Genomic DNA, 72,089 nt, shown 5'->3' with positions numbered 1-72,089 from the left:
GTGGCCCCTTTCTTTGAGATAACTCTGCACTATTGCGAGCTGTAAATGCCACTTCCAGCTTAGCTGTGCAGAAGAAGAACAACAAGAAGAAGAAATATCTCGAAATATGTCCGGCAGGCCCCTTCCCTTGAGATATATCTGCAAATATCTCGGAAACGAAGCGAGCTATGGCAAAATGTTAAGAGACCTTTTTTGTAGAGAATTAAGTTTCCTACTTTTTATGTTCTATGATATTTTTTGATCAGATGCGTAGTTCTCGAGATATATCAAGATATTTAAAAGTTCCGAAGCCGCACCAACATAATAGAGATACAGAAACACCGTGGCCCCTTTCTTTGAGATAACTCTGCACTATTGCGAGCTGTAAATGCCACTTCCAGCTTAGCTGTGCAGAAGAAGAACAACAAGAAGAAGAAATATCTCGAAATATGTCCGTCAGGCCCCTTCCCTTGAGATAAATCTGCAAATATCTCGTAAACGAAGCGAGCTATGGCAAAATGTTAAGAGACGTTTTTTGTAGAGAATTATGTTTCCTACAATTTATGTTCTATGATATTTTTTGATCAGAAGCGTAGTTTTCGAGATATATCGAGATATTTAAAAGTTCCGAAGCCGCACCAACATAATAGGGATACAGAAACACCGTGGCCCCTTTCTTTGAGATAACTCTGCACTATTGCGAGCTGTAAATGCCACTTCCAGCTTAGCTGTGCAGAAGAAGAACAACAAGAAGAAGAAATATCTCGAAATATGTCCGTCAGGCCCCTTCCCTTGAGATATATCTGCAAATATCTCGGAAACGAAGCGAGCTATGGCAAAATGTTAAGAGACCTTTTTTGTAGAGAATTATGTTTCCTACAATTTAGGTTCTATGATATTTTTTGGTCAGAAGCGTAGTTTTCGAGATATATCGAGATATTTAAAAGTTCCGAAGCCGCACCAACATAATAGAGATACAGAAACACCGTGGCCCCTTTCTTTGAGATAACTCTGCACTATTGCGAGCTGCAAATGCCACTTCCAGCTTAGCTGTGCAGAGGAAGAACAACAAGAAGAAGAAGTATCTCGAAATATGTCCGTCAGGCCCGTTCCTTTGAGCTGAATCTGCAAATATCTCGGAAACGAAGCGAGCTATGGCAAAATGTTAAGAGACGTTTTTTGTAGAGAATAATGTTTCCTACAATTTACGTTCTATGACATTTTTTGATCAGAAGCGTAGTTTTCGAGATATATCGAGATATTTAAAAGTTCCGAAGCCGCACCAACATAATAGAGATACAGAAACACCGTGGCCCCTTTCTTTGAGATAACTCTGCACTATTGCGACCTGCAAATGCCACTTCCAGCTCAGCTGTGCAGAAGAAGAACAACAAGAAGAAGAAATATCTCGAAATATGTCCGTCAGGCCCCTTCCCTTGAGATAAATCTGCAAATATCTCGGAAACGAAGCGAGCTATGGCAAATTGTTAAGAGACCTTTTTTGTAGAGAATTAAGTTTCCTACTTTTTATGTTCTATGATATTTTTTGATCAGATGCGTAGTTCTCGAGATATATCAAGATATTTAGAAGTTCCGAAGCCGCACCAACATAATAGAGATACAGAAACACCGTGGCCCCTTTCTTTGAGATAACTCTGCACTACTGCGAGCTGCAAATGCCACTTCCAGCTTAGCTGTGCAGAAGAAGAACAACAAGAAGAAGAAATATCTCGAAATATGTCCGTCAGGCCCCTTCCCTTGAGATAAATCTGCAAATATCTCGGAAACGAAGCGAGCTATGGCAAAATGTTAAGAGACCTTTTTTGTAGAGAATTAAGTTTCCTACTTTTTATGTTCTATGATATTTTTCGATCAGAGGCGTAGTTCTCGAGATATATCAAGATATTTAAAAGTTCCGAAGCCGCACCAACATAATAGAGATACAGAAACACCGTGGCCCCTTTCTTTGAGATAACTCTGCACGATTGCGAGCTGGAAATGCCACTTCCAGTTTAGCTGTGCAGAAGAAGAACAACAAGAAGAAGAAATATCTCGAAATATGTCCATCAGGACCCTTCCCTTGAGATAAATCTGCAAATATCTCGGAAACGAAGCGAGCTATGGCAAAATGTTAAGAGACCTTTTTTGTAGAGAATAATGTTTCCTACAATTTACGTTCTATGATATTTTTTGATCAGAAGCGTAGTTTTCGAGATATATCGAAATATTTAAAAGTTCCGAAGCCGCACCAACATAATAGAGATACAGAAACACCGTGGCCCCTTTCTTTGAGATAACTCTGCACTATTGCGAGCTGCAAATGCCACTTCCAGCTTAGCTGTGCAGAAGAAGAACAACAAGAAGAAGAAATATCTCGAAATATGTCCGTCAGGCCCCTTCCCTTGAGATATATCTGCAAATATCTCGGAAACGAAGCCAGCTATGGCAAAATGTTAAGAGACCTTTTTTGTAGAGAATTATGTTTCCTACAATTTAGGTTCTATGATATTTTTTGGTCAGAAGCGTAGTTTTCGAGATATATCGAGATATTTAAAAGTTCCGAAGCCGCACCAACATAATAGAGATACAGAAACACCGTGGCCCCTTTCTTTGAGATAACTCTGCACTAGTGCGAGCCGCAAATGCCACTTCCAGCTTAGCTGTGCAGAAGAAGAACAACAAGAAGAAGAAGTATCTCGAAATATGTCCGTCAGGCCCGTTCCTTTGAGCTGAATCTGCAAATATCTCGGAAACGAAGCGAGCTATGGCAAAATGTTAAGAGACGTTTTTTGTAGTGAATTATGTTTCCTACAATTTATGTTCTATGATATTTTTTGATCAGAAGCGTAGTTTTCGAGATATATCGAGATGTTTAAAAGTTCCGAAGCCGCACCAACATAATAGAGATACAGAAACACCGTGGCTCCTTTCTTTGAGATAACTCTGCACTAGTGCGAGCCGCAAATGCCACTTCCAGCTTAGCTGTGCAGAAGAAGAACAACAAGAAGAAGAAATATCTCGAAATATGTCCGTCAGGCCCCTTCCCTTGAGATAAATCTGCAAATATCTCGGAAACGAAGCGAGCTATGGCAAAATGTTAAGAGACCTTTTTTGTAGAGAATTAAGTTTCCTACTTTTTATGTTCTATGATATTTTTCGATCAGAGGCGTAGTTCTCGAGATATATCAAGATATTTAAAAGTTCCGAAGCCGCACCAACATAATAGAGATACAGAAACACCGTGGCCCGTTTCTTTGAGATAACTCTGCACTATTGCGAGCTGCAAATGCCACTTCCAGCTTAGCTGTGCAGAAGAAGAACAACAAGAAGAAGAAATATCTCGAAATATGTCCGTCAGGCCCCTTCCCTTGAGATAAATCTGCAAATATCTCGGAAACGAAGAGAGCTATGGCAAAATGTTAAGAGACCTTTTATGTAGAGAATTAAGTTTCCTACTTTTCTTGTTCTATAATATTTTTTGATCAGATGCGTAGTTCTCGAGATATATCAAGATATTTAAAAGTTCCGAAGCAGCACCAACATAATAGAGATACAGAAACACCGTGGCCCCTTTCTTTGAGATAACTCTGCACTATTGCGAGCTGTAAATGCCACTTCCAGCTTAGCTGTGCAGAAGAAGAACAACAAGAAGAAGAAATATCTCGAAATATGTCCGGCAGGCCCCTTCCCTTGAGATATATCTGCAAATATCTCGGAAACGAAGCGAGCTATGGCAAAATGTTAAGAGACCTTTTTTGTAGAGAATTAAGTTTCCTACTTTTCATGTTCTATAATATTTTTTGATCAGATGCGTAGTTCTCGAGATATATCAAGATATTTAAAAGTTCCGAAGCAGCACCAACATAATAGAGATACAGAAACACCGTGGCCCCTTTCTTTGAGATAACTCTGCACTATTGCGAGCTGTAAATGCCACTTCCAGCTTAGCTGTGCAGAAGAAGAACAACAAGAAGAAGAAATATCTCGAAATATGTCCGGCAGGCCCCTTCCCTTGAGATATATCTGCAAATATCTCGGAAACGAAGCGAGCTATGGCAAAATGTTAAGAGACCTTTTTTGTAGAGAATTAAGTTTCCTACTTTTTATGTTCTATGATATTTTTTGATCAGATGCGTAGTTCTCGAGATATATCAAGATATTTAAAAGTTCCGAAGCCGCACCAACATAATAGAGATACAGAAACACCGTGGCCCCTTTCTTTGAGATAACTCTGCACTATTGCGAGCTGTAAATGCCACTTCCAGCTTAGCTGTGCAGAAGAAGAACAACAAGAAGAAGAAATATCTCGAAATATGTCCGTCAGGCCCCTTCCCTTGAGATAAATCTGCAAATATCTCGTAAACGAAGCGAGCTATGGCAAAATGTTAAGAGACGTTTTTTGTAGAGAATTATGTTTCCTACAATTTATGTTCTATGATATTTTTTGATCAGAAGCGTAGTTTTCGAGATATATCGAGATATTTAAAAGTTCCGAAGCCGCACCAACATAATAGGGATACAGAAACACCGTGGCCCCTTTCTTTGAGATAACTCTGCACTATTGCGAGCTGTAAATGCCACTTCCAGCTTAGCTGTGCAGAAGAAGAACAACAAGAAGAAGAAATATCTCGAAATATGTCCGTCAGGCCCCTTCCCTTGAGATATATCTGCAAATATCTCGGAAACGAAGCGAGCTATGGCAAAATGTTAAGAGACCTTTTTTGTAGAGAATTATGTTTCCTACAATTTAGGTTCTATGATATTTTTTGGTCAGAAGCGTAGTTTTCGAGATATATCGAGATATTTAAAAGTTCCGAAGCCGCACCAACATAATAGAGATACAGAAACACCGTGGCCCCTTTCTTTGAGATAACTCTGCACTAGTGCGAGCCGCAAATGCCACTTCCAGCTTAGCTGTGCAGAAGAAGAACAACAAGAAGAAGAAATATCTCGAAATATGTCCGTCAGGCCCCTTCCCTTGAGATAAATCTGCAAATATCTCGGGAACGAAGCGAGCTATGGCAAAATGTTAAGAGACCTTTTTTGTAGAGAATTATGTTTCCTACAATTTATGTTCTATGATATTTTTTGATCAGAAGCGTAGTTTTCGAGATATATCGAGATATTTAAAAGTTCCGAAGCCGCACCAACATAATAGAGATACAGAAACACCGTGGCTCCTTTCTTTGAGATAACTCTGCACTAGTGCGAGCCGCAAATGCCACTTCCAGCTTAGCTGTGCAGAAGAAGAACAACAAGAAGAAGAAATATCTCGAAATATGTCCGTCAGGCCCCTTCCCTTGAAATAAATCTGCAAATATCTCGGAAACGAAGCGAGCTATGGCAAAATGTTAAGAGACCTTTTTTGTAGAGAATTAAGTTTCCTACTTTTTATGTTCTATGATATTTTTCGATCAGAGGCGTAGTTCTCGAGATATATCAAGATATTTAAAAGTTCCGAAGCCGCACCAACATAATAGAGATACAGAAACACCGTGGCCCCTTTCTTTGAGATAACTCTGCACGATTGCGAGCTGGAAATGCCACTTCCAGTTTAGCTGTGCAGAAGAAGAACAACAAGAAGAAGAAATATCTCGAAATATGTCCATCAGGACCCTTCCCTTGAGATAAATCTGCAAATATCTCGGAAACGAAGCGAGCTATGGCAAAATGTTAAGAGACCTTTTTTGTAGAGAATTAAGTTTCCTACTTTTTATGTTCTATGATATTTTTTGATCAGATGCGTAGTTCTCGAGATATATCAAGATATTTAAAAGTTCCGAAGCCGCACCAACATAATAGAGATACAGAAACACCGTGGCCCCTTTCTTTGAGATAACTCTGCACTATTGCGAGCTGCAAATGCCACTTCCAGCTTAGCTGTGCAGAAGAAGAACAACAAGAAGAAGAAATATCTCGAAATATGTCCGTCAGGCCCCTTCCCTTGAGATAAATCTGCAAATATCTCGGAAACGAAGAGAGCTATGGCAAAATGTTAAGAGACCTTTTTTGTAGAGAATTAAGTTTCCTACTTTTCATGTTCTATAATATTTTTTGATCAGATGCGTAGTTCTCGAGATATATCAAGATATTTAAAAGTTCCGAAGCAGCACCAACATAATAGAGATACAGAAACACCGTGGCCCCTTTCTTTGAGATAACTCTGCACTATTGCGAGCTGTAAATGCCACTTCCAGCTTAGCTGTGCAGAAGAAGAACAACAAGAAGAAGAAATATCTCGAAATATGTCCGTCAGGCCCCTTCCCTTGAGATAAATCTGCAAATATCTCGTAAACGAAGCGAGCTATGGCAAAATGTTAAGAGACGTTTTTTGTAGAGAATTATGTTTCCTACAATTTATGTTCTATGATATTTTTTGATCAGAAGCGTAGTTTTCGAGATATATCGAGATATTTAAAAGTTCCGAAGCCGCACCAACATAATAGGGATACAGAAACACCGTGGCCCCTTTCTTTGAGATAACTCTGCACTAGTGCGAGCCGCAAATGCCACTTCCAGCTTAGCTGTGCAGAAGAAGAACAACAAGAAGAAGAAATATCTCGAAATATGTCCGTCAGGCCACTTCCCTTGAGATAAATCTGCAAATATCTCGGAAACGAAGCGAGCTATGGCAAAATGTTAAGAGACGTTTTTGTAGAGAATTATGTTTCCTACTTTTTATGTTCTATGATATTTTTTGATCAGACGCGTAGTTCTCGAGATATATCAAGATATTTAAAAGTTCCGAAGCCGCACCAACATAATAGAGATACAGAAACACCGTGGCCCCTTTCTTTGAGATAACTCTGCACTATTGCGAGCTGCAAATGCCACTTCCAGCTTAGCTGTGCAGAAGAAGAACAACAAGAAGTAGAAATATCTCGAAATATGTCCGTCAGGCCCCTTCCCTTGAGATAAATCTGCAAATATCTCGGAAACGAAGAGAGCTATTGCAAAATGTTAAGAGACCTTTTTTGTAGAGAATTAAGTTTCCTACTTTTCATGTTCTATGATATTTTTTGATCAGAAGCGTAGTTTTCGAGATATATCTAGATATTTAAAAGTTCCGAAGCGGCACCAACATAATAGAGATACAGAAACACCGTGGCCCCTTTCTTTGAGATAACTCTGCACTATTGCGAGCTGCAAATGCCACTTCCAGCTTAGCTGTGCAGAAGAAGAACAACAAGAAGAAGAAATATCTCGAAATATGTCCGTCAGGCCCCTTCCCTTGAGATAAATCTGCAAATATCTCGGAAACGAAGAGAGCTATGGCAAAATGTTAAGAGACCTTTTTTGTAGAGAATTAAGTTTCTTACTTTTCATGTTCTATAATATTTTTTGATCAGATGCGTAGTTCTCGAGATATATCAAGATATTTAAAAGTTCCGAAGCAGCACCAACATAATAGAGATACAGAAACACCGTGGCCCCTTTCTTTGAGATAACTCTGCACTATTGCGAGCTGTAAATGCCACTTCCAGCTTAGCTGTGCAGAAGAAGAACAACAAGAAGAAGAAATATCTCGAAATATGTCCGGCAGGCCCCTTCCCTTGAGATATATCTGCAAATATCTCGGAAACGAAGCGAGCTATGGCAAAATGTTAAGAGACCTTTTTTGTAGAGAATTAAGTTTCCTACTTTTCATGTTCTATAATATTTTTTGATCAGATGCGTAGTTCTCGAGATATATCAAGATATTTAAAAGTTCCGAAGCAGCACCAACATAATAGAGATACAGAAACACCGTGGCCCCTTTCTTTGAGATAACTCTGCACTATTGCGAGCTGTAAATGCCACTTCCAGCTTAGCTGTGCAGAAGAAGAACAACAAGAAGAAGAAATATCTCGAAATATGTCCGGCAGGCCCCTTCCCTTGAGATATATCTGCAAATATCTCGGAAACGAAGCGAGCTATGGCAAAATGTTAAGAGACCTTTTTTGTAGAGAATTAAGTTTCCTACTTTTTATGTTCTATGATATTTTTTGATCAGATGCGTAGTTCTCGAGATATATCAAGATATTTAAAAGTTCCGAAGCCGCACCAACATAATAGAGATACAGAAACACCGTGGCCCCTTTCTTTGAGATAACTCTGCACTATTGCGAGCTGTAAATGCCACTTCCAGCTTAGCTGTGCAGAAGAAGAACAACAAGAAGAAGAAATATCTCGAAATATGTCCGTCAGGCCCCTTCCCTTGAGATAAATCTGCAAATATCTCGTAAACGAAGCGAGCTATGGCAAAATGTTAAGAGACGTTTTTTGTAGAGAATTATGTTTCCTACAATTTATGTTCTATGATATTTTTTGATCAGAAGCGTAGTTTTCGAGATATATCGAGATATTTAAAAGTTCCGAAGCCGCACCAACATAATAGGGATACAGAAACACCGTGGCCCCTTTCTTTGAGATAACTCTGCACTAGTGCGAGCCGCAAATGCCACTTCCAGCTTAGCTGTGCAGAAGAAGAACAACAAGAAGAAGAAATATCTCGAAATATGTCCGTCAGGCCACTTCCCTTGAGATAAATCTGCAAATATCTCGGAAACGAAGCGAGCTATGGCAAAATGTTAACAGACGTTTTTGTAGAGAATTATGTTTCCTACTTTTTATGTTCTATGATATTTTTTGATCAGACGCGTAGTTCTCGAGATATATCAAGATATTTAAAAGTTCCGAAGCCGCACCAACATAATAGAGATACAGAAACACCGTGGCCCCTTTCTTTGAGATAACTCTGCACTATTGCGAGCTGCGAATGCCACTTCCAGCTTAGCTGTGCAGAAGAAGAACAACAAGAAGTAGAAATATCTCGAAATATGTCCGTCAGGCCCCTTCCCTTGAGATAAATCTGCAAATATCTCGGAAACGAAGAGAGCTATTGCAAAATGTTAAGAGACCTTTTTTGTAGAGAATTAAGTTTCCTACTTTTCATGTTCTATGATATTTTTTGATCAGAAGCGTAGTTTTCGAGATATATCTAGATATTTAAAAGTTCCGAAGCGGCACCAACATAATAGAGATACAGAAACACCGTGGCCCCTTTCTTTGAGATAACTCTGCACTATTGCGAGCTGCAAATGCCACTTCCAGCTTAGCTGTGCAGAAGAAGAACAACAAGAAGTAGAAATATCTCGAAATATGTCCGTCAGGCCCCTTCCCTTGAGATAAATCTGCAAATATCTCGGAAACGAAGAGAGCTATTGCAAAATGTTAAGAGACCTTTTTTGTAGAGAATTAAGTTTCCTACTTTTCATGTTCTATGATATTTTTTGATCAGAAGCGTAGTTTTCGAGATATATCTAGATATTTAAAAGTTCCGAAGCGGCACCAACATAATAGAGATACAGAAACACCGTGGCCCCTTTCTTTGAGATAACTCTGCACTATTGCGAGCTGCAAATGCCACTTCCAGCTTAGCTGTGCAGAAGAAGAACAACAAGAAGAAGAAATATCTCGAAATATGTCCGTCAGGCCCCTTCCCTTGAGATAAATCTGCAAATATCTCGGAAACGAAGAGAGCTATGGCAAAATGTTAAGAGACCTTTTTTGTAGAGAATTAAGTTTCCTGCTTTTCATGTTCTATAATATTTTTTGATCAGATGCGTAGTTCTCGAGATATATCAAGATATTTAAAAGTTCCGAAGCCGCACCAACATAATAGAGATACAGAAACACCGTGGCCCCTTTCTTTGAGATAACTCTGCACTATTGCGAGCTGTAAATGCCACTTCCAGCTTAGCTGTGCAGAAGAAGAACAACAAGAAGAAGAAATATCTAGAAATATGTCCGTCAGGCCCCTTCCCTTGAGATAAATCTGCAAATATCTCGTAAACGAAGCGAGCTATGGCAAAATGTTAAGAGACGTTTTTTGTAGAGAATTATGTTTCCTACAATTTATGTTCTATGATATTTTTTGATCAGAAGCGTAGTTTTCGAGATATATCGAGATATTTAAAAGTTCCGAAGCCGCACCAACATAATAGGGATACAGAAACACCGTGGCCCCTTTCTTTGAGATAACTCTGCACTAGTGCGAGCCGCAAATGCCACTTCCAGCTTAGCTGTGCAGAAGAAGAACAACAAGAAGAAGAAATATCTCGAAATATGTCCGTCAGGCCACTTCCCTTGAGATAAATCTGCAAATATCTCGGAAACGAAGCGAGCTATGGCAAAATGTTAAGAGACGTTTTTGTAGAGAATTATGTTTCCTACTTTTTATGTTCTATGATATTTTTTGATCAGAAGCGTAGTTTTCGAGATATATCGAGATATTTAAAAGTTCCGAAGCCGCACCAACATAATAGAGATACAGAAACACCGTGGCCCCTTTCTTTGAAATAACTCTGCACTAGTGCGAGCCGCAAATGCCACTTCCAGCTTAGCTGTGCAGAAGAAGAACAACAAGTAGAAGAAATATCTCGAAATATGTCCGTCAGGCCCCTTCCCTTGAGATAAATCTGCAAATATCTCGGAAACGAAGCGAGCTATGGCAAAATGTTAAGAGACCTTTTTTGTAGAGAATTAAGTTTCCTACTTTTTATGTTCTATGATATTTTTTGATCAGATGCGTAGTTCTCGAGATATATCAAGATATTTAAAAGTTCCGAAGCCGCACCAACATAATAGAGATACAGAAACACCGTGGCCCCTTTCTTTGAGATAACTCTGCACTATTGCGAGCTGCAAATGCCACTTCCAGCTTAGCTGTGCAGAAGAAGAACAACAAGAAGAAGAAATATCTAGAAATATGTCCGTCAGGCCCCTTCCCTTGAGATAAATCTGCAAATATCTCGTAAACGAAGCGAGCTATGGCAAAATGTTAAGAGACGTTTTTTGTAGAGAATTATGTTTCCTACAATTTATGTTCTATGATATTTTTTGATCAGAAGCGTAGTTTTCGAGATATATCGAGATATTTAAAAGTTCCGAAGCCGCACCAACATAATAGGGATACAGAAACACCGTGGCCCCTTTCTTTGAGATAACTCTGCACTAGTGCGAGCCGCAAATGCCACTTCCAGCTTAGCTGTGCAGAAGAAGAACAACAAGAAGAAGAAATATCTCGAAATATGTCCGTCAGGCCACTTCCCTTGAGATAAATCTGCAAATATCTCGGAAACGAAGCGAGCTATGGCAAAATGTTAACAGACGTTTTTGTAGAGAATTATGTTTCCTACTTTTTATGTTCTATGATATTTTTTGATCAGAAGCGTAGTTTTCGAGATATATCGAGATATTTAAAAGTTCCGAAGCCGCACCAACATAATAGAGATACAGAAACACCGTGGCCCATTTCTTTGAAATAACTCTGCACTAGTGCGAGCCGCAAATGCCACTTCCAGCTTAGCTGTGCAGAAGAAGAACAACAAGTAGAAGAAATATCTCGAAATATGTCCGTCAGGCCCCTTCCCTTGAGATAAATCTGCAAATATCTCGGAAACGAAGCGAGCTATGGCAAAATGTTAAGAGACCTTTTTTGTAGAGAATTAAGTTTCCTACTTTTTATGTTCTATGATATTTTTTGATCAGATGCGTAGTTCTCGAGATATATCAAGATATTTAAAAGTTCCGAAGCCGCACCAACATAATAGAGATACAGAAACACCGTGGCCCCTTTCTTTGAGATAACTCTGCACTATTGCGAGCTGCAAATGCCACTTCCAGCTTAGCTGTGCAGAGGAAGAACAACAAGAAGAAGAAATATCTCGAAATATGTCCGTCAGGCCAGTTCCTTTGAGCTGAATCTGCAAATATCTCGGAAACGAAGCGAGCTATGGCAAAATGTTAAGAGACGTTTTTTGTAGAGAATTATGTTTCCTACAATTTATGTTCTATGATATTTTTTGATCAGAAGCGTAGTTTTCGAGATATATCGAGATATTTAAAAGTTCCGAAGCCGCACCAACATAATAGGGATACAGAAACACCGTGGCCCCTTTCCTTGAGATAACTCTGCACTAGTGCGAGCCGCAAATGCCACTTCCAGCTTAGCTGTGCAGAAGGAGAACAACAAGAAGAAGAAATATCTCGAAATATGTCCGTCAGGCCCCTTCCCTTGAGATAAATCTGCAAATATCTCGGAAACGAAACGAGCTATGGCAAAATGTTAAGAGACCTTTTTTGTAGAGAATTAAGTTTCCTACTTTTTATGTTCTATGATATTTTTTGATCAGACGCGTAGTTCTCGAGATATATCAAGATATTTAAAAGTTCCGAAGCCGCACCAACATAATAGAGATACAGAAACACCGTGGCCCCTTTCTTTGAGATAACTCTGCACTATTGCGAGCTGCAAATGCCACTTCCAGCTTAGCTGTGCAGAAGAAGAACAACAAGAAGTAGAAATATCTCGAAATATGTCCGTCAGGCCCCTTCCCTTGAGATAAATCTGCAAATATCTCGGAAACGAAGAGAGCTATGGCAAAATGTTAAGAGACCTTTTTTGTAGAGAATTAAGTTTCCTACTTTTCATGTTCTATGATATTTTTTGATCAGATGCGTAGTTCTCGAGATATATCAAGATATTTAAAAGTTCCGAAGCCGCACCAACATAATAGAGATACAGAAACACCGTGGCCCCTTTCTTTGAGATAACTCTGCACTATTGCGAGCTGTAAATGCCACTTCCAGCTTAGCTGTGCAGAAGAAGAACAACAAGAAGAAGAAATATCTCGAAATATGTCCGTCAGGCCCCTTCCCTTGAGATATATCTGCAAATATCTCGGAAACGAAGCGAGCTATGGCAAAATGTTAAGAGACCTTTTTTGTAGAGAATTATGTTTCCTACAATTTATGTTGTATGATATTTTTTGATCAGAAGCGTAGTTTTCGAGATATATCTAGATATTTAAAAGTTCCGAAGCGGCACCAACATAATAGAGATACAGAAACACCGTGGCCCCTTTCTTTGAGATAACTCTGCACTAGTGCGAGCCGCAAATGCCACTTCCAGCTTAGCTGTGCAGAAGAAGAACAACAAGAAGAAGAAATATCTCGAAATATGTCCGTCAGGCCCCTTCCCTTGAGATAAATCTGCAAATATCTCGGAAACGAAGCGAGCTATGGCAAAATGTTAAGAGACCTTTTTTGTAGAGAATTAAGTTTCCTACTTTTTATGTTCTATGATATTTTTTGATCAGAAGCGTAGTTTTCGAGATATATCGAGATATTTAAAAGTTCCGAAGCCGCACAAACATAATAGAGATACAGAAACACCGTGGCCCCTTTCTTTGAGATAACTCTGCACTAGTGCGAGCCGCAAATGCCACTTCCAGCTTAGCTGTGCAGAAGAAGAACAACAAGAAGAAGAAATATCTCGAAATATGTCCGTCAGGCCCCTTCCCTTGAGATAAATCTGCAAATATCTCGGAAACGAAGCGAGCTATGGCAAAATGTTAAGAGACCTTTTTTGTAGAGAATTAAGTTTCCTACTTTTTATGTTCTATGATATTTTTTGATCAGATGCGTAGTTCTCGAGATATATCAAGATATTTAAAAGTTCCGAAGCCGCACCAACATAATAGAGATACAGAAACACCGTGGCCCCTTTCTTTGAGATAACTCTGCACTATTGCGAGCTGCAAATGCCACTTCCAGCTTAGCTGTGCAGAGGAAGAACAACAAGAAGAAGAAATATCTCGAAATATGTCCGTCAGGCCAGTTCCTTTGAGCTGAATCTGCAAATATCTCGGAAACGAAGCGAGCTATGGCAAAATGTTAAGAGACGTTTTTTGTAGAGAATTATGTTTCCTACAATTTATGTTCTATGATATTTTTTGATCAGAAGCGTAGTTTTCGAGAAATATCGAGATATTTAAAAGTTCCGAAGCCGCACCAACATAATAGGGATACAGAAACACCGTGGCCCCTTTCTTTGAGATAACTCTGCACTATTGCGAGCTGTAAATGCCACTTCCAGCTTAGCTGTGCAGAAGAAGAACAACAAGAAGAAGAAATATCTCGAAATATGTCCGTCAGGCCCCTTCCCTTGAGATATATCTGCAAATATCTCGGAAACGAAGCGAGCTATGGCAAAATGTTAAGAGACCTTTTTTGTAGAGAATTAAGTTTCCTACTTTTTATGTTCTATGATATTTTTTGATCAGATGCGTAGTTCTCGAGATATATCAAGATATTTAAAAGTTCCGAAGCCGCACCAACATAATAGGGATACAGAAACACCGTGGCCCCTTTCTTTGAGATAACTCTGCACTAGTGCGAGCCGCAAATGCCACTTCCAGCTTAGCTGTGCAGAAGAAGAACAACAAGAAGAAGAAATATCTCGAAATATGTCCGTCAGGCCCCTTCCCTTGAGATAAATCTGCAAATATCTCGGAAACGAAGCGAGCTATCGCAAAATGTTAAGAGACCTTTTTTGTAGAGAATTATGTTTCCTACAATTTATGTTCTACGATATTTTTTGATCAGAAGCGTAGTTTTCGAGATATATCGAGATATTTAAAAGTTCCGAAGCCGCACCAACATAATAGAGATACAGAAACACCGTGGCCCCTTTCTTTGAGATAACTCTGCACTAGTGCGAGCTGCAAATGCCACTTCCAGCTTAGCTGTGCAGAAGAAGAACAACAAGAAGAAGAAATATCTCGAAATATGTCCGTCAGGCCCCTTCCCTTGAGATAAATCTGCAAATATCTCGGAAACGAAGCGAGCTATGGCAAAAGGTTAAGAGACCTTTTTTGTAGAGAATTAAGTTTCCTACTTTTCATGTTCTATGATATTTTTTGATCAGATGCGTAGTTCTCGTATTTATCAAGATATTTAAAAGTTCCGAAGCCGCACCAACATAATAGAGATACAGAAACACCGTGGCCCCTTTCTTTGAGATAACTCTGCACTATTGCGAGCTGCAAATGCCACTTCCAGCTTAGCTGTGCAGAGGAAGAACAACAAGAAGAAGAAATATCTCGAAATATGTCCGTCAGGCCACTTCCCTTGAGATAAATCTGCAAATATCTCGGAAACGAAGCGAGCTATGGCAAAATGTTAAGAGACCTTTTTTGTAGAGAATTAAGTTTCCTACTTTTTATGTTCGATGATATTTTTTGATCAGATGCGTAGTTCTCGAGATATATCGAGATATTTAAAAGTTCCGAAGCTGCACCAACATAATAGAGGTACAGAAACACCGTGGCCTCTTTCTTTGAGATAACTCTGCACTATTGCGAGCTGCAAATGCCGCTTCGAGCTTAGCTGTGCAGAAGAAGAACAACAAGAAGAAGAAATATCTCGAAATATGTCCGTCAGACCCCTTCCCTTGAGATGAATCTGCAAATATCTCGGAAACGAAGCGAGCTATGGCAAAATGTTAAGAGACCTTTTTTGTAGAGAATAATGTTTCCTACAATTTACGTTCTATGATATTTTTTGATCAGAAGCGTAGTTTTCGAGATATATCGAGATATTTAAAAGTTCCGAAGCCGCACCAACATAATAGAGATACAGAAACACCGTGGCCCCTTTCTTTGAGATAACTCTGCACTATTGCGACCTGCAAATGCCACTTCCAGCTCAGCTGTGCAGAAGAAGAACAACAAGAAGAAGAAATATCTCGAAATACGTCCGTCAGGCCCCTTCCCTTGAGATAAATCTGCAAATATCTCGGAAACGAAGCGAGCTATGGCAAAATGTTAAGAGACCTTTTTTGTAGAGAATTAAGTTTCCTACTTTTTATGTTCTATGATATTTTTTGATCAGATGCGTAGTTCTCGAGATATATCAAGATATTTAAAAGTTCCGAAACCGCACCAACATAATAGAGATACAGAAACACCGTGGCCCCTTTCTTTGAGATAACTCTGCACTATTGCGAGCTGGAAATGCCACTTCCAATTTAGCTGTGCAGAAGAAGAACAACAAGAAGAAGAAATATCTCGAAATATGTCCGTTAGGCCCCTTCCCTTGAGATAAATCTGCAAATATCTCGGAAACGAAGCGAGCCATGGCAAAATGTTAAGAGACCTTTTTTGTAGAGAATTAAGTTTCCTACTTTTTATGTTCTATGATATTTTTTGATCAGAAGCGTAGTTTTCGAGATATATCGAGATATTTAAAAGTTCCGAAGCCGCACCAACATAATAGAGATACAGAAACACCGTGGCCCCTTTCTTTGAGATAACTCTGCACTAGTGCGAGCCGCAAATGCCACTTCCAGCTTAGCTGTGCAGAAGAAGAACAACAAGAAGAAGAAATATCTCGAAATATGTCCGTCAGGCCCCTTCCCTTGAGATAAATATGCAAATATCCCGGAAACGAAGCGAGCTATGGCAAAATGTTAAGAGACCTTTTTTGTAGAGAATTAAGTTTCCTACTTTTTATCTTGTATGACATTTTTTGATCAGATGCGTAGTTCTCGAGATATGTCAAGATATTTAAAAGTTCCGAAGCCGCACCAACATAATAGAGATACAGAAACACCGTGGCCCCTTTCTTTGAGATAACTCTGCACTATTGCGAGCTGCAAATGCCACTTCCAGCTTAGCTGTGCAGAGGAGGAACAACAAGAAGAAGAAATATCTCGAAATATGTCCGTCAGGCCAGTTCCTTTGAGCTGAATCTGCAAATATATCGGAAACGAAGCGAGCTATGGCAAAATGTTAAGAGACCTTTTTTGTAGAGAATTATGTTTCCTACAATTTATGTTGTATGATATTTTTTGATCAGAAGCGTAGTTCTCGAGATATATCAAGATATTTAAAAGTTCCGAAGCCGCACCAACATAATAGAGATACAGAAACACCGTGGCCCCTTTCTTTGAGATAACTCTGCACTATTGCGAGCTGCAAATGCCACTTCCAGCTTAGCTGTGCAGAAGAAGAACAACAAGAAGTAGAAATATCTCGAAATATGTCCGTCAGGCCCCTTCCCTTGAGATAAATCTGCAAATATCTCGGAAACGAAGAGAGCTATGGCAAAATGTTAAGAGACCTTTTTTGTAGAGAATTAAGTTTCCTACTTTTCATGTTCTATGATATTTTTTGATCAGATGCGTAGTTCTCGAGATATATCAAGATATTTAAAAGTTCCGAAGCCGCACCAACATAATAGAGATACAGAAACACCGTGGCCCCTTTCTTTGAGATAACTCTGCACTATTGCGAGCTGTAAATGCCACTTCCAGCTTAGCTGTGCAGAAGAAGAACAACAAGAAGAAGAAATATCTCGAAATATGTCCGTCAGGCCCCTTCCCTTGAGATATATCTGCAAATATCTCGGAAACGAAGCGAGCTATGGCAAAATGTTAAGAGACCTTTTTTGTAGAGAATTAAGTTTCCTACTTTTCATGTTCTATGATATTTTTTGATCAGATGCGTAGTTCTCGAGATATATCAAGATATTTAAAAGTTCCGAAGCCGCACCAACATAATAGAGATACAGAAACACCGTGGCCCCTTTCTTTGAGATAACTCTGCACTATTGCGAGCTGTAAATGCCACTTCCAGCTTAGCTGTGCAGAAGAAGAACAACAAGAAGAAGAAATATCTCGAAATATGTCCGTCAGGCCCCTTCCCTTGAGATATATCTGCAAATATCTCGGAAACGAAGCGAGCTATGGCAAAATGTTAAGAGACCTTTTTTGTAGAGAATTATGTTTCCTACAATTTATGTTGTATGATATTTTTTGATCAGAAGCGTAGTTTTCGAGATATATCTAGATATTTAAAAGTTCCGAAGCGGCACCAACATAATAGAGATACAGAAACACCGTGGCCCCTTTCTTTGAGATAACTCTGCACTAGTGCGAGCCGCAAATGCCACTTCCAGCTTAGCTGTGCAGAAGAAGAACAACAAGAAGAAGAAATATCTCGAAATATGTCCGTCAGGCCCCTTCCCTTGAGATAAATCTGCAAATATCTCGGAAACGAAGCGAGCTATGGCAAAATGTTAAGAGACCTTTTTTGTAGAGAATTAAGTTTCCTACTTTTTATGTTCTATGATATTTTTTGATCAGAAGCGTAGTTTTCGAGATATATCGAGATATTTAAAAGTTCCGAAGCCGCACAAACATAATAGAGATACAGAAACACCGTGGCCCCTTTCTTTGAGATAACTCTGCACTAGTGCGAGCCGCAAATGCCACTTCCAGCTTAGCTGTGCAGAAGAAGAACAACAAGAAGAAGAAATATCTCGAAATATGTCCGTCAGGCCCCTTCCCTTGAGATAAATCTGCAAATATCTCGGAAACGAAGCGAGCTATGGCAAAATGTTAAGAGACCTTTTTTGTAGAGAATTAAGTTTCCTACTTTTTATGTTCTATGATATTTTTTGATCAGATGCGTAGTTCTCGAGATATATCAAGATATTTAAAAGTTCCGAAGCCGCACCAACATAATAGAGATACAGAAACACCGTGGCCCCTTTCTTTGAGACCACTCTGCACTATTGCGAGCTGCAAATGCCACTTCCAGCTTAGCTGTGCAGAGGAAGAACAACAAGAAGAAGAAATATCTCGAAATATGTCCGTCAGGCCAGTTCCTTTGAGCTGAATCTGCAAATATCTCGGAAACGAAGCGAGCTATGGCAAAATGTTAAGAGACGTTTTTTGTAGAGAATTATGTTTCCTACAATTTATGTTCTATGATATTTTTTGATCAGAAGCGTAGTTTTCGAGAAATATCGAGATATTTAAAAGTTCCGAAGCCGCACCAACATAATAGGGATACAGAAACACCGTGGCCCCTTTCTTTGAGATAACTCTGCACTATTGCGAGCTGTAAATGCCACTTCCAGCTTAGCTGTGCAGAAGAAGAACAACAAGAAGAAGAAATATCTCGAAATATGTCCGTCAGGCCCCTTCCCTTGAGATATATCTGCAAATATCTCGGAAACGAAGCGAGCTATGGCAAAATGTTAAGAGACCTTTTTTGTAGAGAATTAAGTTTCCTACTTTTTATGTTCTATGATATTTTTTGATCAGATGCGTAGTTCTCGAGATATATCAAGATATTTAAAAGTTCCGAAGCCGCACCAACATAATAGGGATACAGAAACACCGTGGCCCCTTTCTTTGAGATAACTCTGCACTAGTGCGAGCCGCAAATGCCACTTCCAGCTTAGCTGTGCAGAAGAAGAACAACAAGAAGAAGAAATATCTCGAAATATGTCCGTCAGGCCCCTTCCCTTGAGATAAATCTGCAAATATCTCGGAAACGAAGCGAGCTATCGCAAAATGTTAAGAGACCTTTTTTGTAGAGAATTATGTTTCCTACAATTTATGTTCTACGATATTTTTTGATCAGAAGCGTAGTTTTCGAGATATATCGAGATATTTAAAAGTTCCGAAGCCGCACCAACATAATAGAGATACAGAAACACCGTGGCCCCTTTCTTTGAGATAACTCTGCACTAGTGCGAGCTGCAAATGCCACTTCCAGCTTAGCTGTGCAGAAGAAGAACAACAAGAAGAAGAAATATCTCGAAATATGTCCGTCAGGCCCCTTCCCTTGAGATAAATCTGCAAATATCTCGGAAACGAAGCGAGCTATGGCAAAAGGTTAAGAGACCTTTTTTGTAGAGAATTAAGTTTCCTACTTTTCATGTTCTATGATATTTTTTGATCAGATGCGTAGTTCTCGTATTTATCAAGATATTTAAAAGTTCCGAAGCCGCACCAACATAATAGAGATACAGAAACACCGTGGCCCCTTTCTTTGAGATAACTCTGCACTATTGCGAGCTGCAAATGCCACTTCCAGCTTAGCTGTGCAGAGGAAGAACAACAAGAAGAAGAAATATCTCGAAATATGTCCGTCAGGCCACTTCCCTTGAGATAAATCTGCAAATATCTCGGAAACGAAGCGAGCTATGGCAAAATGTTAAGAGACCTTTTTTGTAGAGAATTAAGTTTCCTACTTTTTATGTTCGATGATATTTTTTGATCAGATGCGTAGTTCTCGAGATATATCGAGATATTTAAAAGTTCCGAAGCTGCACCAACATAATAGAGGTACAGAAACACCGTGGCCTCTTTCTTTGAGATAACTCTGCACTATTGCGAGCTGCAAATGCCGCTTCGAGCTTAGCTGTGCAGAAGAAGAACAACAAGAAGAAGAAATATCTCGAAATATGTCCGTCAGACCCCTTCCCTTGAGATGAATCTGCAAATATCTCGGAAACGAAGCGAGCTATGGCAAAATGTTAAGAGACCTTTTTTGTAGAGAATAATGTTTCCTACAATTTACGTTCTATGATATTTTTTGATCAGAAGCGTAGTTTTCGAGATATATCGAGATATTTAAAAGTTCCGAAGCCGCACCAACATAATAGAGATACAGAAACACCGTGGCCCCTTTCTTTGAGATAACTCTGCACTATTGCGACCTGCAAATGCCACTTCCAGCTCAGCTGTGCAGAAGAAGAACAACAAGAAGAAGAAATATCTCGAAATACGTCCGTCAGGCCCCTTCCCTTGAGATAAATCTGCAAATATCTCGGAAACGAAGCGAGCTATGGCAAAATGTTAAGAGACCTTTTTTGTAGAGAATTAAGTTTCCTACTTTTTATGTTCTATGATATTTTTTGATCAGATGCGTAGTTCTCGAGATATATCAAGATATTTAAAAGTTCCGAAACCGCACCAACATAATAGAGATACAGAAACACCGTGGCCCCTTTCTTTGAGATAACTCTGCACTATTGCGAGCTGGAAATGCCACTTCCAATTTAGCTGTGCAGAAGAAGAACAACAAGAAGAAGAAATATCTCGAAATATGTCCGTTAGGCCCCTTCCCTTGAGATAAATCTGCAAATATCTCGGAAACGAAGCGAGCCATGGCAAAATGTTAAGAGACCTTTTTTGTAGAGAATTAAGTTTCCTACTTTTTATGTTCTATGATATTTTTTGATCAGAAGCGTAGTTTTCGAGATATATCGAGATATTTAAAAGTTCCGAAGCCGCACCAACATAATAGAGATACAGAAACACCGTGGCCCCTTTCTTTGAGATAACTCTGCACTAGTGCGAGCCGCAAATGCCACTTCCAGCTTAGCTGTGCAGAAGAAGAACAACAAGAAGAAGAAATATCTCGAAATATGTCCGTCAGGCCCCTTCCCTTGAGATAAATATGCAAATATCCCGGAAACGAAGCGAGCTATGGCAAAATGTTAAGAGACCTTTTTTGTAGAGAATTAAGTTTCCTACTTTTTATCTTGTATGACATTTTTTGATCAGATGCGTAGTTCTCGAGATATGTCAAGATATTTAAAAGTTCCGAAGCCGCACCAACATAATAGAGATACAGAAACACCGTGGCCCCTTTCTTTGAGATAACTCTGCACTATTGCGAGCTGCAAATGCCACTTCCAGCTTAGCTGTGCAGAGGAGGAACAACAAGAAGAAGAAATATCTCGAAATATGTCCGTCAGGCCAGTTCCTTTGAGCTGAATCTGCAAATATCTCGGAAACGAAGCGAGCTATGGCAAAATGTTAAGAGACCTTTTTTGTAGAGAATTATGTTTCCTACAATTTATGTTGTATGATATTTTTTGATCAGAAGCGTAGTTCTCGAGATATATCAAGATATTTAAAAGTTCCGAAGCCGCACCAACATAATAGAGATACAGAAACACCGTGGCCCCTTTCTTTGAGATAACTCTGCACTATTGCGAGCTGCAAATGCCACTTCCAGCTTAGCTGTGCAGAAGAAGAACAACAAGAAGTAGAAATATCTCGAAATATGTCCGTCAGGCCCCTTCCCTTGAGATAAATCTGCAAATATCTCGGAAACGAAGAGAGCTATGGCAAAATGTTAAGAGACCTTTTTTGTAGAGAATTAAGTTTCCTACTTTTCATGTTCTATGATATTTTTTGATCAGATGCGTAGTTCTCGAGATATATCAAGATATTTAAAAGTTCCGAAGCCGCACCAACATAATAGAGATACAGAAACACCGTGGCCCCTTTCTTTGAGATAACTCTGCACTATTGCGAGCTGTAAATGCCACTTCCAGCTTAGCTGTGCAGAAGAAGAACAACAAGAAGAAGAAATATCTCGAAATATGTCCGTCAGGCCCCTTCCCTTGAGATATATCTGCAAATATCTCGGAAACGAAGCGAGCTATGGCAAAATGTTAAGAGACCTTTTTTGTAGAGAATTATGTTTCCTACAATTTATGTTGTATGATATTTTTTGATCAGAAGCGTAGTTTTCGAGATATATCTAGATATTTAAAAGTTCCGAAGCGGCACCAACATAATAGAGATACAGAAACACCGTGGCCCCTTTCTTTGAGATAACTCTGCACTAGTGCGAGCCGTAAATGCCACTTCCAGCTTAGCTGTGCAGAAGAAGAACAACAAGAAGAAGAAATATCTCGAAATATGTCCGTCAGGCCCCTTCCCTTGAGATAAATCTGCAAATATCTCGGAAACGAAGCGAGCTATGGCAAAATGTTAAGAGACCTTTTTTGTAGAGAATTAAGTTTCCTACTTTTTATGTTCTATGATATTTTTTGATCAGATGCGTAGTTCTCGAGATATATCAAGATATTTAAAAGTTCCGAAGCCGCACCAACATAATAGGGATACAGAAACACCGTGGCCCCTTTCTTTGAGATAACTCTGCACTAGTGCGAGCCGCAAATGCCACTTCCAGCTTAGCTGTGCAGAAGAAGAACAACAAGAAGAAGAAATATCTCGAAATATGTCCGTCAGGCCCCTTCCCTTGAGATAAATCTGCAAATATCTCGGAAACGAAGCGAGCTATGGCAAAATGTTAAGAGACCTTTTTTGTAGAGAATTAAGTTTCCTACTTTTTATGTTCTATGATATTTTTTGATCAGAAGCGTAGTTTTCGAGATATATCGAGATATTTAAAAGTTCCGAAGCCGCACCAACATAATAGAGATACAGAAACACCGTGGCCCCTTTCTTTGAGATAACTCTGCACTAGTGCGAGCTGCAAATGCCACTTCCAGCTTAGCTGTGCAGAAGAAGAACAACAAGAAGAAGAAATATCTCGAAATATGTCCGTCAGGCCCCTTCCCTTGAGATAAATCTGCAAATATCTCGGAAACGAAGCGAGCTATGGCAAAATGTTAAGAGACCTTTTTTGTAGAGAATTAAGTTTCCTACTTTTCATGTTCTATGATATTTTTTGATCAGATGCGTAGTTCTCGTATATATCAAGATATTTAAAAGTTCCGAAGCCGCACCAACATAATAGAGATACAGAAACACCGTGGCCCCTTTCTTTGAGATAACTCTGCACTATTGCGAGCTGCAAATGCCACTTCCAGCTTAGCTGTGCAGAGGAAGAACAACAAGAAGAAGAAATATCTCGAAATATGTCCGTCAGGCCACTTCCCTTGAGATAAATCTGCAAATATCTCGGAAACGAAGCGAGCTATGGCAAAATGTTAAGAGACCTTTTTTGTAGAGAATTAAGTTTCCTACTTTTTATGTTCGATGATATTTTTTGATCAGATGCGTAGTTCTCGAGATATATCGAGATATTTAAAAGTTCCGAAGCTGCACCAACATAATAGAGGTACAGAAACACCGTGGCCTCTTTCTTTGAGATAACTCTGCACTATTGCGAGCTGCAAATGCCGCTTCGAGCTTAGCTGTGCAGAAGAAGAACAACAAGAAGAAGAAATATCTCGAAATATGTCCGTCAGACCCCTTCCCTTGAGATGAATCTGCAAATATCTCGGAAACGAAGCGATTTATGGCAAAATGTTAAGAGACCTTTTTTGTAGAGAATAATGTTTCCTACAATTTACGTTCTATGATATTTTTTGATCAGAAGCGTAGTTTTCGAGATATATCGAGATATTTAAAAGTTCCGAAGCCGCACCAACATAATAGAGATACAGAAACACCGTGGCCCCTTTCTTTGAGATAACTCTGCACTATTGCGACCTGCAAATGCCACTTCCAGCTCAGCTGTGCAGAAGAAGAACAACAAGAAGAAGAAATATCTCGAAATACGTCCGTCAGGCCCCTTCCCTTGAGATAAATCTGCAAATATCTCGGAAACGAAGCGAGCTATGGCAAAATGTTAAGAGACCTTTTTTGTAGAGAATTAAGTTTCCTACTTTTTATGTTCTATGATATTTTTTGATCAGATGCGTAGTTCTCGAGATATATCAAGATATTTAAAAGTTCCGAAACCGCACCAACATAATAGAGATACAGAAACACCGTGGCCCCTTTCTTTGAGATAACTCTGCACTATTGCGAGCTGGAAATGCCACTTCCAATTTAGCTGTGCAGAAGAAGAACAACAAGAAGAAGAAATATCTCGAAATATGTCCGTTAGGCCCCTTCCCTTGAGATAAATCTGCAAATATCTCGGAAACGAAGCGAGCCATGGCAAAATGTTACGAGACCTTTTTTGTAGAGAATTAAGTTTCCTACTTTTTATGTTCTATGATATTTTTTGATCAGAAGCGTAGTTTTCGAGATATATCGAGATATTTAAAAGTTCCGAAGCCGCACCAACATAATAGAGATACAGAAACACCGTGGCCCCTTTCTTTGAGATAACTCTGCACTAGTGCGAGCCGCAAATGCCACTTCCAGCTTAGCTGTGCAGAAGAAGAACAACAAGAAGAAGAAATATCTCGAAATATGTCCGTCAGGCCCCTTCCCTTGAGATAAATATGCAAATATCCCGGAAACGAAGCGAGCTATGGCAAAATGTTAAGAGACCTTTTTTGTAGAGAATTAAGTTTCCTACTTTTTATGTTGTATGACATTTTTTGATCAGATGCGTAGTTCTCGAGATATATCAAGATATTTAAAAGTTCCGAAGCCGCACCAACATAATAGAGATACAGAAACACCGTGGCCCCTTTCTTTAAGATAACTCTGCACTATTGCGAGCTGCAAATGCCACTTCCAGCTTAGCTGTGCAGAGGAGGAACAACAAGAAGAAGAAATATCTCGAAATATGTCCGTCAGGCCAGTTCCTTTGAGCTGAATCTGCAAATATCTCGGAAACGAAGCGAGCTATGGCAAAATGTTAAGAGACCTTTTTTGTAGAGAATTATGTTTCCTACAATTTATGTTGTATGATATTTTTTGATCAGAAGCGTAGTTTTCGAGATATATCGAGATATTTAAAAGTTCCGAAGCCGCACCAACATAATAGAGATACAGAAACACCGTGGCCCCTTTCTTTGAGATAACTCTGCACTAGTGCGAGCCGCAAATGCCACTTCCAGCTTAGCTGTGCAGAAGAAGAACAACAAGAAGAAGAAATATCTCGAAATATGTCCGTCAGGCCCCTTCCCTTGAGATAAATCTGCAAATATCTCGGAAACGAAACGAGCTATGGCAAAATGTTAAGAGACCTTTTTTGTAGAGAATTAAGTTTCCTACTTTTTATGTTCTATGATATTTTTTGATCAGAAGCGTAGTTTTCGAGATATATCGAGATATTTAAAAGTTCCGAAGCCGCACCAACATAATAGAGATACAGAAACACCGTGGCCCCTTTCTTTGAGATAACTCTGCACTATTGCGAGCTGCAAATGCCACTTCCAGCTTAGCTGTGCAGAAGAAGAACAACAAGAAGTAGAAATATCTCGAAATATGTCCGTCAGGCCCCTTCCCTTGAGATAAATCTGCAAATATCTCGGAAACGAAGAGAGCTATGGCAAAATGTTAAGAGACCTTTTTTGTAGAGAATTAAGTTTCCTACTTTTCATGTTCTATGATATTTTTTGATCAGATGCGTAGTTCTCGAGATATATCAAGATATTTAAAAGTTCCGAAGCCGCACCAACATAATAGAGATACAGAAACACCGTGGCCCCTTTCTTTGAGATAACTCTGCACTATTGCGAGCTGTAAATGCCACTTCCAGCTTAGCTGTGCAGAAGAAGAACAACAAGAAGAAGAAATATCTCGAAATATGTCCGTCAGGCCCCTTCCCTTGAGATATATCTGCAAATATCTCGGAAACGAAGCGAGCTATGGCAAAATGTTAAGAGACCTTTTTTGTAGAGAATTATGTTTCCTACAATTTATGTTGTATGATATTTTTTGATCAGAAGCGTAGTTTTCGAGATATATCTAGATATTTAAAAGTTCCGAAGCGGCACCAACATAATAGAGATACAGAAACACCGTGGCCCCTTTCTTTGAGATAACTCTGCACTAGTGCGAGCCGTAAATGCCACTTCCAGCTTAGCTGTGCAGAAGAAGAACAACAAGAAGAAGAAATATCTCGAAATATGTCCGTCAGGCCCCTTCCCTTGAGATAAATCTGCAAATATCTCGGAAACGAAGCGAGCTATGGCAAAATGTTAAGAGACCTTTTTTGTAGAGAATTAAGTTTCCTACTTTTTATGTTCTATGATATTTTTTGATCAGATGCGTAGTTCTCGAGATATATCAAGATATTTAAAAGTTCCGAAGCCGCACCAACATAATAGGGATACAGAAACACCGTGGCCCCTTTCTTTGAGATAACTCTGCACTAGTGCGAGCCGCAAATGCCACTTCCAGCTTAGCTGTGCAGAAGAAGAACAACAAGAAGAAGAAATATCTCGAAATATGTCCGTCAGGCCCCTTCCCTTGAGATAAATCTGCAAATATCTCGGAAACGAAGCGAGCTATGGCAAAATGTTAAGAGACCTTTTTTGTAGAGAATTAAGTTTCCTACTTTTTATGTTCTATGATATTTTTTGATCAGAAGCGTAGTTTTCGAGATATATCGAGATATTTAAAAGTTCCGAAGCCGCACCAACATAATAGAGATACAGAAACACCGTGGCCCCTTTCTTTGAGATAACTCTGCACTAGTGCGAGCTGCAAATGCCACTTCCAGCTTAGCTGTGCAGAAGAAGAACAACAAGAAGAAGAAATATCTCGAAATATGTCCGTCAGGCCCCTTCCCTTGAGATAAATCTGCAAATATCTCGGAAACGAAGCGAGCTATGGCAAAATGTTAAGAGACCTTTTTTGTAGAGAATTAAGTTTCCTACTTTTCATGTTCTATGATATTTTTTGATCAGATGCGTAGTTCTCGTATATATCAAGATATTTAAAAGTTCCGAAGCCGCACCAACATAATAGAGATACAGAAACACCGTGGCCCCTTTCTTTGAGATAACTCTGCACTATTGCGAGCTGCAAATGCCACTTCCAGCTTAGCTGTGCAGAGGAAGAACAACAAGAAGAAGAAATATCTCGAAATATGTCCGTCAGGCCACTTCCCTTGAGATAAATCTGCAAATATCTCGGAAACGAAGCGAGCTATGGCAAAATGTTAAGAGACCTTTTTTGTAGAGAATTAAGTTTCCTACTTTTTATGTTCGATGATATTTTTTGATCAGATGCGTAGTTCTCGAGATATATCGAGATATTTAAAAGTTCCGAAGCTGCACCAACATAATAGAGGTACAGAAACACCGTGGCCTCTTTCTTTGAGATAACTCTGCACTATTGCGAGCTGCAAATGCCGCTTCGAGCTTAGCTGTGCAGAAGAAGAACAACAAGAAGAAGAAATATCTCGAAATATGTCCGTCAGACCCCTTCCCTTGAGATGAATCTGCAAATATCTCGGAAACGAAGCGATTTATGGCAAAATGTTAAGAGACCTTTTTTGTAGAGAATAATGTTTCCTACAATTTACGTTCTATGATATTTTTTGATCAGAAGCGTAGTTTTCGAGATATATCGAGATATTTAAAAGTTCCGAAGCCGCACCAACATAATAGAGATACAGAAACACCGTGGCCCCTTTCTTTGAGATAACTCTGCACTATTGCGACCTGCAAATGCCACTTCCAGCTCAGCTGTGCAGAAGAAGAACAACAAGAAGAAGAAATATCTCGAAATACGTCCGTCAGGCCCCTTCCCTTGAGATAAATCTGCAAATATCTCGGAAACGAAGCGAGCTATGGCAAAATGTTAAGAGACCTTTTTTGTAGAGAATTAAGTTTCCTACTTTTTATGTTCTATGATATTTTTTGATCAGATGCGTAGTTCTCGAGATATATCAAGATATTTAAAAGTTCCGAAACCGCACCAACATAATAGAGATACAGAAACACCGTGGCCCCTTTCTTTGAGATAACTCTGCACTATTGCGAGCTGGAAATGCCACTTCCAATTTAGCTGTGCAGAAGAAGAACAACAAGAAGAAGAAATATCTCGAAATATGTCCGTTAGGCCCCTTCCCTTGAGATAAATCTGCAAATATCTCGGAAACGAAGCGAGCCATGGCAAAATGTTACGAGACCTTTTTTGTAGAGAATTAAGTTTCCTACTTTTTATGTTCTATGATATTTTTTGATCAGAAGCGTAGTTTTCGAGATATATCGAGATATTTAAAAGTTCCGAAGCCGCACCAACATAATAGAGATACAGAAACACCGTGGCCCCTTTCTTTGAGATAACTCTGCACTAGTGCGAGCCGCAAATGCCACTTCCAGCTTAGCTGTGCAGAAGAAGAACAACAAGAAGAAGAAATATCTCGAAATATGTCCGTCAGGCCCCTTCCCTTGAGATAAATATGCAAATATCCCGGAAACGAAGCGAGCTATGGCAAAATGTTAAGAGACCTTTTTTGTAGAGAATTAAGTTTCCTACTTTTTATGTTGTATGACATTTTTTGATCAGATGCGTAGTTCTCGAGATATATCAAGATATTTAAAAGTTCCGAAGCCGCACCAACATAATAGAGATACAGAAACACCGTGGCCCCTTTCTTTAAGATAACTCTGCACTATTGCGAGCTGCAAATGCCACTTCCAGCTTAGCTGTGCAGAGGAGGAACAACAAGAAGAAGAAATATCTCGAAATATGTCCGTCAGGCCAGTTCCTTTGAGCTGAATCTGCAAATATCTCGGAAACGAAGCGAGCTATGGCAAAATGTTAAGAGACCTTTTTTGTAGAGAATTATGTTTCCTACAATTTATGTTGTATGATATTTTTTGATCAGAAGCGTAGTTTTCGAGATATATCGAGATATTTAAAAGTTCCGAAGCCGCACCAACATAATAGAGATACAGAAACACCGTGGCCCCTTTCTTTGAGATAACTCTGCACTAGTGCGAGCCGCAAATGCCACTTCCAGCTTAGCTGTGCAGAAGAAGAACAACAAGAAGAAGAAATATCTCGAAATATGTCCGTCAGGCCCCTTCCCTTGAGATAAATCTGCAAATATCTCGGAAACGAAACGAGCTATGGCAAAATGTTAAGAGACCTTTTTTGTAGAGAATTAAGTTTCCTACTTTTTATGTTCTATGATATTTTTTGATCAGAAGCGTAGTTTTCGAGATATATCGAGATATTTAAAAGTTCCGAAGCCGCACCAACATAATAGAGATACAGAAACACCGTGGCCCCTTTCTTTGAGATAACTCTGCACTAGTGCGAGCTGCAAATGCCACTTCCAGCTTAGCTGTGCAGAAGAAGAACAACAAGAAGAAGAAATATCTCGAAATATGTCCGTCAGACCCCTTCCCTTGAGATGAATCTGCAAATATCTCGGAAACGAAGCGATTTATGGCAAAATGTTAAGAGACCTTTTTTGTAGAGAATAATGTTTCCTACAATTTACGTTCTATGATATTTTTTGATCAGAAGCGTAGTTTTCGAGATATATCGAGATATTTAAAAGTTCCGAAGCCGCACCAACATAATAGGGATACAGAAACACCGTGGCCCCTTTCTTTGAGATAACTCTGCACTATTGCGACCTGCAAATGCCACTTCCAGCTCAGCTGTGCAGAAGAAGAACAACAAGAAGAAGAAATATCTCGAAATACGTCCGTCAGGCCCCTTCCCTTGAGATAAATCTGCAAATATCTCGGAAACGAAGCGAGCTATGGCAAAATGTTAAGAGACCTTTTTTGTAGAGAATTAAGTTTCCTACTTTTTATGTTCTATGATATTTTTTGATCAGATGCGTAGTTCTCGAGATATATCAAGATATTTAAAAGTTCCGAAACCGCACCAACATAATAGAGATACAGAAACACCGTGGCCCCTTTCTTTGAGATAACTCTGCACTATTGCGAGCTGGAAATGCCACTTCCAATTTAGCTGTGCAGAAGAAGAACAACAAGAAGAAGAAATATCTCGAAATATGTCCGTTAGGCCCCTTCCCTTGAGATAAATCTGCAAATATCTCGGAAACGAAGCGAGCCATGGCAAAATGTTACGAGACCTTTTTTGTAGAGAATTAAGTTTCCTACTTTTTATGTTCTATGATATTTTTTGATCAGAAGCGTAGTTTTCGAGATATATCGAGATATTTAAAAGTTCCGAAGCCGCACCAACATAATAGAGATACAGAAACACCGTGGCCCCTTTCTTTGAGATAACTCTGCACTAGTGCGAGCCGCAAATGCCACTTCCAGCTTAGCTGTGCAGAAGAAGAACAACAAGAAGAAGAAATATCTCGAAATATGTCCGTCAGGCCCCTTCCCTTGAGATAAATATGCAAATATCCCGGAAACGAAGCGAGCTATGGCAAAATGTTAAGAGACCTTTTTTGTAGAGAATTAAGTTTCCTACTTTTTATGTTGTATGACATTTTTTGATCAGATGCGTAGTTCTCGAGATATATCAAGATATTTAAAAGTTCCGAAGCCGCACCAACATAATAGAGATACAGAAACACCGTGGCCCCTTTCTTTGAGATAACTCTGCACTAGTGCGAGCTGCAAATGCCACTTCCAGCTTAGCTGTGCAGAAGAAGAACAACAAGAAGAAGAAATATCTCGAAATATGTCCGTCAGGCCCCTTCCCTTGAGATAAATCTGCAAATATCTCGGAAACGAAGCGAGCTATGGCAAAATGTTAAGAGACCTTTTTTGTAGAGAATTAAGTTTCCTACTTTTTATGTTCTATGATATTTTTTGATCAGATGCGTAGTTCTCGAGATATATCAAGATATTTAAAAGTTCCGAAGCCGCACCAACATAATAGAGATACAGAAACACCGTGGCCCCTTTCTTTGAGATAACTCTGCACTATTGCGAGCTGCAAATGCCACTTCCAGCTTAGCTGTGCAGAGGAGGAACAACAAGAAGAAGAAATAGCTCGAAATATGTCCGTCAGGCCAGTTCCTTTGAGCTGAATCTGCAAATATCTCGGAAACGAAGCGAGCTATGGCAAAATGTTAAGAGACCTTTTTTGTAGAGAATTATGTTTCCTACAATTTATGTTGTATGATATTTTTTGATCAGAAGCGTAGTTCTCGAGATATATCAAGATATTTAAAAGTTCCGAAGCCGCACCAACATAATAGAGATACAGAAACACCGTGGCCCCTTTCTTTGAGATAACTCTGCACTATTGCGAGCTGCAAATGCCACTTCCAGCTTAGCTGTGCAGAAGAAGAACAACAAGAAGTAGAAATATCTCGAAATATGTCCGTCAGGCCCCTTCCCTTGAGATAAATCTGCAAATATCTCGGAAACGAAGAGAGCTATGGCAAAATGTTAAGAGACCTTTTTTGTAGAGAATTAAGTTTCCTACTTTTCATGTTCTATGATATTTTTTGATCAGATGCGTAGTTCTCGAGATATATCAAGATATTTAAAAGTTCCGAAGCCGCACCAACATAATAGAGATACAGAAACACCGTGGCCCCTTTCTTTGAGATAACTCTGCACTATTGCGAGCTGTAAATGCCACTTCCAGCTTAGCTGTGCAGAAGAAGAACAACAAGAAGAAGAAATATCTCGAAATATGTCCGTCAGGCCCCTTCCCTTGAGATATATCTGCAAATATCTCGGAAACGAAGCGAGCTATGGCAAAATGTTAAGAGACCTTTTTTGTAGAGAATTATGTTTCCTACAATTTATGTTGTATGATATTTTTTGATCAGAAGCGTAGTTTTCGAGATATATCTAGATATTTAAAAGTTCCGAAGCGGCACCAACATAATAGAGATACAGAAACACCGTGGCCCCTTTCTTTGAGATAACTCTGCACTAGTGCGAGCCGCAAATGCCACTTCCAGCTTAGCTGTGCAGAAGAAGAACAACGAGAAGAAGAAATATCTCGAAATATGTCCGTCAGGCCCCTTCCCTTGAGATAAATCTGCAAATATCTCGGAAACGAAGCGAGCTATGGCAAAATGTTAAGAGACCTTTTTTGTAGAGAATTAAGTTTCCTACTTTTTATGTTCTATGATATTTTTTGATCAGATGCGTAGTTCTCGAGATATATCAAGATATTTAAAAGTTCCGAAGCCGCACCAACATAATAGGGATACAGAAACACCGTGGCCCCTTTCTTTGAGATAACTCTGCACTAGTGCGAGCCGCAAATGCCACTTCCAGCTTAGCTGTGCAGAAGAAGAACAACAAGAAGAAGAAATATCTCGAAATATGTCCGTCAGGCCCCTTCCCTTGAGATAAATCTGCAAATATCTCGGAAACGAAGCGAGCTATCGCAAAATGTTAAGAGACCTTTTTTGTAGAGAATTATGTTTCCTACAATTTATGTTCTACGATATTTTTTGATCAGAAGCGTAGTTTTCGAGATATATCGAGATATTTAAAAGTTCCGAAGCCGCACCAACATAATAGAGATACAGAAACACCGTGGCCCCTTTCTTTGAGATAACTCTGCACTAGTGCGAGCTGCAAATGCCACTTCCAGCTTAGCTGTGCAGAAGAAGAACAACAAGAAGAAGAAATATCTCGAAATATGTCCGTCAGGCCCCTTCCCTTGAGATAAATCTGCAAATATCTCGGAAACGAAGCGAGCTATGGCAAAATGTTAAGAGACCTTTTTTGTAGAGAATTAAGTTTCCTACTTTTCATGTTCTATGATATTTTTTGATCAGATGCGTAGTTCTCGTATATATCAAGATATTTAAAAGTTCCGAAGCCGCACCAACATAATAGAGATACAGAAACACCGTGGCCCCTTTCTTTGAGATAACTCTGCACTATTGCGACCTGCAAATGCCACTTCCAGCTCAGTTGTGCAGAAGAAGAACAACAAGAAGAAGAAATATCTCGAAATACGTCCGTCAGGCCCCTTCCCTTGAGATAAATCTGCAAATATCTCGGAAACGAAGCGAGCTATGGCAAAATGTTAAGAGACCTTTTTTGTAGAGAATTAAGTTTCCTACTTTTTATGTTCTATGATATTTTTTGATCAGATGCGTAGTTCTCGAGATATATCAAGATATTTAAAAGTTCCGAAACCGCACCAACATAATAGAGATACAGAAACACCGTGGCCCCTTTCCTTGAGATAACTCTGCACTATTGCGAGCTGGAAATGCCACTTCCAGTTTAGCTGTGCAGAAGAAGAACAACAAGAAGAAGAAATATCTCGAAATATGTCCGTTAGGCCCCTTCCCTTGAGATAAATCTGCAAATATCTCGGAAACGAAGCGAGCTATGGCAAAATGTTAAGAGACCTTTTTTGTAGAGAATTAAGTTTCCTACTTTTTATGTTCTATGATATTTTTTGATCAGAAGCGTAGTTTTCGAGATATATCGAGATATTTAAAAGTTCCGAAGCCGCACCAACATAATAGAGATACAGAAACACCGTGGCCCCTTTCTTTGAGATAACTCTGCACTAGTGCGAGCCGCAAATGCCACTTCCAGCTTAGCTGTGCAGAAGAAGAACAACAAGAAGAAGAAATATCTCGAAATATGTCCGTCAGGCCCCTTCCCTTGAGATAAATATGCAAATATCCCGGAAACGAAGCGAGCTATGGCAAAATGTTAAGAGACCTTTTTTGTAGAGAATTAAGTTTCCTACTTTTTATGTTGTATGACATTTTTTGATCAGATGCGTAGTTCTCGAGATATATCAAGATATTTAAAAGTTCCGAAGCCGCACCAACATAATAGAGATACAGAAACACCGTGGCCCATTTCTTTAAGATAACTCTGCACTATTGCGAGCTGCAAATGCCACTTCCAGCTTAGCTGTGCAGAGGAGGAACAACAAGAAGAAGAAATATCTCGAAATATGTCCGTCAGGCCAGTTCCTTTGAGCTGAATCTGCAAATATCTCGGAAACGAAGCGAGCTATGGCAAAATGTTAAGAGACCTTTTTTGTAGAGAATTATGTTTCCTACAATTTATGTTGTATGATATTTTTTGATCAGAAGCGTAGTTTTCGAGATATATCGAGATATTTAAAAGTTCCGAAGCCGCACCAACATAATAGAGATACAGAAACACCGTGGCCCCTTTCTTTGAGATAACTCTGCACTAGTGCGAGCCGCAAATGCCACTTCCAGCTTAGCTGTGCAGAAGAAGAACAACAAGAAGAAGAAATATCTCGAAATATGTCCGTCAGGCCCCTTCCCTTGAGATAAATCTGCAAATATCTCGGAAACGAAACGAGCTATGGCAAAATGTTAAGAGACCTTTTTTGTAGAGAATTAAGTTTCCTACTTTTTATGTTCTATGATATTTTTTGATCAGAAGCGTAGTTTTCGAGATATATCGAGATATTTAAAAGTTCCGAAGCCGCACCAACATAATAGAGATACAGAAACACCGTGGCCCCTTTCTTTGAGATAACTCTGCACTAGTGCGAGCTGCAAATGCCACTTCCAGCTTAGCTGTGCAGAAGAAGAACAACAAGAAGAAGAAATATCTCGAAATATGTCCGTCAGGCCCCTTCCCTTGAGATAAATCTGCAAATATCTCGGAAACGAAGCGAGCTATGGCAAAATGTTAAGAGACCTTTTTTGTAGAGAATTAAGTTTCCTACTTTTTATGTTCTATGATATTTTTTGATCAGATGCGTAGTTCTCGAGATATATCAAGATATTTAAAAGTTCCGAAGCCGCACCAACATAATAGAGATACAGAAACACCGTGGCCCCTTTCTTTGAGATAACTCTGCACTATTGCGAGCTGCAAATGCCACTTCCAGCTTAGCTGTGCAGAGGAGGAACAACAAGAAGAAGAAATATCTCGAAATATGTCCGTCAGGCCAGTTCCTTTGAGCTGAATCTGCAAATATCTCGGAAACGAAGCGAGCTATGGCAAAATGTTAAGAGACCTTTTTTGTAGAGAATTATGTTTCCTACAATTTATGTTGTATGATATTTTTTGATCAGAAGCGTAGTTCTCGAGATATATCAAGATATTTAAAAGTTCCGAAGCCGCACCAACATAATAGAGATACAGAAACACCGTGGCCCCTTTCTTTGAGATAACTCTGCACTATTGCGAGCTGCAAATGCCACTTCCAGCTTAGCTGTGCAGAAGAAGAACAACAAGAAGTAGAAATATCTCGAAATATGTCCGTCAGGCCCCTTCCCTTGAGATAAATCTGCAAATATCTCGGAAACGAAGAGAGCTATGGCAAAATGTTAAGAGACCTTTTTTGTAGAGAATTAAGTTTCCTACTTTTCATGTTCTATGATATTTTTTGATCAGATGCGTAGTTCTCGAGATATATCAAGATATTTAAAAGTTCCGAAGCCGCACCAACATAATAGAGATACAGAAACACCGTGGCCCCTTTCTTTGAGATAACTCTGCACTATTGCGAGCTGTAAATGCCACTTCCAGCTTAGCTGTGCAGAAGAAGAACAACAAGAAGAAGAAATATCTCGAAATATGTCCGTCAGGCCCCTTCCCTTGAGATATATCTGCAAATATCTCGGAAACGAAGCGAGCTATGGCAAAATGTTAAGAGACCTTTTTTGTAGAGAATTATGTTTCCTACAATTTATGTTGTATGATATTTTTTGATCAGAAGCGTAGTTTTCGAGATATATCTAGATATTTAAAAGTTCCGAAGCGGCACCAACATAATAGAGATACAGAAACACCGTGGCCCCTTTCTTTGAGATAACTCTGCACTAGTGCGAGCCGCAAATGCCACTTCCAGCTTAGCTGTGCAGAAGAAGAACAACAAGAAGAAGAAATATCTCGAAATATGTCCGTCAGGCCCCTTCCCTTGAGATAAATCTGCAAATATCTCGGAAACGAAGCGAGCTATGGCAAAATGTTAAGAGACCTTTTTTGTAGAGAATTAAGTTTCCTACTTTTTATGTTCTATGATATTTTTTGATCAGATGCGTAGTTCTCGAGATATATCAAGATATTTAAAAGTTCCGAAGCCGCACCAACATAATAGGGATACAGAAACACCGTGGCCCCTTTCTTTGAGATAACTCTGCACTAGTGCGAGCCGCAAATGCCACTTCCAGCTTAGCTGTGCAGAAGAAGAACAACAAGAAGAAGAAATATCTCGAAATATGTCCGTCAGGCCCCTTCCCTTGAGATAAATCTGCAAATATCTCGGAAACGAAGCGAGCTATCGCAAAATGTTAAGAGACCTTTTTTGTAGAGAATTATGTTTCCTACAATTTATGTTCTACGATATTTTTTGATCAGAAGCGTAGTTTTCGAGATATATCGAGATATTTAAAAGTTCCGAAGCCGCACCAACATAATAGAGATACAGAAACACCGTGGCCCCTTTCTTTGAGATAACTCTGCACTAGTGCGAGCTGCAAATGCCACTTCCAGCTTAGCTGTGCAGAAGAAGAACAACAAGAAGAAGAAATATCTCGAAATATGTCCGTCAGGCCCCTTCCCTTGAGATAAATCTGCAAATATCTCGGAAACGAAGCGAGCTATGGCAAAATGTTAAGAGACCTTTTTTGTAGAGAATTAAGTTTCCTACTTTTCATGTTCTATGATATTTTTTGATCAGATGCGTAGTTCTCGTATATATCAAGATATTTAAAAGTTCCGAAGCCGCACCAACATGATAGAGATACAGAAACACCGTGGCCCCTTTCTTTGAGATAACTCTGCACTATTGCGACCTGCAAATGCCACTTCCAGCTCAGCTGTGCAGAAGAAGAACAACAAGAAGAAGAAATATCTCGAAATACGTCCGTCAGGCCCCTTCCCTTGAGATAAATCTGCAAATATCTCGGAAACGAAGCGAGCTATGGCAAAATGTTAAGAGACCTTTTTTGTAGAGAATTAAGTTTCCTACTTTTTATGTTCTATGATATTTTTTGATCAGATGCGTAGTTCTCGAGATATATCAAGATATTTAAAAGTTCCGAAACCGCACCAACATAATAGAGATACAGAAACACCGTGGCCCCTTTCCTTGAGATAACTCTGCACTATTGCGAGCTGGAAATGCCACTTCCAGTTTAGCTGTGCAGAAGAAGAACAACAAGAAGAAGAAATATCTCGAAATATGTCCGTTAGGCCCCTTCCCTTGAGATAAATCTGCAAATATCTCGGAAACGAAGCGAGCTATGGCAAAATGTTAAGAGACCTTTTTTGTAGAGAATTAAGTTTCCTACTTTTTATGTTCTATGATATTTTTTGATCAGAAGCGTAGTTTTCGAGATATATCGAGATATTTAAAAGTTCCGAAGCCGCACCAACATAATAGAGATACAGAAACACCGTGGCCCCTTTCTTTGAGATAACTCTGCACTAGTGCGAGCCGCAAATGCCACTTCCAGCTTAGCTGTGCAGAAGAAGAACAACAAGAAGAAGAAATATCTCGAAATATGTCCGTCAGGCCCCTTCCCTTGAGATAAATATGCAAATATCCCGGAAACGAAGCGAGCTATGGCAAAATGTTAAGAGACCTTTTTTGTAGAGAATTAAGTTTCCTACTTTTTATGTTGTATGACATTTTTTGATCAGATGCGTAGTTCTCGAGATATATCAAGATATTTAAAAGTTCCGAAGCCGCACCAACATAATAGAGATACAGAAACACCGTGGCCCCTTTCTTTAAGATAACTCTGCACTATTGCGAGCTGCAAATGCCACTTCCAGCTTAGCTGTGCAGAGGAGGAACAACAAGAAGAAGAAATATCTCGAAATATGTCCGTCAGGCCAGTTCCTTTGAGCTGAATCTGCAAATATCTCGGAAACGAAGCGAGCTATGGCAAAATGTTAAGAGACCTTTTTTGTAGAGAATTATGTTTCCTACAATTTATGTTGTATGATATTTTTTGATCAGAAGCGTAGTTTTCGAGATATATCGAGATATTTAAAAGTTCCGAAGCCGCACCAACATAATAGAGATACAGAAACACCGTGGCCCCTTTCTTTGAGATAACTCTGCACTAGTGCGAGCCGCAAATGCCACTTCCAGCTTAGCTGTGCAGAAGAAGAACAACAAGAAGAAGAAGTATCTCGAAATATGTCCGTCAGGCCCCTTCCCTTGAGATAAATCTGCAAATATCTCGGAAACGAAGCGAGCCTTGGCAAAATGTTAAGAGACCTTTTTTGTAGAGAATTAAGTTTCCTACTTTTTATGTTCTATGATATTTTTTGATCAGATGCGTAGTTCTCGAGGTATATCAAGATATTTAAAAGTTCCGAAGCCGCACCAACATAATAGAGATACAGAAACACCGTGGCCCCTTTCTTTGAGATAACTCTGCACTATTGCGAGCTGCAAATGCCACTTCCAGCTTAGCTGTGCAGAGGAAGAACAACAAGAAGGAGAAATATCTCGAAATATGTCCGTCAGGCCAGTTCCTTTGAGCTGAATCTGCAAATATCTCGGAAACGAAGCGAGCTATGGCAAAATGTTAAGAGACCTTTTTTGTAGAGAATTATGTTTCCTACAATTTATGTTCTATGATATTTTTTGATCAGAAGCGTAGTTTTCGAGATATATCGAGATATTTAAAAGTTCCGAAGACGCACCAACATAATAGAGATACAGAAACACCGTGGCCCCTTTCTTTGAGATAACTGTGCACTAGTGCGAGCCGCAAATGCCACTTCCAGCTTAGCTGTGCAGAAGAAGAACAACAAGAAGAAGAAATATCTCGAAATATGTCCGTCAGGCCCCTTCCCTTGAGATATATCTGCAAATATCTCGGAAACGAAGCGAGCTATGGCGAAATGTTAAGAGACCTTTTTTGTAGAGAATTAAGTTTCCTACTTTTTATTTTCTATGATATTTTTTGATCAGATGCGTAGTTCTCGAGATATATCAAGATATTTAAAAGTTCCGAAGCCGCACCAACATAATAGAGATACAGAAACACCGTGGCCCCTCTCTTTGAGATAACTCTGCACTATTGCGAGCTGCAAATGCCACTTCCAGCTTAGCTGTGCAGAAGAAGAACAACAAGAAGAAGAAATATCTCGAAATATGTCCGTCAGGCCCCTTCCCTTGAGATAAATCTGCAAATATCTCGGAAACGAAGCGAGCTATGGCAAAATGTTTAGAGACCTTTCTTGTAGAGAATTAAGTTTCCTACTTTTTATGTAGTATGATATTTTTTGATCAGATGCGTAGTTCTCGAGATATATCAAGATATTTAAAAGTTCCGAAGCCGCACCAACATAATAGAGATACAGAAACACCGTGGCCCCTTTCTTTGGGATAACTCTGCACTATTGCGAGCTGCAAATGCCACTTCCAGCTTAGCTGTGCAGAACAAGAACAACAAGAAGAAGAAATATCTCGAAATATGTCCGTCAGGCCACTTCCCTTGAGATAAATCTGCAAATATCTCGGAAACGAAGCGAGCTATGGAAAAATGTTAAGAGACCTTTTTTGTAGAGAATTAAGTTTCCTACTTTTTATGTTCGATGATATTTTTTGATCAGATGCGTAGTTCTCGAGATATATCAAGATATTTAAAAGTTCCGAAGCTGCACCAACATAATAGAGGTACAGAAACACCGTGGCCTCTTTCTTTGAGATAACTCTGCACTATTGCGAGCTGCAAATGCCGCTTCGAGCTTAGCTGTGCAGAAGAAGAACAACAAGAAGAAGAAATATCTCGAAATATGTCCGTCAGGCCAGTTCCTTTGAGCTGAATCTGCAAATATCTCGGAAACGAAGCGAGCTATGGCAAAATGTTAAGAGACCTTTTTTGTAGAGAATTATGTTTCCTACAATTTATGTTGTATGATATTTTTTGATCAGAAGCGTAGTTTTCGAGATATATCGAGATATTTAAAAGTTCCGAAGACGCACCAACATAATAGAGATACAGAAACACCGTGGCCCCTTTCTTTGAGATAACTGTGCACTAGTGCGAGCCGCAAATGCCACTTCCAGCTTAGCTGTGCAGAAGAAGAACAACAAGAAGAAGAAATATCTCGAAATATGTCCGTCAGGCCCCTTCCCTTGAGATATATCTGCAAATATCTCGGAAACGAAGCGAGCTATGGCGAAATGTTAAGAGACCTTTTTTGTAGAGAATTAAGTTTCCTACTTTTTATTTTCTATGATATTTTTTGATCAGATGCGTAGTTCTCGAGATATATCAAGATATTTAAAAGTTCCGAAGCCGCACCAACATAATAGAGATACAGAAACACCGTGGCCCCTCTCTTTGAGATAACTCTGCACTATTGCGAGCTGCAAATGCCACTTCCAGCTTAGCTGTGCAGAAGAAGAACAACAAGAAGAAGAAATATCTCGAAATATGTCCGTCAGGCCCCTTCCCTTGAGATAAATCTGCAAATATCTCGGAAACGAAGCGAGCTATGGCAAAATGTTTAGAGACCTTTCTTGTAGAGAATTAAGTTTCCTACTTTTTATGTAGTATGATATTTTTTGATCAGATGCGTAGTTCTCGAGATATATCAAGATATTTAAAAGTTCCGAAGCCGCACCAACATAATAGAGATACAGAAACACCGTGGCCCCTTTCTTTGGGATAACTCTGCACTGTTGCGAGCTGCAAATGCCACTTCCAGCTTAGCTGTGCAGAACAAGAACAACAAGAAGAAGAAATATCTCGAAATATGTCCGTCAGGCCACTTCCCTTGAGATAAATCTGCAAATATCTCGGAAACGAAGCGAGCTATGGAAAAATGTTAAGAGACCTTTTTTGTAGAGAATTAAGTTTCCTACTTTTTATGTTCGATGATATTTTTTGATCAGATGCGTAGTTCTCGAGATATATCAAGATATTTAAAAGTTCCGAAGCTGCACCAACATAATAGAGGTACAGAAACACCGTGGCCTCTTTCTTTGAGATAACTCTGCACTATTGCGAGCTGCAAATGCCGCTTCGAGCTTAGCTGTGCAGAAGAAGAACAACAAGAAGAAGAAATATCTCGAAATATGTCCGTCAGACCCCTTCCCTTGAGATGAATCTGCAAATATCTCGGAAACGAAGCGAGCTATGGCAAAATGTTAAGAGACCTTTTTTGTAGAGAATAATGTTTCCTACAATTTACGTTCTATGATATTTTTTGATCAGAAGCGTAGTTTTCGAGATATATCGAGATATTTAAAAGTTCCGAAGCCGCACCAACATAATAGAGATACAGAAACACCGTGGCCCCTTTCTTTGAGATAACTCTGCACTATTGCGACCTGCAAATGCCACTTCCAGCTCAGCTGTGCAGAAGAAGAACAACAAGAAGAAGAAATATCTCGAAATACGTCCGTCAGGCCCCTTCCCTTGAGATAAATCTGCAAATATCTCGGAAACGAAGCGAGCTATGGCAAAATGTTAAGAGACCTTTTTTGTAGAGAATTAAGTTTCCTACTTCTTATGTTCTATGATATTTTTTGATCAGATGCGTAGTTCTCGAGATATATCAAGATATTTAAAAGTTCCGAAACCGCACCAACATAATAGAGATACAGAAACACCGTGGCCCCTTTCTTTGAGATAACTCTGCACTATTGCGAGCTGGAAATGCCACTTCCAGTTTAGCTGTGCAGAAGAAGAACAACAAGAAGAAGAAATATCTCGAAATATGTCCGTTAGGCCCCTTCCCTTGAGATAAATCTGCAAATATCTCGGAAACGAAGCGAGCTATGGCAAAATGTTAAGAGACCTTTTTTGTAGAGAATTAAGTTTCCTACTTTTTATGTTCTATGATATTTTTTGATCAGAAGCGTAGTTCTCGAGATATATCGAGATATTTAAAAGTTCCGAAGCCGCACCAACATAATAGAGATACAGAAACACCGTGGCCCCTTTCTTTGAGATAACTCTGCACTATTGCGAGCTGTAAATGCCACTTCCAGCTTAGCTGTGCAGAAGAAGAACAACAAGAAGAAGAAATATCTCGAAATATGTCCGGCAGGCCCCTTCCCTTGAGATATATCTGCAAATATCTCGGAAACGAAGCGAGCTATGGCAAAATGTTAAGAGACCTTTTTTGTAGAGAATTAAGTTTCCTACTTTTTATGTTCTATGATATTTTTTGATCAGATGCGTAGTTCTCGAGATATATCAAGATATTTAAAAGTTCCGAAGCCGCACCAACATAATAGAGATACAGAAACACCGTGGCCCCTTTCTTTGAGATAACTCTGCACTATTGCGAGCTGTAAATGCCACTTCCAGCTTAGCTGTGCAGAAGAAGAACAACAAGAAGAAGAAATATCTCGAAATATGTCCGTCAGGCCCCTTCCCTTGAGATAAATCTGCAAATATCTCGTAAACGAAGCGAGCTATGGCAAAATGTTAAGAGACGTTTTTTGTAGAGAATTATGTTTCCTACAATTTATGTTCTATGATATTTTTTGATCAGAAGCGTAGTTTTCGAGATATATCGAGATATTTAAAAGTTCCGAAGCCGCACCAACATAATAGGGATACAGAAACACCGTGGCCCCTTTCTTTGAGATAACTCTGCACTAGTGCGAGCCGCAAATGCCACTTCCAGCTTAGCTGTGCAGAAGAAGAACAACAAGAAGAAGAAATATCTCGAAATATGTCCGTCAGGCCACTTCCCTTGAGATAAATCTGCAAATATCTCGGAAACGAAGCGAGCTATGGCAAAATGTTAAGAGACGTTTTTGTAGAGAATTATGTTTCCTACTTTTTATGTTCTATGATATTTTTTGATCAGACGCGTAGTTCTCGAGATATATCAAGATATTTAAAAGTTCCGAAGCCGCACCAACATAATAGAGATACAGAAACACCGTGGCCCCTTTCTTTGAGATAACTCTGCACTATTGCGAGCTGCAAATGCCACTTCCAGCTTAGCTGTGCAGAAGAAGAACAACAAGAAGTAGAAATATCTCGAAATATGTCCGTCAGGCCCCTTCCCTTGAGATAAATCTGCAAATATCTCGGAAACGAAGAGAGCTATTGCAAAATGTTAAGAGACCTTTTTTGTAGAGAATTAAGTTTCCTACTTTTCATGTTCTATGATATTTTTTGATCAGAAGCGTAGTTTTCGAGATATATCTAGATATTTAAAAGTTCCGAAGCGGCACCAACATAATAGAGATACAGAAACACCGTGGCCCGTTTCTTTGAGATAACTCTGCACTATTGCGAGCTGCAAATGCCACTTCCAGCTTAGCTGTGCAGAAGAAGAACAACAAGAAGAAGAAATATCTCGAAATATGTCCGTCAGGCCCCTTCCCTTGAGATAAATCTGCAAATATCTCGGAAACGAAGAGAGCTATGGCAAAATGTTAAGAGACCTTTTATGTAGAGAATTAAGTTTCCTACTTTTCATGTTCTATAATATTTTTTGATCAGATGCGTAGTTCTCGAGATATATCAAGATATTTAAAAGTTCCGAAGCAGCACCAACATAATAGAGATACAGAAACACCGTGGCCGCTTTCTTTGAGATAACTCTGCACTATTGCGAGCGGTAAATGCCACTTCCAGCTTAGCTGTGCAGAAGAAGAACAACAAGAAGAAGAAATATCTCGAAATATGTCCGGCAGGCCCCTTCCCTTGAGATATATCTGCAAATATCTCGGAAACGAAGCGAGCTATGGCAAAATGTTAAGAGACCTTTTTTGTAGAGAATTAAGTTTCCTACTTTTCATGTTCTATAATATTTTTTGATCAGATGCGTAGTTCTCGAGATATATCAAGATATTTAATAGTTCCGAAGCAGCACCAACATAATAGAGATACAGAAACACCGTGGCCCCTTTCTTTGAGATAACTCTGCACTATTGCGAGCTGTAAATGCCACTTCCAGCTTAGCTGTGCAGAAGAAGAACAACAAGAAGAAGAAATATCTCGAAATATGTGCGGCAGGCCCCTTCCCTTGAGATATATCTGCAAATATCTCGGAAACGAAGCGAGCTATGGCAAAATGTTAAGAGACCTTTTTTGTAGAGAATTAAGTTTCCTACTTTTTATGTTCTATGATATTTTTTGATCAGATGCGTAGTTCTCGAGATATATCAAGATATTTAAAAGTTCCGAAGCCGCACCAACATAATAGAGATACAGAAACACCGTGGCCCCTTTCTTTGAGATAACTCTGCACTATTGCGAGCTGTAAATGCCACTTCCAGCTTAGCTGTGCAGAAGAAGAACAACAAGAAGAAGAAATATCTCGAAATATGTCCGTCAGGCCCCTTCCCTTGAGATAAATCTGCAAATATCTCGTAAACGAAGCGAGCTATGGCAAAATGTTAAGAGACGTTTTTTGTAGAGAATTATGTTTTCTACAATTTATGTTCTATGATATTTTTTGATCAGAAGCGTAGTTTTCGAGATATATCGAGATATTTAAAAGTTCCGAAGCCGCACCAACATAATAGGGATACAGAAACACCGTGGCCCCTTTCTTTGAGATAACTCTGCACTATTGCGAGCTGTAAATGCCACTTCCAGCTTAGCTGTGCAGAAGAAGAACAACAAGAAGAAGAAATATCTCGAAATATGTCCGTCAGGCCCCTTCCCTTGAGATATATCTGCAAATATCTCGGAAACGAAGCGAGCTATGGCAAAATGTTAAGAGACCTTTTTTGTAGAGAATTATGTTTCCTACAATTTAGGTTCTATGATATTTTTTGGTCAGAAGCGTAGTTTTCGAGATATATCGAGATATTTAAAAGTTCCGAAGCCGCACCAACATAATAGAGATACAGAAACACCGTGGCCCCTTTCTTTGAGATAACTCTGCACTAGTGCGAGCCGCAAATGCCACTTCCAGCTTAGCTGTGCAGAAGAAGAACAACAAGAAGAAGAAATATCTCGAAATATGTCCGTCAGGCCCCTTCCCTTGAGATAAATCTGCAAATATCTCGGGAACGAAGCGAGCTATGGCAAAATGTTAAGAGACCTTTTTTGTAGAGAATTATGTTTCCTACAATTTATGTTCTATGATATTTTTTGATCAGAAGCGTAGTTCTCGAGATATATCAAGATATTTAAAAGTTCCGAAGCCGCACCAACATAATAGAGATACAGAAACACCGTGGCCCCTTTCTTTGAGATAACTCTGCACGATTGCGAGCTGGAAATGCCACTTCCAGTTTAGCTGTGCAGAAGAAGAACAACAAGAAGAAGAAATATCTCGAAATATGTCCATCAGGACCCTTCCCTTGAGATAAATCTGCAAATATCTCGGAAACGAAGCGAGCTATGGCAAAATGTTAAGAGACCTTTTTTGTAGAGAATTAAGTTTCCTACTTTTTATGTTCTATGATATTTTTTGATCAGATGCGTAGTTCTCGAGATATATCAAGATATTTAAAAGTTCCGAAGCCGCACCAACATAATAGAGATACAGAAACACCGTGGCCCCTTTCTTTGAGATAACTCTGCACTATTGCGAGCTGCAAATGCCACTTCCAGCTTAGCTGTGCAGAAGAAGAACAACAAGAAGAAGAAATATCTCGAAATATGTCCGTCAGGCCCCTTCCCTTGAGATAAATCTGCAAATATCTCGGAAACGAAGAGAGCTATGGCAAAATGTTAAGATACCTTTTTTGTAGAGAATTAAGTTTCCTACTTTTCATGTTCTATAATATTTTTTGATCAGATGCGTAGTTCTCGAGATATATCAAGATATTTAAAAGTTCCGAAGCAGCACCAACATAATAGAGATACAGAAACACCGTGGCCCCTTTCTTTGAGATAACTCTGCACTATTGCGAGCTGTAAATGCCACTTCCAGCTTAGCTGTGCAGAAGAAGAACAACAAGAAGAAGAAATATCTCGAAATATGTCCGTCAGGCCCCTTCCCTTGAGATAAATCTGCAAATATCTCGTAAACGAAGCGAGCTATGGCAAAATGTTAAGAGACGTTTTTTGTAGAGAATTATGTTTCCTACAATTTATGTTCTATGATATTTTTTGATCAGAAGCGTAGTTTTCGAGATATATCGAGATATTTAAAAGTTCCGAAGCCGCACCAACATAATAGGGATACAGAAACACCGTGGCCCCTTTCTTTGAGATAACTCTGCACTAGTGCGAGCCGCAAATGCCACTTCCAGCTTAGCTGTGCAGAAGAAGAACAACAAGAAGAAGAAATATCTCGAAATATGTCCGTCAGGCCACTTCCCTTGAGATAAATCTGCAAATATCTCGGAAAGGAAGCGAGCTATGGCAAAATGTTAAGAGACGTTTTTGTAGAGAATTATGTTTCCTACTTTTTATGTTCTATGATATTTTTTGATCAGACGCGTAGTTCTCGAGATATATCAAGATATTTAAAAGTTCCGAAGCCGCACCAACATAATAGAGATACAGAAACACCGTGGCCCCTTTCTTTGAGATAACTCTGCACTATTGCGAGCTGCAAATGCCACTTCCAGCTTAGCTGTGCAGAAGAAGAACAACAAGAAGTAGAAATATCTCGAAATATGTCCGTCAGGCCCCTTCCCTTGAGATAAATCTGCAAATATCTCGGAAACGAAGAGAGCTATTGCAAAATGTTAAGAGACCTTTTTTGTAGAGAATTAAGTTTCCTACTTTTCATGTTCTATGATATTTTTTGATCAGAAGCGTAGTTTTCGAGATATATCTAGATATTTAAAAGTTCCGAAGCGGCACCAACATAATAGAGATACAGAAACACCGTGGCCCCTTTCTTTGAGATAACTCTGCACTATTGCGAGCTGCAAATGCCACTTCCAGCTTAGCTGTGCAGAAGAAGAACAACAAGAAGAAGAAATATCTCGAAATATGTCCGTCAGGCCCCTTCCCTTGAGATAAATCTGCAAATATCTCGGAAACGAAGAGAGCTATGGCAAAATGTTAAGAGACCTTTTTTGTAGAGAATTAAGTTTCCTACTTTTCATGTTCTATAATATTTTTTGATCAGATGCGTAGTTCTCGAGATATATCAAGATATTTAAAAGTTCCGAAGCAGCACCAACATAATAGAGATACAGAAACACCGTGGCCCCTTTCTTTGAGATAACTCTGCACTATTGCGAGCTGTAAATGCCACTTCCAGCTTAGCTGTGCAGAAGAAGAACAACAAGAAGAAGAAATATCTCGAAATATGTCCGGCAGGCCCCTTCCCTTGAGATATATCTGCAAATATCTCGGAAACGAAGCGAGCTATGGCAAAATGTTAAGAGACCTTTTTTGTAGAGAATTAAGTTTCCTACTTTTTATGTTCTATGATATTTTTTGATCAGATGCGTAGTTCTCGAGATATATCAAGATATTTAAAAGTTCCGAAGCCGCACCAACATAATAGAGATACAGAAACACCGTGGCCCCTTTCTTTGAGATAACTCTGCACTATTGCGAGCTGTAAATGCCACTTCCAGCTTAGCTGTGCAGAAGAAGAACAACAAGAAGAAGAAATATCTCGAAATATGTCCGTCAGGCCCCTTCCCTTGAGATAAATCTGCAAATATCTCGTAAACGAAGCGAGCTATGGCAAAATGTTAAGAGACGTTTTTTGTAGAGAATTATGTTTCCTACAATTTATGTTCTATGATATTTTTTGATCAGAAGCGTAGTTTTCGAGATATATCGAGATATTTAAAAGTTCCGAAGCCGCACCAACATAATAGGGATACAGAAACACCGTGGCCCCTTTCTTTGAGATAACTCTGCACTAGTGCGAGCCGCAAATGCCACTTCCAGCTTAGCTGTGCAGAAGAAGAACAACAAGAAGAAGAAATATCTCGAAATATGTCCGTCAGGCCACTTCCCTTGAGATAAATCTGCAAATATCTCGGAAACGAAGCGAGCTATGGCAAAATGTTAAGAGACGTTTTTGTAGAGAATTATGTTTCCTACTTTTTATGTTCTATGATATTTTTTGATCAGACGCGTAGTTCTCGAGATATATCAAGATATTTAAAAGTTCCGAAGCCGCACCAACATAATAGAGATACAGAAACACCGTGGCCCCTTTCTTTGAGATAACTCTGCACTATTGCGAGCTGCAAATGCCACTTCCAGCTTAGCTGTGCAGAAGAAGAACAACAAGAAGTAGAAATATCTCGAAATATGTCCGTCAGGCCCCTTCCCTTGAGATAAATCTGCAAATATCTCGGAAACGAAGAGAGCTATTGCAAAATGTTAAGAGACCTTTTTTGTAGAGAATTAAGTTTCCTACTTTTCATGTTCTATGATATTTTTTGATCAGATGCGTAGTTCTCGAGATATATCAAGATATTTAAAAGTTCCGAAGCCGCACCAACATAATAGAGATACAGAAACACCGTGGCCCCTTTCTTTGAGATAACTCTGCACTATTGCGAGCTGTAAATGCCACTTCCAGCTTAGCTGTGCAGAAGAAGAACAACAAGAAGAAGAAATATCTCGAAATATGTCCGTCAGGCCCCTTCCCTTGAGATATATCTGCAAATATCTCGGAAACGAAGTGAGCTATGGCAAAATGTTAAGAGACCTTTTTTGTAGAGAATTATGTTTCCTACAATTTATGTTCTATGATATTTTTTGATCAGAAGCGTAGTTTTCGAGATATATCTAGATATTTAAAAGTTCCGAAGCGGCACCAACATAATAGAGATACAGAAACACCGTGGCCCCTTCTTTGAGATAACTCTGCACTAGTGCGAGCCGCAAATGCCACTTCCAGCTTAGCTGTGCAGAAGAAGAACAACAAGAAGAAGAAATATCTCGAAATATGTCCGTCAGGCCCCTTCCCTTGAGATAAATCTGCAAATATCTCGGAAACGAAGCGAGCTATGGCAAAATGTTAAGAGACCTTTTTTGTAGAGAATTAAGTTTCCTACTTTTTATGTTCTATGATATTTTTTGATCAGATGCGTAGTTCTCGAGATATATCAAGATATTTAAAAGTTCCGAAGCCGCACCAACATAATAGGGATACAGAAACACCGTGGCCCCTTTCTTTGAGATAACTCTGCACTAGTGCGAGCCGCAAATGCCACTTCCAGCTTAGCTGTGCAGAAGAAGAACAACAAGAAGAAGAAATATCTCGAAATATGTCCGTCAGGCCCCTTCCCTTGAGATAAATCTGCAAATATCTCGGAAACGAAGCGAGCTATCGCAAAATGTTAAGAGACCTTTTTTGTAGAGAATTATGTTTCCTACAATTTATGTTCTACGATATTTTTTGATCAGAAGCGTAGTTTTCGAGATATATCGAGATATTTAAAAGTTTCGAAGCCGCACCAACAAAATAGAGATACAGAAACACCGTGGCCCCTTTCTTTGAGATAACTCTGCACTAGTGCGAGCTGCAAATGCCACTTCCAGCTTAGCTGTGCAGAAGAAGAACAACAAGAAGAAGAAATATCTCGAAATATGTCCGTCAGGCCCCTTCCCTTGAGATAAATCTGCAAATATCTCGGAACTGAAGCGAGCTATGGCAAAATGTTAAGAGACCTTTTTTGTAGAGAATTAAGTTTCCTACTTTTCATGTTCTATGATATTTTTTGATCAGATGCGTAGTTCTCGTATATATCAAGATATTTAAAAGCTCCGAAGCCGCACCAACATAACAGAGATACAGAAACACCGTGGCCCCTTTCTTTGAGATAACTCTGCACTATTGCGAGCTGTAAATGCCACTTCCAGCTTAGCTGTGCAGAAGAAGAACAACAAGAAGAAGAAATATCTCGAAATATGTCCGTCAGGCCACTTCCCTTGAGATAAATGTGCAAATATCTCGGAAACGAAGCGAGCTATGGCAAAATGTTAAGAGACCTTTTTTGTAGAGAATTAAGTTTCCTACTTTTTATGTTCGATGATATTTTTTGATCAGATGCGTAGTTCTCGAGATATATCGAGATATTTAAAAGTTCCGAAGCTGCACCAACATAATAGAGGTACAGAAACACCGTGGCCTCTTTCTTTGAGATAACTCTGCACTATTGCGAGCTGCAAATGCCGCTTCGAGCTTAGCTGTGCAGAAGAAGAACAACAAGAAGAAGAAATATCTCGAAATATGTCCGTCAGACCCCTTCCCTTGAGATGAATCTGCAAATATCTCGGAAACGAAGCGAGCTATGGCAAAATGTTAAGAGACCTTTTTTGTAGAGAATAATGTTTCCTACAATTTACGTTCTATGATATTTTTTGATCAGAAGCGTAGTTTTCGAGATATATCGAGATATTTAAAAGTTCCGAAGCCGCACCAACATAATAGAGATACAGAAACACCGTGGCCCCTTTCTTTGAGATAACTCTGCACTATTGCGACCTGCAAATGCCACTTCCAGCTCAGCTGTGCAGAAGAAGAACAACAAGAAGAAGAAATATCTCGAAATACGTCCGTCAGGCCCCTTCCCTTGAGATAAATCTGCAAATATCTCGGAAACGAAGCGAGCTATGGCAAAATGTTAAGAGACCTTTTTTGTAGAGAATTAAGTTTCCTACTTTTTATGTTCTATGATATTTTTTGATCAGATGCGTAGTTCTCGAGATATATCAAGATATTTAAAAGTTCCGAAACCGCACCAACATAATAGAGATACAGAAACACCGTGGCCCCTTTCTTTGAGATAACTCTGCACTATTGCGAGCTGGAAATGCCACTTCCAATTTAGCTGTGCAGAAGAAGAACAACAAGAAGAAGAAATATCTCGAAATATGTCCGTTAGGCCCCTTCCCTTGAGATAAATCTGCAAATATCTCGGAAACGAAGCGAGCCATGGCAAAATGTTAAGAGACCTTTTTTGTAGAGAATTAAGTTTCCTACTTTTTATGTTCTATGATATTTTTTGATCAGAAGCGTAGTTTTCGAGATATATCGAGATATTTAAAAGTTCCGAAGCCGCACCAACATAATAGAGATACAGAAACACCGTGGCCCCTTTCTTTGAGATAACTCTGCACTAGTGCGAGCCGCAAATGCCACTTCCAGCTTAGCTGTGCAGAAGAAGAACAACAAGAAGAAGAAATATCTCGAAATATGTCCGTCAGGCCCCTTCCCTTGAGATAAATATGCAAATATCCCGGAAACGAAGCGAGCTATGGCAAAATGTTAAGAGACCTTTTTTGTAGAGAATTAAGTTTCCTACTTTTTATGTTGTATGACATTTTTTGATCAGATGCGTAGTTCTCGAGATATATCAAGATATTTAAAAGTTCCGAAGCCGCACCAACATAATAGAGATACAGAAACACCGTGGCCCCTTTCTTTGAGATAACTCTGCACTATTGCGAGCTGCAAATGCCACTTCCAGCTTAGCTGTGCAGAGGAGGAACAACAAGAAGAAGAAATATCTCGAAATATGTCCGTCAGGCCAGTTCCTTTGAGCTGAATCTGCAAATATCTCGGAAACGAAGCGAGCTATGGCAAAATGTTAAGAGACCTTTTTTGTAGAGAATTATGTTTCCTACAATTTATGTTGTATGATATTTTTTGATCAGAAGCGTAGTTCTCGAGATATATCAAGATATTTAAAAGTTCCGAAGCCGCACCAACATAATAGAGATACAGAAACACCGTGGCCCCTTTCTTTGAGATAACTCTGCACTATTGCGAGCTGCAAATGCCACTTCCAGCTTAGCTGTGCAGAAGAAGAACAACAAGAAGTAGAAATATCTCGAAATATGTCCGTCAGGCCCCTTCCCTTGAGATAAATCTGCAAATATCTCGGAAACGAAGAGAGCTATGGCAAAATGTTAAGAGACCTTTTTTGTAGAGAATTAAGTTTCCTACTTTTCATGTTCTATGATATTTTTTGATCAGATGCGTAGTTCTCGAGATATATCAAGATATTTAAAAGTTCCGAAGCCGCACCAACATAATAGAGATACAGAAACACCGTGGCCCCTTTCTTTGAGATAACTCTGCACTATTGCGAGCTGTAAATGCCACTTCCAGCTTAGCTGTGCAGAAGAAGAACAACAAGAAGAAGAAATATCTCGAAATATGTCCGTCAGGCCCCTTCCCTTGAGATATATCTGCAAATATCTCGGAAACGAAGCGAGCTATGGCAAAATGTTAAGAGACCTTTTTTGTAGAGAATTATGTTTCCTACAATTTATGTTGTATGATATTTTTTGATCAGAAGCGTAGTTTTCGAGATATATCTAGATATTTAAAAGTTCCGAAGCGGCACCAACATAATAGAGATACAGAAACACCGTGGCCCCTTTCTTTGAGATAACTCTGCACTAGTGCGAGCCGCAAATGCCACTTCCAGCTTAGCTGTGCAGAAGAAGAACAACAAGAAGAAGAAATATCTCGAAATATGTCCGTCAGGCCCCTTCCCTTGAGATAAATCTGCAAATATCTCGGAAACGAAGCGAGCTATGGCAAAATGTTAAGAGACCTTTTTTGTAGAGAATTAAGTTTCCTACTTTTTATGTTGTATGATATTTTTTGATCAGATGCGTAGTTCTCGAGATATATCAAGATATTTAAAAGTTCCGAAGCCGCACCAACATAATAGGGATACAGAAACACCGTGGCCCCTTTCTTTGAGATAACTCTGCACTAGTGCGAGCCGCAAATGCCACTTCCAGCTTAGCTGTGCAGAAGAAGAACAACAAGAAGAAGAAATATCTCGAAATATGTCCGTCAGGCCCCTTCCCTTGAGATAAATCTGCAAATATCTCGGAAACGAAGCGAGCTATCGCAAAATGTTAAGAGACCTTTTTTGTAGAGAATTATGTTTCCTACAATTTATGTTCTACGATATTTTTTGATCAGAAGCGTAGTTTTCGAGATATATCGAGATATTTAAAAGTTCCGAAGCCGCACCAACATAATAGAGATACAGAAACACCGTGGCCCCTTTCTTTGAGATAACTCTGCACTAGTGCGAGCTGCAAATGCCACTTCCAGCTTAGCTGTGCAGAAGAAGAACAACAAGAAGAAGAAATATCTCGAAATATGTCCGTCAGGCCCCTTCCCTTGAGATAAATCTGCAAATATCTCGGAAACGAAGCGAGCTATGGCAAAATGTTAAGAGACCTTTTTTGTAGAGAATTAAGTTTCCTACTTTTCATGTTCTATGATATTTTTTGATCAGATGCGTAGTTCTCGTATATATCAAGATATTTAAAAGTTCCGAAGCCGCACCAACATAATAGAGATACAGAAACACCGTGGCCCCTTTCTTTGAGATAACTCTGCACTATTGCGAGCTGCAAATGCCACTTCCAGCTTAGCTGTGCAGAGGAAGAACAACAAGAAGAAGAAATATCTCGAAATATGTCCGTCAGGCCACTTCCCTTGAGATAAATCTGCAAATATCTCGGAAACGAAGCGAGCTATGGCAAAATGTTAAGAGACCTTTTTTGTAGAGAATTAAGTTTCCTACTTTTTATGTTCTATGACATTTTTTGATCAGATGCGTAGTTCTCGAGATATATCAGGATATTTAAAAGTTCCGAAGCCGCACCAACATAATAGAGATACAGAAACACCGTGGCCCCTTTCTTTAAGATAACTCTGCACTATTGCGAGCTGCAAATGCCACTTCCAGCTTAGCTGTGCAGAGGCGGAACAACAAGAAGAAGAAATATCTCGAAATATGTCCGTCAGGCCAGTTCCTTTGAGCTGAATCTGCAAATATCTCGGAAACGAAGCGAGCTATGGCAAAATGTTAAGAGACCTTTTTTGTAGAGAATTATGTTTCCTACAATTTATGTTGTATGATATTTTTTGATCAGAAGCGTAGTTTTCGAGATATATCGAGATATTTAAAAGTTCCGAAGACGCACCAACATAATAGAGATACAGAAACACCGTGGCCCCTTTCTTTGAGATAACTGTGCACTAGTGCGAGCCGCAAATGCCACTTCCAGCTTAGCTGTGCAGAAGAAGAACAACAAGAAGAAGAAATATCTCGAAATATGTCCGTCAGGCCCCTTCCCTTGAGATATATCTGCAAATATCTCGGAAACGAAGCGAGCTATGGCAAAATGTTGAGACCTTTTTTGTAGAGAATTAAGTTTCCTACTTTTTATGTTCTATGATATTTTTTGATCAGATGCGTAGTTCTCGAGATATATCAAGATATTTAAAAGTTCCGAAGCCGCACCAACATAATAGGGATACAGAAACACCGTGGCCCCTTTCTTTGAGATAACTCTGCACTAGTGCGAGCCGCAAATGCCACTTCCAGCTTAGCTGTGCAGAAGAAGAACAACAAGAAGAAGAAATATCTCGAAATATGTCCGTCAGGCCCCTTCCCTTGAGATAAATCTGCAAATATCTCGGAAACGAAGCGAGCTATGGCAAAATGTTAAGAGACCTTTTTTGTAGAGAATAATGTTTCCTACAATTTACGTTCTATGATATTTTTTGATCAGAAGCGTAGTTTTCGAGATATATCGAAATATTTAAAAGTTCCGAAGCCGCACCAACATAATAGAGATACAGAAACACCGTGGCCCCTTTCTTTGAGATAACTCTGCACTATTGCGAGCTGCAAATGCCACTTCCAGCTTAGCTGTGCAGAAGAAGAACAACAAGAAGAAGAAATATCTCGAAATATGTCCGTCAGGCCCCTTCCCTTGAGATATATCTGCAAATATCTCGGAAACGAAGCCAGCTATGGCAAAATGTTAAGAGACCTTTTTTGTAGAGAATTATGTTTCCTACAATTTAGGTTCTATGATATTTTTTGGTCAGAAGCGTAGTTTTCGAGATATATCGAGATATTTAAAAGTTCCGAAGCCGCACCAACATAATAGAGATACAGAAACACCGTGGCCCCTTTCTTTGAGATAACTCTGCACTAGTGCGAGCCGCAAATGCCACTTCCAGCTTAGCTGTGCAGAAGAAGAACAACAAGAAGAAGAAGTATCTCGAAATATGTCCGTCAGGCCCGTTCCTTTGAGCTGAATCTGCAAATATCTCGGAAACGAAGCGAGCTATGGCAAAATGTTAAGAGACGTTTTTTGTAGTGAATTATGTTTCCTACAATTTATGTTCTATGATATTTTTTGATCAGAAGCGTAGTTTTCGAGATATATCGAGATATTTAAAAGTTCCGAAGCCGCACCAACATAATAGAGATACAGAAACACCGTGGCTCCTTTCTTTGAGATAACTCTGCACTAGTGCGAGCCGCAAATGCCACTTCCAGCTTAGCTGTGCAGAAGAAGAACAACAAGAAGAAGAAATATCTCGAAATATGTCCGTCAGGCCCCTTCCCTTGAGATAAATCTGCAAATATCTCGGAAACGAAGCGAGCTATGGCAAAATGTTAAGAGACCTTTTTTGTAGAGAATTAAGTTTCCTACTTTTTATGTTCTATGATATTTTTCGATCAGAAGCGTAGTTCTCGAGATATATCAAGATATTTAAAAGTTCCGAAGCCGCACCAACATAATAGAGATACAGAAACACCGTGGCCCCTTTCTTTGAGATAACTCTGCACGATTGCGAGCTGGAAATGCCACTTCCAGTTTAGCTGTGCAGAAGAAGAACAACAAGAAGAAGAAATATCTCGAAATATGTCCATCAGGACCCTTCCCTTGAGATAAATCTGCAAATATCTCGGAAACGAAGCGAGCTATGGCAAAATGTTAAGAGACCTTTTTTGTAGAGAATTAAGTTTCCTACTTTTTATGTTCTATGATATTTTTTGATCAGATGCGTAGTTCTCGAGATATATCAAGATATTTAAAAGTTCCGAAGCCGCACCAACATAATAGAGATACATAAACACCGTGGCCCCTTTCTTTGAGATAACTCTGCACTATTGCGAGCTGCAAATGCCACTTCCAGCTTAGCTGTGCAGAAGAAGAACAACAAGAAGAAGAAATATCTCGAAATATGTCCGTCAGGCCCCTTCCCTTGAGATAAATCTGCAAATATCTCGGAAACGAAGAGAGCTATGGCAAAATGTTAAGAGACCTTTTTTGTAGAGAATTAAGTTTCCTACTTTTCATGTTGTATGATATTTTTTGATCAGATGCGTAGTTCTCGAGATATATCAAGATATTTAAAAGTTCCGAAGCAGCACCAACATAATAGAGATACAGAAACACCGTGGCCCCTTTCTTTGGGATAACTCTGCACTATTGCGAGCTGCAAATGCCACTTCCAGCTTAGCTGTGCAGAACAAGAACAACAAGAAGAAGAAATATCTCGAAATATGTCCGTCAGGCCACTTCCCTTGAGATAAATCTGCAAATATCTCGGAAACGAAGCGAGCTATGGCAAAATGTTAAGAGACCTTTTTTGTAGAGAATTAAGTTTCCTACTTTTCATGTTCTATGATATTTTTTGATCAGATGCGTAGTTCTCGTATATATCAAGATATTTAAAAGTTCCGAAGCCGCACCAACATAATAGAGATACAGAAACACCGTGGCCCCTTTCTTTGAGATAACTCTGCACTATTGCGACCTGCAAATGCCACTTCCAGCTCAGCTGTGCAGAAGAAGAACAACAAGAAGAAGAAATATCTCGAAATACGTCCGTCAGGCCCCTTCCCTTGAGATAAATCTGCAAATATCTCGGAAACGAAGCGAGCTATGGCAAAATGTTAAGAGACCTTTTTTGTAGAGAATTAAGTTTCCTACTTTTTATGTTCTATGATATTTTTTGATCAGAAGCGTAGTTTTCGAGATATATCGAGATATTTAAAAGTTCCGAAGCCGCACCAACATAATAGAGATACAGAAACACCGTGGCCCCTTTCTTTGAGATAACTCTGCACTAGTGCGAGTCGCAAATGCCACTTCCAGCTTAGCTGTGCAGAAGAAGAACAACAAGAAGAAGAAATATCTCGAAATATGTCCGTCAGGCCCCTTCCCTTGAGATAAATATGCAAATATCTCGGAAACGAAGCGACCTATGGCAAAATGTTAAGAGACCTTTTTTGTAGAGAATTAAGTTTCCTACTTTTTATGTTCTATGACATTTTTTGATCAGATGCGTAGTTCTCGAGATATATCAGGATATTTAAAAGTTCCGAAGCCGCACCAACATAATAGAGATACAGAAACACCGTGGCCCCTTTCTTTAAGATAACTCTGCACTATTGCGAGCTGCAAATGCCACTTCCAGCTTAGCTGTGCAGAGGCGGAACAACAAGAAGAAGAAATATCTCGAAATATGTCCGTCAGGCCAGTTCCTTTGAGCTGAATCTGCAAATATCTCGGAAACGAAGCGAGCTATGGCAAAATGTTAAGAGACCTTTTTTGTAGAGAATTATGTTTCCTACAATTTATGTTGTATGATATTTTTTGATCAGAAGCGTAGTTTTCGAGATATATCGAGATATTTAAAAGTTCCGAAGACGCACCAACATAATAGAGATACAGAAACACCGTGGCCCCTTTCTTTGAGATAACTGTGCACTAGTGCGAGCCGCAAATGCCACTTCCAGCTTAGCTGTGCAGAAGAAGAACAACAAGAAGAAGAAATATCTCGAAATATGTCCGTCAGGCCCCTTCCCTTGAGATATATCTGCAAATATCTCGGAAACGAAGCGAGCTATGGCAAAATGTTGAGACCTTTTTTGTAGAGAATTAAGTTTCCTACTTTTTATGTTCTATGATATTTTTTGATCAGATGCGTAGTTCTCGAGATATATCAAGATATTTAAAAGTTCCGAAGCCGCACCAACATAATAGGGATACAGAAACACCGTGGCCCCTTTCTTTGAGATAACTCTGCACTAGTGCGAGCCGCAAATGCCACTTCCAGCTTAGCTGTGCAGAAGAAGAACAACAAGAAGAAGAAATATCTCGAAATATGTCCGTCAGGCCCCTTCCCTTGAGATAAATCTGCAAATATCTCGGAAACGAAGCGAGCTATCGCAAAATGTTAAGAGACCTTTTTTGTAGAGAATTATGTTTCCTACAATTTATGTTCTACGATATTTTTTGATCAGAAGCGTAGTTTTCGAGATATATCGAGATATTTAAAAGTTCCGAAGCCGCACCAACATAATAGAGATACAGAAACACCGTGGCCCCTTTCTTTGAGATAACTCTGCACTAGTGCGAGCTGCAAATACCACTTCCAGCTTAGCTGTGCAGAAGAAGAACAACAAGAAGAAGAAATATCTCGAAATATGTCCGTCAGGCCCCTTCCCTTGAGATAAATCTGCAAATATCTCGGAAACGAAGCGAGCTATGGCAAAATGTTAAGAGACCTTTTTTGTAGAGAATAATGTTTCCTACAATTTACGTTCTATGATATTTTTTGATCAGAAGCGTAGTTTTCGAGATATATCGAAATATTTAAAAGTTCCGAAGCCGCACCAACATAATAGAGATACAGAAACACCGTGGCCCCTTTCTTTGAGATAACTCTGCACTATTGCGAGCTGCAAATGCCACTTCCAGCTTAGCTGTGCAGAAGAAGAACAACAAGAAGAAGAAATATCTCGAAATATGTCCGTCAGGCCCCTTCCCTTGAGATATATCTGCAAATATCTCGGAAACGAAGCCAGCTATGGCAAAATGTTAAGAGACCTTTTTTGTAGAGAATTATGTTTCCTACAATTTAGGTTCTATGATATTTTTTGGTCAGAAGCGTAGTTTTCGAGATATATCGAGATATTTAAAAGTTCCGAAGCCGCACCAACATAATAGAGATACAGAAACACCGTGGCCCCTTTCTTTGAGATAACTCTGAACTAGTGCGAGCCGCAAATGCCACTTCCAGCTTAGCTGTGCAGAAGAAGAACAACAAGAAGAAGAAGTATCTCGAAATATGTCCGTCAGGCCCGTTCCTTTGAGCTGAATCTGCAAATATCTCGGAAACGAAGCGAGCTATGGCAAAATGTTAAGAGACGTTTTTTGTAGTGAATTATGTTTCCTACAATTTATGTTCTATGATATTTTTTGATCAGAAGCGTAGTTTTCGAGATATATCGAGATATTTAAAAGTTCCGAAGCCGCACCAACATAATAGAGATACAGAAACACCGTGGCTCCTTTCTTTGAGATAACTCTGCACTAGTGCGAGCCGCAAATGCCACTTCCAGCTTAGCTGTGCAGAAGAAGAACAACAAGAAGAAGAAATATCTCGAAATATGTCCGTCAGGCCCCTTCCCTTGAGATAAATCTGCAAATATCTCGGAAACGAAGCGAGCTATGGCAAAATGTTAAGAGACCTTTTTTGTAGAGAATTAAGTTTCCTACTTTTTATGTTCTATGATATTTTTCGATCAGAAGCGTAGTTCTCGAGATATATCAAGATATTTAAAAGTTCCGAAGCCGCACCAACATAATAGAGATACAGAAACACCGTGGCCCCTTTCTTTGAGATAACTCTGCACGATTGCGAGCTGGAAATGCCACTTCCAGTTTAGCTGTGCAGAAGAAGAACAACAAGAAGAAGAAATATCTCGAAATATGTCCATCAGGACCCTTCCCTTGAGATAAATCTGCAAATATCTCGGAAACGAAGCGAGCTATGGCAAAATGTTAAGAGACCTTTTTTGTAGAGAATTAAGTTTCCCACTTTTTATGTTCTATGATATTTTTTGATCAGATGCGTAGTTCTCGAGATATATCAAGATATTTAAAAGTTCCGAAGCCGCACCAACATAATAGAGATACATAAACACCGTGGCCCCTTTCTTTGAGATAACTCTGCACTATTGCGAGCTGCAAATGCCACTTCCAGCTTAGCTGTGCAGAAGAAGAACAACAAGAAGAAGAAATATCTCGAAATATGTCCGTCAGGCCCCTTCCCTTGAGATAAATCTGCAAATATCTCGGAAACGAAGAGAGCTATGGCAAAATGTTAAGAGACCTTTTTTGTAGAGAATTAAGTTTCCTACTTTTTATGTTCTATGATATTTTTTGATCAGATGCGTAGTTCTCGAGATATATCAAGATATTTAAAAGTTCCGAAGCCGCACCAACATAATAGAGATACAGAAACACCGTGGCCCCTTTCTTTGAGATAACTCTGCACTATTGCGAGCTGTAAATGCCACTTCCAGCTTAGCTGTGCAGAAGAAGAACAACAAGAAGAAGAAATATCTCGAAATATGTCCGTCAGGCCCCTTCCCTTGAGATAAATCTGCAAATATCTCGTAAACGAAGCGAGCTATGGCAAAATGTTAAGAGACGTTTTTTGTAGAGAATTATGTTTCCTACAATTTATGTTCTATGATATTTTTTGATCAGAAGCGTAGTTTTCGAGATATATCGAGATATTTAAAAGTTCCGAAGCCGCACCAACATAATAGGGATACAGAAACACCGTGGCCCCTTTCTTTGAGATAACTCTGCACTAGTGCGAGCTGCAAATACCACTTCCAGCTTAGCTGTGCAGAAGAAGAACAACAAGAAGAAGAAATATCTCGAAATATGTCCGTCAGGCCCCTTCCCTTGAGATAAATCTGCAAATATCTCGGAAACGAAGCGAGCTATGGCAAAATGTTAAGAGACCTTTTTTGTAGAGAATAATGTTTCCTACAATTTACGTTCTATGATATTTTTTGATCAGAAGCGTAGTTTTCGAGATATATCGAAATATTTAAAAGTTCCGAAGCCGCACCAACATAATAGAGATACAGAAACACCGTGGCCCCTTTCTTTGAGATAACTCTGCACTATTGCGAGCTGCAAATGCCACTTCCAGCTTAGCTGTGCAGAAGAAGAACAACAAGAAGAAGAAATATCTCGAAATATGTCCGTCAGGCCCCTTCCCTTGAGATATATCTGCAAATATCTCGGAAACGAAGCCAGCTATGGCAAAATGTTAAGAGACCTTTTTTGTAGAGAATTATGTTTCCTACAATTTAGGTTCTATGATATTTTTTGGTCAGAAGCGTAGTTTTCGAGATATATCGAGATATTTAAAAGTTCCGAAGCCGCACCAACATAATAGAGATACAGAAACACCGTGGCCCCTTTCTTTGAGATAACTCTGCACTAGTGCGAGCCGCAAATGCCACTTCCAGCTTAGCTGTGCAGAAGAAGAACAACAAGAAGAAGAAGTATCTCGAAATATGTCCGTCAGGCCCGTTCCTTTGAGCTGAATCTGCAAATATCTCGGAAACGAAGCGAGCTATGGCAAAATGTTAAGAGACGTTTTTTGTAGTGAATTATGTTTCCTACAATTTATGTTCTATGATATTTTTTGATCAGAAGCGTAGTTTTCGAGATATATCGAGATATTTAAAAGTTCCGAAGCCGCACCAACATAATAGAGATACAGAAACACCGTGGCTCCTTTCTTTGAGATAACTCTGCACTAGTGCGAGCCGCAAATGCCACTTCCAGCTTAGCTGTGCAGAAGAAGAACAACAAGAAGAAGAAATATCTCGAAATATGTCCGTCAGGCCCCTTCCCTTGAGATAAATCTGCAAATATCTCGGAAACGAAGCGAGCTATGGCAAAATGTTAAGAGACCTTTTTTGTAGAGAATTAAGTTTCCTACTTTTTATGTTCTATGATATTTTTCGATCAGAAGCGTAGTTCTCGAGATATATCAAGATATTTAAAAGTTCCGAAGCCGCACCAACATAATAGAGATACAGAAACACCGTGGCCCCTTTCTTTGAGATAACTCTGCACGATTGCGAGCTGGAAATGCCACTTCCAGTTTAGCTGTGCAGAAGAAGAACAACAAGAAGAAGAAATATCTCGAAATATGTCCATCAGGACCCTTCCCTTGAGATAAATCTGCAAATATCTCGGAAACGAAGCGAGCTATGGCAAAATGTTAAGAGACCTTTTTTGTAGAGAATTAAGTTTCCTACTTTTTATGTTCTATGACATTTTTTGATCAGATGCGTAGTTCTCGAGATATATCAAGATATTTAAAAGTTCCGAAGCCGCACCAACATAATAGAGATACATAAACACCGTGGCCCCTTTCTTTGAGATAACTCTGCACTATTGCGAGCTGCAAATGCCACTTCCAGCTTAGCTGTGCAGAAGAAGAACAACAAGAAGAAGAAATATCTCGAAATATGTCCGTCAGGCCCCTTCCCTTGAGATAAATCTGCAAATATCTCGGAAACGAAGAGAGCTATGGCAAAATGTTAAGAGACCTTTTTTGTAGAGAATTAAGTTTCCTACTTTTCATGTTGTATGATATTTTTTGATCAGATGCGTAGTTCTCGAGATATATCAAGATATTTAAAAGTTCCGAAGCAGCACCAACATAATAGAGATACAGAAACACCGTGGCCCCTTTCTTTGAGATAACTCTGCACTATTGCGAGCTGTAAATGCCACTTCCAGCTTAGCTGTGCAGAAGAAGAACAACAAGAAGAAGAAATATCTCGAAATATGCCCGTCAGGCCCCTTCCCTTGAGATATATCTGCAAATATCTCGGAAACGAAGCGAGCTATGGCAAAATGTTAAGAGACCTTTTTTGTAGAGAATTATGTTTCCTACAATTTAGGTTCTATGATATTTTTTGGTCAGAAGCGTAGTTTTCGAGATATATCGAGATATTTAAAAGTTCCGAAGCCGCACCAACATAATAGAGATACAGAAACACCGTGGCCCCTTTCTTTGAGATAACTCTGCACTAGTGCGAGCCGCAAATGCCACTTCCAGCTTAGCTGTGCAGAAGAAGAACAACAAGAAGAAGAAATATCTCGAAATATGTCCGTCAGGCCCCTTCCCTTGAGATAAATCTGCAAATATCTCGGAAACGAAGCGAGCTATGGCAAAATGTTAAGAGACCTTTTTTGTAGAGAATTAAGTTTCCTACTTTTTATGTTCTATGATATTTTTTGATCAGATGCGTAGTTCTCGAGATATATCAAGATATTTAAAAGTTCCGAAGCAGCACCAACATAATAGAGATACAGAAACACCGTGGCCCCTTTCTTTGAGATAACTCTGCACTATTGCGAGCTGTAAATGCCACTTCCAGCTTAGCTGTGCAGAAGAAGAACAACAAGAAGAAGAAATATCTCGAAATATGTCCGGCAGGCCCCTTCCCCTGAGATATATCTGCAAATATCTCGGAAACGAAGCGAGCTATGGCAAAATGTTCAGAGACCTTTTTTGTAGAGAATTAAGTTTCCTACTTTTTATGTTCTATGATATTTTTTGATCAGATGCGTAGTTCTCGAGATATATCAAGATATTTAAAAGTTCCGAAGCCGCACCAACATAATAGAGATACAGAAACACCGTGGCCCCTTTCTTTGAGATAACTCTGCACTATTGCGAGCTGTAAATGCCACTTCCAGCTTAGCTGTGCAGAAGAAGAACAACAAGAAGAAGAAATATCTCGAAATATGTCCGTCAGGCCCCTTCCCTTGAGATAAATCTGCAAATATCTCGTAAACGAAGCGAGCTATGGCAAAATGTTAAGAGACGTTTTTTGTAGAGAATTATGTTTCCTACAATTTATGTTCTATGATATTTTTTGATCAGAAGCGTAGTTTTCGAGATATATCGAGATATTTAAAAGTTCCGAAGCCGCACCAACATAATAGGGATACAGAAACACCGTGGCCCCTTTCTTTGAGATAACTCTGCACTAGTGCGAGCCGCAAATGCCACTTCCAGCTTAGCTGTGCAGAAGAAGAACAACAAGAAGAAGAAATATCTCGAAATATGTCCGTCAGGCCCCTTCCCTTGAGATAAATCTGCAAATATCTCGGAAACGAAGCGAGCTATGGCAAAATGTTTAGAGACCTTTTTTGTAGAGAATTATGTTTCCTACAATTTATGTTGTATAATATTTTTTGATCGGAAGCGTAATTTTCGAGATATATCGAGATATTTAAAAGTTCCGAAGCCGCACCAACATAATAGAGATACAGAAACACCGTGGCCCCTTTCTTTGGGATAACTCTGCACTATTGCGAGCTGCAAATGCCACTTCCAGCTTAGTTGTGCAGAAGAAGAACAACAAGAAGAAGAAATATCTCGAAATATGTCCATCAGGACCCTTCCCTTGAGATAAATCTGCAAATATCTCGGAAACGAAGCGAGCTATGGCAAAATGTTAAGAGACCTTTTTTGTAGAGAATTAAGTTTCCTACTTTTTATGTTCTATGATATTTTTTGATCAGATGCGTAGTTCTCGAGATATATCAAGATATTTAAAAGTTCCGAAGCAGCACCAACATAATAGAGATACAGAAACACCGTGGCCCCTTTCTTTGAGATAACTCTGCACTATTGCGAGCTGTAAATGCCACTTCCAGCTTAGCTGTGCAGAAGAAGAACAACAAGAAGAAGAAATATCTCGAAATATGTCCGGCAGGCCCCTTCCCTTGAGATATATCTGCAAATATCTCGGAAACGAAGCGAGCTATGGCAAAATGTTAAGAGACCTTTTTTGTAGAGAATTAAGTTTCCTACTTTTTATGTTCTATGATATTTTTTGATCAGATGCGTAGTTCTCGAGATATATCAAGATATATAAAAGTTCCGAAGCCGCACCAACATAATAGAGATACAGAAACACCGTGGCCCCTTTCTTTGAGATAACTCTGCACTATTGCGAGCTGTAAATGCCACTTCCAGCTTAGCTGTGCAGAAGAAGAACAACAAGAAGAAGAAATATCTCGAAATATGTCCGTCAGGCCCCTTCCCTTGAGATAAATCTGCAAATATCTCGTAAACGAAGCGAGCTATGGCAAAATGTTAAGAGACGTTTTTTGTAGAGAATTATGTTTCCTACAATTTATGTTCTATGATATTTTTTGATCAGAAGCGTAGTTTTCGAGATATATCGAGATATTTAAAAGTTCCGAAGCCGCACCAACATAATAGGGATACAGAAACACCGTGGCCCCTTTCTTTGAGATAACTCTGCACTAGTGCGAGCCGCAAATGCCACTTCCAGCTTAGCTGTGCAGAAGAAGAACAACAAGAAGAAGAAATATCTCGAAATATGTCCGTCAGGCCACTTCCCTTGAGATAAATCTGCAAATATCTCGGAAACGAAGCGAGCTATGGCAAAATGTTAAGAGACGTTTTTTGTAGAGAATTATGTTTCCTACAATTTATGTTCTATGATATTTTTTGATCAGAAGCGTAGTTTTCGAGATATATCGAGATATTTAAAAGTTCCGAAGCCGCACCAACATGATAGAGATACAGAAACACCGTGGCCCCTTTCTTTGAGATAACTCTGCACTAGTGCGAGCCGCAAATGCCACTTCCAGCTTAGCTGTGCAGAAGAAGAGCAACAAGAAGAAGAAATATCTCGAAATATGTCCGACAGGCCCCTTCCCTTGAGATAAATCTGCAAATATCTCGGAAACGAAGCGAGCTATGGCGAAATGTTAAGAGACCTTTTTTGTAGAGAATTAAGTTTCCTACTTTTTATCTTCTATGATATTTTTTGATCAGATGCGTAGTTCTCGAGATAGATCAACATACTTAAAAGTTCCGAAGCCGCACCAACATAATAGAGATACAGAAACACCGTGGCCCCTCTCTTTGAGATAACTCTGCACTATTGCGAGCTGCAAATGCCACTTCCAGCTTAGCTGTGCAGAAGAAGAACAACAAGAAGAAGAAATATCTCGAAATATGTCCGTCAGGCCCCTTCCCTTGAGATAAATCTGCAAATATCTCGGAAACGAAGCGAGCTATGGCAAAATGTTTAGAGACCTTTTTTGTAGAGAATTATGTTTCCTACAATTTATGTTGTATGATATTTTTTGATCGGAAGCGTAATTTTCGAGATATATCGAGATATTTAAAAGTTCCGAAGCCGCACCAACATAATAGAGATACAGAAACACCGTGGCCCCTTTCTTTGGGATAACTCTGCACTATTGCGAGCTGCAAATGCCACTTCCAGCTTAGTTGTGCAGAAGAAGAACAACAAGAAGAAGAAATATCTCGAAATATGTCCGTCAGGCCACTTCCCTTGAGATAAATCTGCAAATATCTCGGAAACGAAGCGAGCTATGGCAAAATGTTAAGAGACCTTTTTTGTAGAGAATTAAGTTTCCTACTTTTTATGTTCGATGATATTTTTTGGTCAGATGCGTAGTTCTCGAGATATATCAAGATATTTAAAAGTTCCGAAGCCGCACCAACATAATAGAGATACAGAAACACCGTGGCCCCTTTCTTTGAGATAACTCTGCACTATTGCGAGCTGCAAATGCCACTTCCAGCTTAGCTGTGCAGAGGAAGAACAACAAGAAGAAGAAATATCTCGAAATATGTCCGTCAGGCCAGTTCCTTTGAGCTGAATCTGCAAATATCTCGGAAACGAAGCGAGCTATGGCAAAATGTTAAGAGACGTTTTTTGTAGAGAATTATGTTTCCTACAATTTATGTTCTATGATATTTTTTGATCAGAAGCGTAGTTTTCGAGATATATCGAGATATTTAAAAGTTCCGAAGACGCACCAACATAATAGAGATACAGAAACACCGTGGCCCCTTTCTTTGAGATAACTGTGCACTAGTGCGAGCCGCAAATGCAACTTCCAGCTTAGCTGTGCAGAAGAAGAACAACAAGAAGAAGAAATATCTCGAAATATGTCCGTCAGGCCCCTTCCCTTGAGATAAATCTGCAAATGTCTCGGAAACGAAGCGAGCTATGGCAAAATGTTAAGAGACCTTTTTTGTAGAGAATTAAGTTTCCTACTTTTTATGTTCTATGATATTTTTTGATCAGATGCGTAGTTCTCGAGATATATCAAGATATTTAAAAGTTCCGAAGCCGCAACAACATAATAGAGATACAGAAACACCGTGGCCCCTTTCTTTGAGATAACTCTGCACTATTGCGAGCTGCAAATGCCACTTCCAGCTTAGCTGTGCAGGGGAAGAACAACAAGAAGAAGAAATATCTCGAAATATGTCCGTCAGGCCAGTTCCTTTGAGCTGAATCTGCAAATATCTCGGAAACGAAGCGATCTATGGCAAAATGTTAAGAGACGTTTTTTGTAGAGAATTAAGTTTCCTACTTTTTATGTTCTATGATATTTTTTGATCAGAAGCGTAGTTTTCGAGATATATCGAGATATTTAAAAGTTCCGAAGCCGCACCAACATAATAGAGATACAGAAACACCGTGGCCCCTTTCTTTGAGATAACTCTGCACTAGTGCGAGCCGCAAATGCCACTTCCAGCTTAGCTGTGCAGAAGAAGAACAACAAGAAGAAGAAATATCTCGAAATATGTCCGTCAGGCCCCTTCCCTTGAGATAAATCTGCAAATATCTCGGAAACGAAGCGAGCTATCGCAAAATGTTAAGAGACCTTTTTTGTAGAGAATTATGTTTCCTACAATTTATGTTCTACGATATTTTTTGATCAGATGCGTAGCTCTCGAGATATATCAAGATATTTAAAAGTTCCGAAGCCGCACCAACATAATAGAGGTACAGAAACACCGTGGCCCCTTTCTTTGAGATAACTCTGCACTATTGCGAGCTGCAAATGCCACTTCCAGCTTAGCTGTGCAGAGGAAGAACAACAAGAAGAAGAAATATCTCGAAATATGTCCGTCAGGCCAATTCCTTTGAGCTGAATCTGCAAATATCTCGGAAACGAAGCGAGCTATGGCAAAATGTTAAGAGACGTTTTTTGTAGAGAATTATGTTTCCTACAATTTATGTTCTATGATATTTTTTGATCAGAGGCGTAGTTTTCGAGATATATCGAGATATTTAAAAGTTCCGAAGACGCACCAACATAATAGAGATACAGAAACACCGTGGCCTCTTTCTTTGAGATAACTCTGCACTATTGCGAGCTGCAAATGCCACTTCCAGCTTAGCTGTGCAGAAGAAGAACAACAAGAAGAAGAAATATCTCGAAATATGTCCGTCAGGCCCCTTCCCTTGAGATATATCTGCAAATATCTCGGAAACGAAGCGAGCTATGGCAAAATGCTAAGAGACGTTTTTTGTAGAGAATTATGTTTCCTACAATTTAGGTTCTATGATATTTTTTGATCAGAAGCGTAGTTTTCGAGATATATCGAGATATTTAAAAGTTCCGAAGCCGCACCAACATAATAGAGATACAGAAACACCGTGGCCCCTTTCTTTGAGATAACTCTGCACTATTGCGAGCCGCAAATGCCACTTCCAGCTTAGCTGTGCAGAGGAAGAACAACAAGAAGAAGAAGTATCTCGAAATATGTCCGTCAGGCCCGTTCCTTTGAGCTGAATCTGCAAATATCTCGGAAACGAAGCGAGCTATGGCAAAATGTTAAGATACGTTTCTTGTAGAGAATTATGTTTCCTACAATTTATGTTCTATGATATTTTTTGATCAGAAGCGTAGTTTTCGAGATATATCGAGATATTTAAAAGTTCCGAAGCCGCAACAACATAATAGAGATACAGAAACACCGTGGCCCCTTTCTTTGAGATAACTCTGCACTAGTGCGAGCCGCAAATGCCACTTCCAGCTTAGCTGTGCAGAAGAAGAACAACAAGAAGAAGAAATATCTCGAAATATGTCCGTCAGGCCCCTTCCCTTGAGATAAATCTGCAAATATCTCGGAAACGAAGCGAGCTATGGCAAAATGTTAAGAGACCTTTTTTGTAGAGAATTAAGTTTCCTACTTTTTATGTTCTATGATATTTTTTGATCAGATGCGTAGTTCTCGAGATATATCAAGATATTTAAAAGTTCCGAAGCCGCACCAACATAATAGAGATACAGAAACACCGTGGCCCCTTTCTTTGAGATAACTCTGCACTATTGCGAGCTGTAAATGCCACTTCCAGCTTAGCTGTGCAGAAGAAGAACAACAAGAAGAAGAAATATCTCGAAATATGTCCGTCAGGCCCCTTCCCTTGAGATAAATATGCAAATATCTCGGAAACGAAGCGAGCTATGGCAAAATGTTAAGAGACCTTTTTTGTAAAGAATTATGTTTCCTACAATTTATGTTCTATGATATTTTTTGATCAGAAGCGTAGTTTTCGAGATATATCGAGATATTTAAAAGTTCCGAAGCCGCACCAACATAATAGAGATACAGAAACACCGTGGCCCCTTTCTTTGAGATAACTCTGCACTATTGCGACCTGCAAATGCCACTTCCAGCTCAGCTGTGCAGAAGAAGAACAACAAGAAGAAGAAATATCTCGAAATATGTCCGTCAGGCCCCTTCCCTTGAGATAAATCTGCAAATATCTCGGAAACGAAGCGAGCTATGGCAAAATGTTAAGAGACCTTTTTTGTAGAGAATTAAGTTTCCTACTTTTTATGTTCTATGATATTTTTTGATCAGACGCGTAGTTCTCGAGATATATCAAGATATTTAAAAGTTCCGAAGCCGCACCAACATAATAGAGATACAGAAACACCGTGGCCCCTTTCTTTGAGATAACTCTGCACTATTGCGAGCTGTAAATGCCACTTCCAGCTTAGCTGTGCAGAAGAAGAACAACAAGAAGAAGAAATATCTCGAAATATGTCCGTCAGGCCCCTTCCCTTGAGATAAATATGCAAATATCTCGGAAACGAAGCGAGCTATGGCAAAATGTTAAGAGACCTTTTTTGTAGAGAATTAAGTTTCCTACTTTTTATGTTCTATGATATTTTTTGATCAGATGCGTAGTTCTCGAGATATATCAAGATATTTAAAAGTTCCGAAGCCGCACCAACATAATAGAGATACAGAAACACCGTGGCCCCTTTCATTGAGATAACTCTGCACTACTGCGAGCTGGAAATGCCACTTCCAGCTTAGCTGTGCAGAAGAAGAACAACAAGAAGAAGAAATATCTCGAAATATGTCCGTCAGACCCCTTCCCTTGAGATGAATCTGCAAATATCTCGGAAACGAAGCGAGCTATGGCAAAATGTTAAGAGACCTTTTTTGTAGAGAATAATGTTTCCTACAATTTACGTTCTATGATATTTTTTGATCAGAAGCGTAGTTTTCGAGATATATCGAGATATTTAAAAGTTCCGAAGCCGCACCAACATAATAGAGATACTGAAACACCGTAGCCCCTTTCTTTGAGATAACTCTGCACTATTGCGACCTGCAAATGCCACTTCCAGCTCAGCTGTGCAGAAGAAGAACAACAAGAAGAAGAAATATCTCGAAATATGTCCGTCAGGCCCCTTCCCTTGAGATAAATCTGCAACTATCTCGGAAACGAAGCGAGCTATGGCAAAATGTTAAGCGACCTTTTTTGTAGAGAATTAAATGTCCTACTTTTTATGTTCTATGATATTTTTTGATCAGATGCGTAGTTCTCGAGATATATCAAGATATTTAAAAGTTCCGAAGCCCCACCAACATAATAGAGATACAGAAACACCGTGGCCCCTTTCTTTGAGATAACTCTGCACTATTGCGACCTGCAAATGCCACTTCCAGCTCAGCTGTGCAGAAGAAGAACAACAAGAAGAAGAAATATCTCGAAATATGTCCGTCAGGCCCCTTCCCTTGAGATAAATCTGCAAATATCTCGGAAACGAAGCGAGCTATGGCAAAATGTTAAGAGACCTTTTTTGTAGAGAATTAAGTTTCCTACTTTTTATGTTCTATGATATTTTTTGATCAGATGCGTAGTTCTCGAGATATATCAAGATATTTAAAAGTTCCGAAGCCGCACCAACATAATAGAGATACAGAAACACCGTGGCCCCTTTCTTTGAGATAACTCTGCACTATTGCGAGCTGTAAATGCCGCTTCCAGCTTAGCTGTGCAGAAGAAGAACAACAAGAAGAAGAAATATCTCGAAATATGTCCGTCAGGCCCCTTCCCTTGAGATAAATATGCAAATATCTCGGAAACGAAGCGAGCTATGGCAAAATGTTAAGAGACCTTTTTTGTAGAGAATTAAGTTTCCTACTTTTTATGTTCTATGATATTTTTTGATCAGATGCGTAGTTCTCGAGATATATCAAGATATTTAAAAGTTCCGAAGCCGCACCAACATAATAGAGATACAGAAACACCGTGGCCCCTTTCTTTGAGATAACTCTGCACTAGCGCGAGCCGCAAATGCCACTTACAGCTTAGCTGTGCAGAAGAAGAACAACGAGAAGAAGAAATATCTCGAAATATGTCCGTCAGGCCCCTTCCCTTGTGATAAATCTGCAAATATCTCGGAAACGAAGCGAGCTATGGCAAAATGTTAAGAGACCTTTTTTGTAGAGAATTAAGTTTCCTACTTTTTATGTTCTATGATATTTTTTGATCAGATGCGTAGTTCTCGAGATATATCAAGATATTTAAAGGTTCCGAAGCCGCACCAACATAATAGAGATACAGAAACACCGTGGCCCCTTTCTTTGAGATAACTCTGCACTATTGCGAGCTGTAAATGCCACTTCCAGCTTAGCTGTGCAGAAGAAGAACAACAAGAAGAAGAAATATCTCGAAATATGTCCGTCAGGCCCCTTCCCTTGAGATAAATCTGCAAATATCTCGGAAACGAAGCGAGCTATGGCAAAATGTTAAGAGACCTTTTTTGTACAGAATTATGTTTCCTACTTTTTATGTTCTATGATATTTTTTGATCAGACGCGTAGTTCTCGAGATATAGCAAGATATTTAAAAGTTCCGAAGCCGCACCAACATAATAGAGATACAGAAACACCGTGGCCCCTTTCTTTGAGATAACTCTGCACTATTGCGAGCTGTAAATGCCACTTCCAGCTTAGCTGTGCAGAAGAAGAACAACAAGAAGAAGAAATATCTCGAAATATGTCCGTCAGGCCCCTGCCCTTGAGATATATCTGCAAATATCTCGGAAACGAAGCGAGCTATGGCAAAATGTTAAGAGACCTTTTTTGTAGAGAATTATGTTTCCTACTTTTTATGTTCTATGATATTTTTTGATCAGATGCGTAGTTCTCGAGATATATCAAGATATTTAAAAGTTCCGAAGCCGCACCAACATAATAGAGATACAGAAACACCGTGGCCCCTTTCTTTGAGCTAACTCTGCACTAGTGCGAGCCGCAAATGCCACTTCCAGCTTAGCTGTGCAGAAGAAGAACAACAAGAAGAAGAAATATCTCGAAATATGTCCGTCAGGCCCCTTCCCTTGAGATAAATCTGCAAATATCTCGGAAACGAAGCGAGCTATGGCAAAATGTTAAGAGACCTTTTTTGTAGAGAATTAAGTTTCCTACTTTTTACGTTCTATGACATTTTTTGATCAGATGCGTAGTTCTCGAGATATATCAAGATATTTAAAAGTTCCGAAGCCGCACCAACATAA

This window comes from Osmia lignaria, unplaced genomic scaffold, assembly GCF_051020975.1.
Source record: "Osmia lignaria lignaria isolate PbOS001 unplaced genomic scaffold, iyOsmLign1 scaffold0002, whole genome shotgun sequence".
NCBI classification, from domain to species: Eukaryota; Metazoa; Arthropoda; class Insecta; order Hymenoptera; family Megachilidae; genus Osmia; species Osmia lignaria.
Note: the sequence above shows the minus strand (reverse complement) of the source record.